The sequence below is a fragment of the Leptonychotes weddellii genome, chromosome 8 (assembly GCF_054177405.1).
Source record: "Leptonychotes weddellii isolate Sample4059 chromosome 8, ASM5417740v2, whole genome shotgun sequence".
NCBI lineage: Eukaryota > Metazoa > Chordata > Mammalia > Carnivora > Phocidae > Leptonychotes > Leptonychotes weddellii.
The window spans coordinates 31,009,800-31,071,056 of NC_138376.1; the positions used below are offsets into that span (position 1 = coordinate 31,009,800).

The 61,257-nt window shown below is 56.9% G+C and overlaps 1 protein-coding gene across 7 annotated transcripts; it reads left to right on the plus strand.

Annotated features, from left to right (window-relative positions):
- The first annotated feature begins 4,554 nt into the window (after positions 1 to 4,554).
- On the plus strand, positions 4,555 to 57,203 carry FOXP4 (forkhead box P4). 7 transcript variants are annotated; one of them, XM_081828210.1, is made up of 17 exons: positions 4,555 to 5,044; positions 23,168 to 23,393; positions 34,266 to 34,361; positions 40,344 to 40,466; positions 41,074 to 41,160; positions 42,709 to 42,856; positions 42,991 to 43,204; positions 43,481 to 43,585; positions 44,328 to 44,415; positions 45,441 to 45,524; positions 45,616 to 45,820; positions 45,905 to 45,981; positions 46,957 to 47,058; positions 50,484 to 50,605; positions 51,522 to 51,588; positions 52,074 to 52,243; positions 56,996 to 57,203. In XM_081828210.1, the coding sequence occupies exons 2-17, from the start codon at positions 23,184 to 23,186 to the stop codon at positions 57,063 to 57,065; spliced, it is 1,968 nt and encodes a 655-aa protein (XP_081684336.1). In that variant the 5' UTR covers positions 4,555 to 5,044; positions 23,168 to 23,183; the 3' UTR covers positions 57,066 to 57,203. The 7 variants fall into 7 exon arrangements, with proteins under 7 accessions (XP_081684336.1, XP_006729262.1, XP_006729261.1 ...); XM_006729199.3 differs by lacking the exon at positions 56,996 to 57,203 and adding an exon at positions 52,695 to 54,641 and having other exon boundaries at positions 4,556 to 5,044; positions 42,994 to 43,204; positions 45,649 to 45,820; XM_006729198.3 differs by lacking the exon at positions 56,996 to 57,203 and adding an exon at positions 52,695 to 54,641 and having other exon boundaries at positions 4,557 to 5,044; positions 45,649 to 45,820.
- The last annotated feature ends 4,054 nt before the right edge of the window (positions 57,204 to 61,257 follow it).

The window sequence follows — 61,257 nt, forward strand, 5'->3', positions numbered from 1 at the left end:
GGAGAGAGAAACAGAAGGCCTGGGGTGGGATGGGGAGGGGAGGTGCACACAGAAGGAAGCCCACTGCAGTGCGACCACAATGGCCAAAGGTCGGAAACAACCCAGCTGTCCATCACCGGGAGACTGGGCAAAGAAACTGGGGCACGCTGATACAGTGGAATGCTCTCCACCAGCCTTTTCAATGATTGACCTAGAGATACATGTAGCAAACTTAAATTAATCTCCCCAGCATGAAATAAACACCAAGAACAAAAAGTAAAAGCAAAGAGCAGAAAGATACCTTCTATTTAAAATTTCAAGTTACCCAAGCAACACTGAACGATTAATAATATAAACCTTTCTTGGGAGGGCTACCAAGAGCTGCAAGAAACTGGCTACCTCTGGCCAGGGAAGGTTGAAGAAAGTGAAAGGGATACTGAGAGGTCCTCAACTATATCAGCAACAATGTTGATGCTTTTTAGTTTTTTTTTTTTTAAGATTTTATTTATTCATTTGAGACACAGACACAGAGAGAGAGCATGAGCAGGGGGTGAGACAGAGGGAGAGGGAGAAGCAGGCTCCCCGCCGAGCCAGGAGCCCAATGTGGGGCTCGATCCCAGGACCCCAGGATCAGGACCCGAGCCGAAGGCAGACGCTTAACCATCTGAGCCACTCAGGCGCCCCAATGCTTTTTAGTTTTAAGCATGAGGAAAGGCATACCAATTAGAAGTATACAGCAGCTCAATTAATTTTCAAAAAGGGAACACACCCTTGCAACCAACTCCTGAATTCAAAAACTCAGATCATTCCCAGACCCCCCAGGAGCCCCCTCATACACTTTCCCAGTCATGCCCCTTCTCTCCTGAGTTCCAATGCTGGAACCAGTTTTTGAATTTCAGAGAAATGGAATCTTACTGGGTGCTTTCTCTTGTGTGATGTGTTTATGCTCAGCATTCTGTGTGTGAGATTTCTCCATGTTGCTGTGCATGGCAATGGCTGGTTCGTTCTCATTGCCAAGTACTAGCCCATATATGAGAATACCATGATTTGTTCACTTATTGCACGGCTGATGGCTATTGTGCATGGTGCTACGGAGAACATTCTAGTGTATGTCTTTTCGTGAACACATATATATGTTTTAGGAGTGGAGCTGCTGTGTTATGCTGGAACGTTTTAATCCTTAATAAGGCTAAAAAAAAGGTTTTGAGGGGGAAAAAAAGTAAGAAACAGTCAGATGAATGGAAACATAAACCATCTGAACCTAGATGTGTTGGGACTGTGGGATTAAGGAGACTAATGTTTTTGGATACACCCCCACCCCCACCCCCGAGTGCCAGGCCTGGAATGAGGAATAAGCTCACCCCCTAGCCCACTTCACCCCTACCACAGAGAGGCAGCTGACCCTGGGGAGGGGCTTCTGCTTGGAGCAGGAAGACCTGGGAGCACACCTTGCCTCACCACCTCCCAGCTGTGTGACCTGGGGCAAGTTGTCTGACCTCTCTGAGCCTCAAGTTCCCCACTTAGAAAACGAGAAGAGCCACCACGTCTGGGGCGATAAAGCACAAAAGCACGTGAGAGTCGAGTGGCCGGCGCACAGCAAGCATTTAATAAGTATCAACTGCAGTTGTGTGTATGGTTTGTGTTTTTTGTGAGGTCAGTAGTCCTCATTTTCAGGTGAGGAAACCAGGGCTTACAAAAGAGAATTGGAGCATTTCTGGAAAGCTAGATGATTTGCCCACGCTTTTTCCTGCCAGCCACCTAAGGACCCATTCTCCTAGTGTTGTGGATAAGGAAACTAAGGCTCAAACATCATGTAACTTGCCCAGGTCACACTGCTGGTAAATGACAGAGGCTGAAGTTCAACCCAAGGTCACCTCATGCCAGCTCCTGTGCTTTTGACTACAGCCTCCCCAGCAGGGCTAAGCCATGGGCCCTCATTCTTGCCATAGTCAATGCCCCTGGCCCCTTTGAAGGAATAAGGATAGAAGGGGACCCTCCTGCCTATTCCGGGTCACTCCACCTCGGGAGCCAAGGGCTCCTCTTAAGCCTTCTCACAGAGCTCTTGTACCAGAAGGAAGAGCTTTGGACTGGCTGTGTTGATTTTGGGGTGATTGTTTGGTACCTTTCTTTGATGAGGCCTTGTTTTCCTCACCAAAATGCTCTTTAGGCGAGGATAAGACAGGGTCTCTTGCCTCCCTTGTGCTCCCCACTGTGACTCACAGGGCACTGGAAACTGAGCTGGCCTGGAGATGACCAGTAACCTGAAATGAAAGCCAAAGCATTTCCCAGGGAACCCCTTTTGGGCAAGGGAGCCCCCGTGGGAGGTGCGGAGGGCTGCTGCAGGAAGGTGATGGGGAAAGGACTTGGTGGGGCTGAGAGTCAGCCAGAAAAGAGGTGGATAAGCCCGTTCCACCTCTCCTCTGCCAAAATCCCTTCTTTTGTACTGAAAGTCCACCCTGAGCCTCTGCAGAAAGGATGCGCAGGAGGCCTGAGGGGCATGGCCACGGCCCAGCTGGGCTTAGACAAGGACTGGCCAACTCCAGGCCAGGCCCAGACCTGTCCACACACCCGGACTCCCACCAGAGCTGATTCTCCATGGAAGCTAAACTGGATCACATTACCAAAGGCCTCCTTTCTACCAGACCGCACTCCTCCTCGGGTAAGCCACAAGCCAGTGCTGCTTTAGAAGCCTCCATGTGATTCTTCCCCGTCCTCACTGAAGTGGCTCTGGTCAGAATCCTGCTTCAGCACTTACCAGCTCTGTAAGCCCGGGCAAGTGGCTTAATCTTTCCGTGCCTCAGCTTTCTCTTCTGTAAAATAGAGATAATGGTACTATCCACCTCATCGGGTTATTGTGAAGATGAAATAAGGCCTCTGCCTTGGGGCATCTGGGTAACTCAGTCGTTAAGCCTCTGCCTTCGGCTCAGGTCATGATCCCCAGGATCCTGGGATCGAGCCCTGGATCGAGTGCTGCATCGGGCTCCCTGCCCAGTGGGGACCCTGCTTCTCCCTCTCCCTCGCCTGCTGCTCCCCAAGCTTATGCTCTCTCTCTCTCTGTCAAATGAATAAATAAAATCTTTAAAGATAATAATAATAAGGCCTCTGCCTGGCCTACCCTTGGACTTGAACATTAGCTATTGTTATTCCTTATTGCGACTGCTATTACTGCACTGGGAAGGACACTGTGGAGAGTCACATAAATGACACTTAGAATCCTCCTCCCTACAATTTCCCACCTAGATACTGAAGGGTCCCTGTCACACCTACCCAGTAGGGCAAAAATATAGGGTCTGGACATGGACGGGGTATCACTAACCTTATAACCACTTCTGACTATACCTGCAGAAAAGGGATGGGATAATTGATGAAAAGCAACCCAAAAGGGAGCCTCCTTTCTCGCCAGGCGACAGGACTGACTCACCCTAAGCACCCCCAGCTCACACTCCACAGGGGCATCAGTGTGTCTGCCCTGTCTCCACCTGCCTCAGGTGATCTGGACCAGGAAAGCCTTCAAGAGCCACTGCCTTCCTGCTCTCCTCCCACAGCAGGGCCCTCCCTTAGTCATGGGCGTTCCTGGAAGATATCTGGGGTGTCCTTCAGCTCTCCCCACCCGCAACACACAGAGACAAACAGGAGACGTTTTGTGAGTGGAGGTTTTATTCAGGTTTCCACGGGTGTCTGAGTTGGGCGTCTGCCACCAGCATACCCCTCCGCCTTGGAACTCGGGCCCTTCCCCATCCGGACTCCCCCATCCGGACCCCCCCGCCCCCGCCCCCGCCCCAACCCACGCCACTGCCACCACCATTATCCCTCCCAGCTCCCAGGCAAAGACACAGTTTTGTTTGCAATCCAATTTGTCCGGATAATTGCCTCGACTTTGCACTTCGCTTTGCCCGCGTGTATCCGGCTTTGGGCCCCTTCTTCACCGGTTCGCAGAGCACTTTCTGGGAAATTCCCCTTCCGGTAAGGGAGTCAGCGCGCGCCCGGGGTGAACGTTCACAATGCCCAGAAGGCGCCTCCCCACCTCCCCCACCCCGGTTCAGAAAGCTCACCCCCAGTTCCCCACGCAGTGCGGAGCAGGAGGGAGGCAAGGAAGGACTCGGGCCGCACACCGGCTCCGGGATCAGGGCCCCCGGCCACTCCCCGCGCCGAGCGCAGCCCGCCGGGAACCAATGAACCGTGTGGGAGCAGGGCTCGGCCGTACCTCCAGACTCCAGGGAAAAGCTGGGGTTTGCAAAGCGCGCCACAGGATTCGCGGGGGCAGGGAGAATCCCTGGGGTCTCTCCACCTCCCGCCTTTCTCAGGTCCGCAGCCCCGTGTCTTCTCCCCAAGTCCCCACTTTCCTTCCCCTAAAGTTCGGTCCACGTGGTCTTCTCTCGCTCTCCGCGGCGGCCTGGCCGGGTGAAAGCGGCTGCACCTGCTTTAGGCGAATTATGGTAGCGCTAGAAGTTGGTCTCCCCTCCCTCCACCGCTCGCTCGCTCCCTCCTCCCCGGCTCTCCGCGCGCTCCCTCCTTCCCCCTCCACCCCGCGTCCCCCGCCCCTTCCCGCCCCGCCCGCGCGCCGCCCGCTCGCAGCCACTCGCAGCCCGGGCTCAGTCGCAGCCCCTCGGAGTCCGGAGCCGGCCGCCCCTGCGGACCGGACAGCGCGACCGGCGGCCGGGACGGAGCCCCCAGCCCGCGAGGAGGGCGCGGCGCAGGCGGCGGCGGCGGCGCGGCGGGGAGGAGCCCGGGCCGGAACCAGGGCTGGGCCGGGGGCGGGGACGCCGGGGTCCCGGAGCCCCGGAGCCGGAGCGAGCGAACAAGCGTCGCGGGAGGACCGAGAAGGAGGAGCACCGCCGGAGCGAGCCGAGCTGCCCACGAAGTGCGATGCCCCGGCGGGGCTAGGGCGCGCGGCGGCCGGCGCGGCGCGGCGCGGAGGGAGGACGCCCGGGAGCTGCGCGGCGCCGGGCGGCGCGGAGGGGCAGCCCCAGCGGGCGGCGGCGGGCCGGGGCTGCGACCCGAGCGAGCCCCATGCCCCGCGCGGGCTGACGGGCCGGAGCCCGCACGGAGCGGCCGGGCCGGACAGGTAGGTGGCGGGCCGAGCCCGGGGATGCGGGTGGGGGCTGGGCCGGCGACCAGACCAACTCCCTAGCTCGCGCACTCTCTCGCCCGCTCACTGGCTCACTTTGTGTTTGCAAACTGCCCGCCGGAGACGCGCCGGGCGCCGGGAGGAGCCGGGCCCAGGCCGGCGCACTTTGTTCCAGCCGGGGCCGGCTGCGGCGCCCTGACCCCGCGCCGCCACCACACCCCGCCCCCGGCCTGGGCCCCCGCGGCCCAGAGCCGCCTTTGGAACAGGTGGGGGCTGCGGCGGGGAGGCGGGAGGTGGGGGCAGCCGGAGGTCGGCGGCTGGGGGGGGGCTGGAAAGGCTACTGAGGCCCGCCCTTCCCCCAGAATCTGGGCCCCGCCCCCTCCCGGCCTGGCCGCTGGGAGTGGGGTGTAAGGGGGCGCGACCCCCCCCGCCCCCCGCCCGAGTCAAACAAAGAGTAATTCCCGGCCCGGACTTTCCTGAGCTGGGGAGGGAAGTGGTGGCGCGAGCTCCCCCAACCCAACCCCAGTCTGTCCAGGATTCCCCGAGACGCGCCGGAGGCAGATGGGGGGGTGGGGGGGATCGCGGTCGCACCCGCCGCGTCGCCTCGGGTGAGAAGGGGACTTGTTTTGCTGAGGTCGCACCTTGGAGGTTCCGGGGCCAGTCAGCCCCGTTCCCCCGTGGCTCGGCCAGCTCGGAGATAGAGTGGAAAACTTCTTGGGGACTTGAGAGCGTCTGGAAACGGCCTCTGTGATTTTGTGTGCCTGTGCTGGAGGGCGGGGGACGGACCCGGCGGATACCTTTATTCACCCCGTTTAGGACGAGCCACCCCCACCCCCACCCGCCTCACCCTGTTGGGGGGAAGGGGAGGGCGGCAGCAGGGTTCCGAGGCCCCCAGGGAAGAGGGTTCCCAAGTGACCAAGCAGGACCCTCCCTCAGATTGCCGACCCCAGTGTCTCCTCCGGACAGTCCCCCCCACGGACGCCTCTCTGACCGGCAGTCACCCCGGCGGCGCTCCGGCCTCGCGCTCCGCGTCAACGCCAAACTAACTTGGGGCTGAGCCCGGGCAAAGCCTGTGGCGCTAGAATGCGGGGCGCCCTGAGCGACCCGGGGTCCCGGCCTCCCCGGCAAAGGACCGTGTGATTTCGCGGGACGCGGATTCTGAGACAGAGGCCCTAACGGCTGTGGATGCCTTCCTACAACTGGGGCGACCTCGTGAACACGGCCGCATCCCTCCCGGACCCTCTAGGTTGGGGGAAGATGATATGGGAACGCGGAGACCCTGAGCCTATAGAGCGCCAGGCTCATCCCTTTGCACTCCGGCTCCTCTTGCCAACCCCCGCCGGACGGATTGCCTCGCTCCCTCGGCGCCTGGGCTTGAAGGCGTCTGGAGATCGCCGTGTGTCTCGCACCCCAGCACCGGGTCTCCCTGCAGATTGGCCGCAGAGCCTGGAGCAGGGGTTCCGTTGGGGGAATGAAAGAGCAAACCCGAGTCTGAAGCTGTCATCCCTGCGGTTCCTGAGAAAGCCCAGGAACATTTTGGCCAATGCGGGTTTTTACTTGAACTTCGGCATCTTCCTGCCCCGTTTTCAAGCACCGCCTGGATTGTCCCAGGGCGAACTGTGTTGGGTCTGGGATTGAGGGCCCCGGGAGTGAAGCTTGAAGGGCAGCAGGGGTTGGAGCCGGAGACTGGCCAGGGTGCCGCCATCTCCCACGCAGAAATAAGGAGCAGCGGGACCGTCTGTACTGTCTGTAGCCGAGGGAGGGTCTAACCTGCCCCACCGGAGAGCGCAGTGGGTAACCCAGACTGGAACACCGAGAATTTGAACCCAGACTCTCACTTTCAGCAGAGAACCGGGACTGAACGCTTCCGGCTCTGGGCATTTCAAGCCCCTGACTCTCCTGGTGAGCCAGCGGGTGGTCACAGGGGCCGGAAGGGCAGGGATGGCCGTGTCTCAGCTGCCCGAAAGAGAGACCCTCGCTTCAGACAGCCCCTGCCCTAGACAGTCCCCACACAAACCTGCAGAAAATTGCTTCGGGGAACGGGAAGTCTGCAGGCTTGTTTTGTTTTGTTTTGTTTTAAACTTGAGAAACTTTGTCTTGCCTGGGTTCTGGGATTCTTTGTCACCTGGCAGGCTGGAGAGAGGGCCTCAGGACTGCTGTAGGCACCTGGACGGCTTGCTTTTTCTGGCTGCTTTAGATCTGAGCCTCTCAAAAGCAGGGATGTGCCTGGGGGGGTGGGGGGAACTCCCTATCTGGTATTGCTCCGACTCTTGTCAGCTGGGCAAGGTAGCATGGGAAGGAGGTGGTGCTGTGGGGGCCCGGTCCCCCAAACATACCCAGGACCCCAGCAAGATGGGAATCTCTTCTCCCAGACCCTCGGCCCACCACCTTACTCTGGTCCCAGCCTTAGCACTGAGTTGGGGAAGACCATGGGAACCTTTTCTCTTGGCACTAAGCTACGTTGAGTGTCTGGGTGGGGTTTTCTATCCTTCTCCCAGTCCTGGGCAGGTTTCCCAGGAGTTATGGAGTTGGGGAACCCCTGAGCCCTGGGGAGAGAAAGGCCTGACACCAATGCTGGGAAATGCCAGGGGTAGGGCAGGTTGGACCCAACTTGCAAGAGGACCTGCCCCTGTCCTTTTCTGTGTAGGTACCCTTCTCACACCTAGACACTGATACCCTTACCCCCTTTCCTCTGCCTTTGGCTAGAAACTTCCTTTCTGACTGCTGGCAGGTAGCTCCCTTTTTGCCAGGAATGTGCATATCCTGCTGGGCCCCTACTCCAAACACACCTCTTCCTTAGGGGGAAGAAGGCAGGGGGACATGGGGGGGGGGCTTCCTTCAATCCAGCAATTCCCCAAGTGTTTGCTGAGCCCCTACTCTGTGTGGGCAGGTCCCAGGCTGGGTACTAGAGAGCCCAAGCAAGAAGGCTGGGGACTGTTCTCTGATCCTCCTATTGCCCGGGTAGGAGAGACAGACAAGATGTCACATCAGGGAGAGGAGAATGGGAGCAGGGTGTCTGTTTCAGAGGACAAATGTGTGCTGCAAAGGGAAGGAAGGGTCATCTCAAAAAGAACCCCCCCACCGCTCCACTATACCTGGCCTGGCCGCACCCTCTTTCCCGACATCCTAACCCTTCCCTGTGCCACTGCCTTGGTAGTTTGCCTGTCTTTCCAGCTGAAATGCAAGCCCCTCCACGTCTATCCCCAGCACAATGACTTTACTTTCCTAGTAGCCCAAATTGTGCTAAATAAGAATTTCTTCTACCCAAGGAGCTCCACACAGTGTCCCATCATGCTCTTACAACTCTCCCAGCTTCCCCAGAACCAAGGCCAGGCAGGTGCTACTTTTGACAGGATTCTACTGGCTGAAATGGTTTCCTTGGACTTGGTTCCAGAACTCTGGAGCCCGGGGCAAGGAACTGGGGCCTGCCCAGGGCAGAACATGGGTCAGGGTGGAAAAGGCTTTGGAACCCGCCAGCTGTTACGGGACTCTGGGGAACTTAATGAAGCTCTTGGAACCTCAGTTTTCCTCTGTGTAAAGTGGGTCAATAATACCCACCTTAGAGAGTCTGTTTGGGAGTTGAATGTAAAGTACCTAGCATGGTGCCTGGCACTTGGCAGTGCTGACCAAGGGGTGGTTTTTATTACTAGATTCCCAGTACGGCCAGGACACACGTTGGACTGAATACTGGAAATGCTTATGTTTTAACCTCCATTTCACGAGCTGGGGAAATGAAGCCCAGAGAGAAGAAGCAACTTGTCTGAGGTTACACAGGTTACTAAGGTACCACCTTAGTGGTAGAGCCGGGGCTAAAATGTGGGGCTCCTAACTCCCAGTACAACCAGTAGGGCTTGAGCCTCTGCTGTGGGGAAGGGAGAAAGGAGGGGATGGGAGGGCTTGTCAACTCCCCCCTCGCTCCTTTACAGACTCGGGCCTGGGCTGCCCCTCTGCCCTGAGGTGAGAAGGCTGTGTTTTTTCCTCCTGCCTTCCCTTTAAGGGAGGGTCTACGTTCAGAATCTGGCATTTCCCACCTGCACTTAACCCTGGAACAATGCAGTCATATGTTACCCCCCCCCCCCCACACCACCCTTTTAAGGTGCTCATGAAGACAAATAAAAATGCGAGGGATAATTCCCCAGAGTGTAGAGGAGGAAAATGGCTGGCACCACCTCCAGAAGGGAGACCTCTGGGGTTTGGAACCCTAACCTACACAGTCTTACGGAAGACAATTTTGGCCACCAGTCTTAGATCAATTCGGGACCTACCTGTGGATGGATCATCTCAAAGAAGAAAAAAAAAATACCTGACTTTGGCCTAAAGTTCCTGGCTTTTTCAGCATTGCCTTCCTGGATTCTCCATGGGAATGCACCCCTTCTTCACCCAGTCCCACCATGCTAGGATCACAGCAGGAACCCTTTACCAAGCCTTGTGGCTGCCCATGCAGTGGTCTCTTGAGATGGCATGGGGGGATGGGGCTTACGGAGCCTGGACTCAGGGCACACCTGCCTGAGCTAGAAATCCAGAGCTCCTAGCACAGAAAGCGCACGAGTCAAAGTGTCCTGTGCCTTGAGGGGTCCATCCAGGCCTGGGCCTGACGGATGTCCTCCCTTCCCTTGATCCCCGTCCCAGGCCTCCTCCTTTCCAGGTCTTTGCCAGGCTGTCCCTCACTCCAGTGCAGGCCTGCACCTTCTCCCCACCCTGGCCAGAGCCATGCAGCCTGTGCCTGGAATCCCAGTAGCTCTGCTGACCTCACAGGTCCCAATCCTCTGCCCAACTGGAGCCTCCAGAGCTGGGGCCTGAAGGCCATTGGGCTCACTGGTGGTACTGGACAGAGGTAAATGGCATTTTCTCTGCCACTCCAAGCTGATTCCGATGGAACCTGACCTGGGCTACCATGCATATAGGGCAGGGGAACAAGATGGTAGGTTTTCCTCACACAGTAAGAGTGGAGTGTGTGGACTAGTGACCCTTTGGCGTTTGTTCGAGGTAGTCAGGGTCAGCAGGTGGAAGTTACCTAGAATTCTCACCGGCAGCAAAGGAGGGACAGAGGATGGCGACTTAAGGGCAGGGTGACTCACGGAACGGAGACCAGGAGGAGGACTGCTCTCCATTCCACAAACACTGTGGCATGCATACTGTGCAGTGGCAAACACAAGGGTTGAGGGGAAGAGGTTTAATAAGAGGTGACTCGATTGCCACTTGGAAAATCAGAAATGGAGCAAGCGCTGCAGGACTGATCTTTCAGATAGGGACTGGGGACTGGAAGCAGGGCTCTGGTCCTGATGCTCCCCGGGGGAGGGGGGTGGGCGACAGGATGCCTCTGCTGGCCTGGGAGAGCCCTCAGGAGGTCTGTGCTGTGTGAAGGGAAACTGGGGGCTGGGTGGGCGAATGGGCTCCCATTCTGGGTTCCTCAGCCGGATGAGCTCCCTCGGATGGGGTTCTGCAGCTCTGGAGCCCACACTTCCGGGAGACCCAGGCTGAAAGAAATTGGTCCCCAAAAGGGTAGCGGTGTACTTCCTCCTTTCCTTCAGGGGTTCCCTGGCCAGATGTGCATCCACACCCTGCGAGGAAGGGCGTGCGCAGCTGGGGAGAATTTTGGGGAGAGATTGAATGGCGGGATTTGCGGGAGACCCAGGGAGTGGCTGCAGCTGTAAGCGTTTAGGGAGCAAAGCGCTGAGCGTGGAGAAGCTCCCTATCTTCTCAAGGCTTCCGCATCACTGGATCGGGGCAGGAGGAGCTTGCGAAGGTCGGGTCTTGTTAAGGATGCAGAGTTGGTCCACCTGGGAGAACCCCTCCTTTAGGAAACCTCTGGGATTTCCCCCGGAGAGCCAGGGCTACTGGTCTTCCCTCCCAGCTCAGCGCACTTGCCCGGGGTTGCTCGCCTTGCCAGCATTTCCCCGAGCCTCCGCGAGCGCATCCGTGCAAGTTGCAGGAAGCCCCTTCATCTCTGAGCTCTGGGACGCAGCCCTGGGACCAGAGCACCAAGAAGGAGCCTGGGGCTTGGGACCCACTCTGCCCAGTGCCTGGGGGTCTAGGGAATAGTGGAAGAGGGGACTGCTGGTCTTTTAGCCAGCGGGAGGGCCGCCTACTCCCCGCGTGCTGTACTCCTCTCACTTGGGGATGACTTAGCAGGTCTGGGTGGTAAACAAGGTCTGGATTCACTGACGAGAGTCACCCCTACGCATGCTGCTACCCACTTCCTAACCCCCTGTAAGACCTTAGGCATGGCCCACTTCTCTCTGGGCCTCGGTTTTCCTAGCTGCACAGCTGACTTGGGAACACCCACAGTCACTTCTCCCAGGCCTCCCCTGGCCGAAGCTGCGGGTTGGGCATCAGGCGAGAAGAGAAGCGGAAGGTCTCAGCGTGCTCCCCCTTTGTTCACCGCGGCCGGAGCCTCCTGCCTCCGTCGCTCCTTCCCGAAAGGGGCGCTGTGGAGTGCGGGGCAGGCGGCCGGCGGTCCGGGCAAGGTTCCTCCTTCTCAATTAGGCGGCGGAGCCTGATTAAAACGGGGTGCTGCCCGCCCCCTCCTGCCCGATCTCCATCGACGAGATTTCCCTTCATCAGAATCTCACATCCTCCAGAAATTAATTTGATGCCTCTTGTTATCAATTAATTGAATCTCGTTGGGAGAGAGAGCTCAGCGAGGCGGGCGGCGGCTTGGCCCTTGTGTGTCGCTGTTCTGCCCTCCCCCTCATATCGGGACAGCCTCACCCCCTCCCCATTTCTCTGTTTCTGCCTTGCCTTTAATTCCACTTATTTTCTAAAATAAAACCACCGCTGTGAACCCTTTTGCCCGGTTTGGCTCGGATGGGTACCCATCCATGGACGGGGTGCTGCCTGGGATTCACCCTGAGCTGAGGAGGGGGGCGGGGCAGGGGTTCCTCTCCCCTGGGCCCTGTTCCATCTCTCCGAAAATCAACAGAACCTCACCCTTGGGGAATTTGGCCCTGACCCTGACCCTGTGTACTCCAGGGGCTGCTGGTGAGAAACTTGGAGAGGAGGCCTGGGGGAGGGAGGGCTAGGGACAGACTGCAAGGAGCCTCCCCCACTAGACACACCCTAGTTGGAGGAGGGGACACTGGAGGGCCAGGCTAGGGCCTGTCAGCCATCCGGATTTTGTCCTTGTGAAAGTTTCATCTTTTTTAGAAGAGGCAGTTAGGAGCTGTTGCCCTGCTGGGGCTGATCTGCTCAATGAAGGGAGAGAGGGCACAGATGTGTGGTACCTCCTAGCTGCCCAAGAGCTAAGTCAGGCATCCGCAGGAACAAGAAGGTAAATGAGAGAGGGAGGAGGAAGGTTCTAGAAGACATCCCAGTCTGGGAGGGGGTTGTGGCCAGTACAGGGTACAACTAAGTGGTCACCAGACCCTGACTGAGGGGCTGTGCCTTGCCATTTCACATACCTTCCCTTCCCTTGTCCTGATCCTCACAAAAGCCCTGGGAGATTCTCCAGGCGATGATCTGTGTTATTCTCAATTGATGGGTGAGGGACCCAGGCCTGGAGAGGTAATGTAACTTGCCCGGGGTCACACAGCTAACTGGAACCTGCTTCTCTGGAATGCTGGCCATAAGGGCTGAGGTCACAAGTTGACCAACTTCACCCCTTCAGAGTTTTGTTGACCCACACAAAGCTTATTACAAGGGTACATTTCACACAAATATCCCCACTTTGGCTTCTTTTGAAAACCCCAAACCCTGTCAACAATCAGCCTGAATTTCCGCGTGTGGTAAGGACAGACTGGGATTGAATGCCCCGCACTTCTCACCTGGCCTCCTAGGCGACCAGCCTAGCCCCTGAGGGCATTTTGGGTAGTAATTCTGTCTTGGAGATTTCACCTGTCCTCAGTATTCTCCAAGGAAGAGCTGGGGAAAGCGGGGTGGTCTGAGAGAATCTGCGAGGTCTTTACTAGAGCTCAGAGAAGACCTTTAAGGACACCCTGACCCCAGTCGAATTCCCACACAACTGTTCGAAACTGATAGTGGGGGATAATTTTCCTGTTTTTTGACCACGGAGGGGACTTTAGGGTCTTGTGTCTCCAGGAGCCCGTTCTAACCTGAAAGCAGCCCATCCCTGCCCAGGTGAGCCCCTCTATGAAAGTCATCATCACCCTCTTACCTATCCCCCAAACTTATGTATTTTTTGTGGGGGAGGGGAGAGACTTTCTCCCAAGAATGAAACCTCAGGTGGCGACGAGAGAAGAACTGGGCATAAGTCACCTTTCTGGAACTTATTTTGGAACAGAGAAAGATGGGGAAGGATGCTGAATCTTGCGTATTTGGATGTGGATGTGTTCTGGATGCCCCTTGAGTTGGTACCCGAGATCCCTGTAAATGCCACACCTGAACATCATCAGGGGAAAAAGAGAGACGGCCCAGGGCCGGTCAGGGGCAGGTTGGGTGTGAAGCAGTCAGGGGCCCCAGGAAGGGCCAGATCCAGTGGTCTGTCCCAGGCTGGCTGGAGCCCCTCCTTTGCTCACGGGAGCCCCCTGGTGCCAAGGGCACTACCAGAACCAAGGTCCAGATGGCCACTCAGGCCCTGGATGAGTCGCCCCCACCCCTTAACCAGCGGGGGGCCCCCCCACGTAAGACGTCACTATTTAATTAGCCATCTCTGATTAACCAAACTTGGCATTCGGCTTCTCTTGCCCTCATCTTTCCCAGCTCCAAATCAATGGCTTTGATATGCTAATTAGGGAGTAATTTAATTTCAAAAGGCCGCAATTAACAAGGGTGTTGTGGACATGCTGTAGTTAAGCGGAGTAATCTAATTTGCATTAGTAACAAGCAGGGACTAATTAGAAGCTTAATTAGACACTTAGATGGCTCTTATGTTTACTTTCTTAATGAGATGGAGTGGGATCTTTGGTTCTCTTTCTTTCTTTCTTTTTTTTTATTGTTAATTCTTCCTCTTGGTATGGTTCTAGGAAGGAGTGTTGAGGAAGGCCACCTTGCTAGAGCCTGGTGGGAGCATTTCAGGGCCAGGGCCGGTAGAAAGTACACTGGGTGAGGGGGGGTGGGTAGTGGTGAGGAAAGGTTCAGATTCCAGGGAGATTCCAAAGTGACCGCCCTCCAGGCCTTGCCACCTCTGAGGTGGGGTTCAGGAGAAGAGCACTGATTTGGGAGTCAGAAGAGCTGTAGGGTTTCAGTTGGGCTCAGCCTCCTAGCAGCCAGGTGACCTTGTCAAGTCAGTAGGCATCTTCAAAGTGTGGTTCCTTCTTCATCTGTCAAAGGAATTCCAGGTTGTGTGCAGAAGAGGGGAGGGGACAGGGCATGGGAAAGGGCTTTCAAGGACTCTGTGAGTGGGATGGCTGTTATTAAAATAAAATATAGTCACAAATTTGTGTGCCCAGGCTTCCCTTCCTTGGGACTCCTGACTCAGCTTAGAAGTCACCTCCCACCGGAAGAGCCTTCCCGGAGTATCCCCATTCCCTCTAGGCACCCATAGCCAGCGCCCCAGTGTCAATTTAACGTAACATTTGTAAAGCTGTGTGTCGTATAGAGCGGAGGTTCTCAATCCTGGCTGCAATTGACGTTTAAGATTTTTTTTTTGAGAGAACACTCAAGTGGGAGGAAGGGCAGAGGCAGAAGGAGAAGCAGACTCCCTACTGAGCAGGGAGCCTGATGCAGGGCTGGAGCCCAGGACCCTGGGATCGTGACCTGAGATGGAGGCAGACACTTAACCGACTGAGCCACCCAGGCGTCCCCTGCATTTGAAGTTTAGAATGGGCAAGATTTTTAAAATTATCCATGCCTGGGTCCTACTCCCCAGAGTCCAATTTGATGCCGGGTGCAGCCTAGGTATTGGGTATTTTTCTTAACGCTGTGTTTGCGTGGGTGTCTCTCTTTCTCTTCTAATGTGTAAGCCCCCCAAAAGCAAGGGCTGTGTTTTGTTCCCTCCATCTGCCCAGATCCCAGTACCTACTGTGTTCAGTATTAGTTGCAGGCAGAGGGCCACCAGCCGGCTGTGTGCCCTGTAAACTCACCCAAGTGTTGCTTTTTGAATGCCTTATGCAGGATCTGAGAATCTTCTGGAAACAGACCTGAGGAGAATGGAGGGAAAATGCTAAAAAGGTGAAGGGGCTTGTGAGTCCTCCAGGATATGGGTGCATTGCCAAAGGGAGGATAAAATTGGTACAAATTTCATGGATGTCAATTAGGGAATAAATGTATTAACAGCCTTAAAAATACACAGTTCCACCTAAACATGTATCGTAAGCAAATAGTTAGAAAGGTCGAGTATTCTGTTCGCATAAGGGTGTTTATTGCAGCATCCTAGAAAAAAAAAATAGGTAATAGTCTGGATGTCCAACTCTAGGGGATTGGCTAAATAAATTCTGGAACATGCAGCCCATTCGAGCAACTATGTGACCACTAAAAACTCTTGCTTAAAATATTTGATGTCATGTGGAAATGGTTATGATAGTAAGTGGTGAGTGGAAAAATAGGAAAATTCAAACCATGTACAGATTATGACCCCAGTTTCACTTTTTAAATGTTTATATGCCAAAGAGAGTGAAAATGAACTGACTAGAAGGGGTGGATCCCAAAAGGCTAGCTCTCTGGGTGGCACAATTACGGGTACAGCTTTTTTCTTTATACTTTTTTTTTTTCCTCTTCAAAATTTTCTACCGAGGTGTCTGTTACTTTTAAGATTAAAAAATAAAGTTATTTGAAACTTGGGAGAGAACTTGAAGCAGCACAGGATGGTGGTTCACCTTCCAAGTCAGAGGCTTGTTGCCACCTTTATTTATTTTTAAAGATTTTATTTATTTGAGAGAGCACGTGTGTGCATGTGCAGCGAGAGAGCAGGAGCAGGGGGAGGGGCAGAGGGAGAAGAAGGCTCCCCGCTGAGCAGGGAGCCCGATGCTATGCGGGGCTTGATCTCAGAACCCTGAGATCATGACCTGAGCCGAAGGGAGATGCTTCACCGACTGAGCCACCCAGGCGCCCTTGCTGCCACCTTTTAGAGAGGCAGGTCCTCACCCTGCCATTTGAACTAAGTTCCTCGGGCCCTGAAGTTTTGTGCTGAGAGGTCTTGAATGGCCCCTAACATTGGGGCCTATGGCTGCTAGTGTGTCATTTAGGGAGAATCTTGGGCAGAAATTGGAGTACAGAGGGAAGCCTAGGGTCCCCGCCTCTGACCCACACAAAGGAGAGTCCCAAAGTACGGGACGACGTGGGCTTGGAGAGGGATTAAGCTTTTTCTGGAACTCAAGAGAACCCCATCTTCTTGGGGAAAGACACTGTTGGCCTAATCAGAAAGCCAGGTAGTGACGTGACTCACATCATCCTGCTCTGGTTTGGGGACCCATTTTGGAGCTACAGAGACATTCTAACCCATGGGCCCTGCCTCACTTTCCTCAAATGCTGAACCCAGGGCTGTGATAAGGGGATAGGATCCTAAACCTTAGCCCACTCAGAGTTGAGTTGTAACAGGACTTTCTGGGCCCCCATAATTATAGCCTTCTCTGAGTGGCTTCTTCATGTAGTGGATTTTATTTGCTATCACAGCAACCCTGAAAGGAAGATTTATTGGTATTAGCCCCAAATGACAAATAAGGACACTTAGGCTCAGACTGGTGACCTCACTGCCCAGTGCTCTCCATACAAAGATAATAAGAGACCAGAAATTGGTCAGCAGGTAGGATGGCAAATGAGTGGCTCGCTAAGGAGGGCCAAGGCCAGAAGTGGCTACTGCCCGAACCCTCACCTCTTCTGGCAGCCTGAGCCCGTAGGCCTTTGGGGCCTGAGCTGAATGAGGGAAGGGGATCCCCAGGCCTTTGCATGATGGATTTGGGAAGCATTCTTCGGTTACTTGTAATGTCAGTGCTTATTGCTTTGAAAAGCCCTCTGCTTTATGTCCCTGACACAAGTAAGATCTGATAGCAGGACAGCTAGAAAGATAGGGAAAGAAAATAGGAAATATAAGGTGTCTTCATGCTCTATGTGGTACCCAAGTCTTTTTATGGAATCTAGCAATGTGTCCATTTCAAAGACTTCTAGCTCTGGAAAAGTCTGAAACTGGCAACCTCTCTTACAAAGTAAGGGCCCTTGCCTATGCTGTTTCCCCTGCATTCAGTGTATACTTCACCTGGCCAACACCTACTCACCTTTCATTTCTGAGCATAAATGCCATTTCCAAGAAAAGAAGGCCTTCCCTGCACTCCCCACCCCCGCCGCCCCTGTTTAAGTTAGAGTCCCCTGTTTCTTCCCTGTACTCACATTTGATGGAACCTACTTTATGTGAGCTTATCTATATATTTGTGTCCTTATTTATCATCTGCCTCCCCTCATGGGAACCATGAGCTCCAGCAGAGCAGGGCCTGTGCCCTGTTCTGCTCAGGTCTGCATACACAGAGCCTGGCACACTGTAGATGCTTAAGTATCTGGGGAACCAGTGAATGGATGAAGGGTCATTGCTAGTGCTGTATGCTCTTGGCCATCCACTGGAGGAGAGAGAAGAATGACTTCGTTCATGGCCAAAACTCTACTAGTGGCTAAATTTTCAAAAAGACAAATGCCAGATTTACCCAGTAAAAAGGGGTAGGGGCGAATAGGATCCCCATTATTACAAATTACCCTCAAAGCATCTAGGGCACTGCTGCACTGTTTGTTCAAGATTTGGAAACCTGCAGAGGGCAGGGACCAGATTCCAGTGTCCTGCAAGATAGATTCTCAGAGTTTGTCTTTTTTTTTTTTTTCCTTTTTTCTTTTTTTCCTCTCTCTCTCTTTTTTTTTTTTTTAAAGTAAGCTCTATGCCCATCGTGGGGCTTGAACTCACCACCCCGAGATCACGAGTTGCATGCTCTACCAACCAAGCCAGTCAGGCACCGCCCCCCACCTCCCTGTCAGTGTTTGTCTTAATCAGGCACTAAATCCATGTTGAATGAATAAATGGCCTTGGAGATGGATTGTCTCATTTTGCCCACCAGGCAGTTCATAAAATCAGTGGCCATCACTAGGGAGACCTGTGGTCTTGGACGAGCAGCACCAACATCACTTGGGAACTTTTTAGAAATGAGGATTCTCAGGGGGCACTCCAGACCTATTGAATTAGAAACTCTGGGCCTGGGGCCCAGGAGTCTGTGTTCTGACAAGCCCTCTAAGGGCATTCTGATGCATTCAAGTTTGAGATCGTCTGGCTTAAGGTTTTGGCCCATTTCGTTCTTCCTTCCTACTACCCTGTGATATATTTTAAGAAGCTTCATCTGTCTTTTATTGTAGTCGGCTTCCTGATCTTTCTTGGAAGTCTACAGGGGTATACACTGTAAATAGATGGCTACATCTAGTCTAGTTTCCCCCATTATACAGAGGAGAAAAGGGGGTAATGAACTTGGTTGGCCCAAGTCCCCCAGCAAGGTGGTGATAGACCGGGGGCCACATGCCAGGTCTCCCGACTTCCAGGCTCAGGCTCTCAGCTCTCTCCCCGACTAGATTGTGGGTTTGTGGAGGGCTGGAAACTGTGACTACTTGTTTCAACCCAAACCACCACCATTGCTGCGGGTACGGGTTACCTGTGGCCACGCCCCCACGGCCTTGCTCTGGTTAGAGCTGGGGGTGCAGCACTGTCCAGCTGCGGCACGTGCACGTGTGCGCTGGGGGCTACCCCGCCCCTTCCCCCCTCCCTCGCGGGTAAACTCCGGGCATCCATCAGTCTGTTAATTGCACTAATTAGAGATCGCGGAGGTGTTAATTGGAAAACCCTGGTATTGTGCCTGTTTGGGGAAGAAAACGTCAATAAAAATTAATTGATGAGTTGGCAGGGCGGGCGGCGCGGGTTCACGGCGAGGCGCAGGGTGTCGTGGCAAATGTTACGGCTCAGATTAAGCGATTGTTAATTAAAAAGCTACGGTAATTAATACTCCCTGCACCATATGTGCCCGCGGAAAAGGCACAGAGGTTTCTCCGCTTGTGAGGCTCCCGGCCCCTCTTCCTCTCACCCAAAACACCCTAGTCCTTGGGTTCTCCTTTTAGCCCCAAGGTGGGTAGAACCCGTCACTTCCGACCTGGGAGGGGACCAAGCAGACCAGGAAAGTTACAAGGAGGCGTCCCCTGTGGCATGCCCGCCAGGGTTCTTCGAAGGGCCAGGAGCCTCAGGGGAAGTGGGTGCCCCCAGCGGCCCGCAGCCTCCCCCAGAGCGGAAGAGGAGGCTGCGGCTTTGACCCAGCTTCCTTCCTTTCTTCTGAAGGCGTCTGCGGGAGCTTCGGGGCCTAGCCCAAGGCTCTGAGGTGCCCTGGCTCCCAGCCAGGGGTTCCCTGAGAGATGGGAGACTGGGGACCTGCCTAAAGGCGGGACTAGAGCCCCGGAGAGAAATCCTAGACCACCTAAAACAATTCGGCCTCAGTCACTTGCCCCTGTCCCCAACACGTGGTAGAAGAGGGGTCAGGGAAGGCTGGGGTGGGTGTGGGATGAGGGCCTCAATTTTAGCGAATCCTAGAAAGACCTAATTGCCCCCTCCTGACGTGCTGTATGAAGGAAGACCAACCAGGTGACTTGGGCAAGGGGCAGTGACTTGCCCAAGGTCACACAGCTGGCGCTTGAAACCAGATGGTCTCCTTCCCCGAGCTCTCCTCTTCTGCAGGAGTGTGTGGAGAGAGGGGGTGGGGGCAGGAGTGAAGGGAGGAGGGGTCTCTTGGAGGGTGCCCCCCCACCCCAGTCCCAGAGGAGGCAGCTCAGGTCCACATTAGGTGGAGCCCTTTGGGCAAGGAACCACAGCCGTGACTCAGATGGGCCCTTGGTGGCTCCCACCGGCCACTAGAATGCTGTGGCTTCATGTGCACATGCTGGGACTAGGGAGTTTTACTCCTGGAGCTTTCCAACTCAGAAAAGACCTCCAGGACCACCTCTCCATGTAGAAATGGGGAAACTGAGGCCCCAAGGAGGAAGGCAGAGGATTCACAGCTGGTGTGGCTGAGCTCAGGCCCCTGCCTTCTCCTAGCCAGGGTCCAGGTTCTCAGGGCACTGCTATCAAGGCCTGCCTCCAGCACTCCACCCCGGGGCCCGGCTGCCCCGGCCCCCAGAGCCTGAGCACCCACAGGGCAGAGAACACCCCAGCGCTATCGCAACACCCAGGGGAGAGATGGGCAGGAGGCGTGAGGCTGCTGGTATGCTCATCCTCAGAGGGCAGGTGTCCCAGGGCAGAGAAGGTGAGGGTGTGGAGATGCCTGGGACCACATGCAGGTTTGGATGCGTGTTGGGGGGCGGGTGGGAGCGAGGAAGGAGGTGAAAGCCCCAGGAGAGGGCAGAGCATGCCACATGGGAATTAATGCCATTCATACACCCTGCGGAAATGACTTTTCAAATGCATATAATCTCAAGCATGCAAATGAGAGGCTTGCTTCACCCTGTTTAATATGAATGATCGGCCCTTGAATAGCTATTATTACACACCACATTGCAGCAATTATGTTGTTCACTGGGTGTCTCTCTGTACCCCCCCCATAAAAAGACAGAAAAGAAAGGGACACCTCTGTTTGCAGCCTCCTTCCTTTCTTCTCCCTTTTTCCAAACTTGCTGTCTGATCTACAACTTTATGGTGTGTGTGTGAGTGTTGGAAGGGGGGCACCGTCCCTTACCTCAGGGAAGTAACTGCTGGGTTCTCTTTCCTTTCTCCGGTGCACACACACATACCCCTGAGGCTCTGGTCTTTGTCCCCCTGGGGCCCAGGAGTTCTCAGATCTCAGAGAAGCTAGACTTGGAATCAAGGCAGGCAGCTGCTCTCCACCCCCAGCAGGGCCAGGGTTGGGGGAGAGGGAGCAGAGTGGGCCCCTGCTGTCTCCCCATCCCCCTTATGTGTAGCTGGGGCCCCAGCCTGAGTGGGGGAAGGTGCTCTGTAGGCTGCTGGCGGGGATCGGGGTGGGTGGCTCAGAGGAGGGGGTTGGGGCCCTGTGCTCTGACGGGTGGAGGATGGCGCCCACCCCATCCATCATTTGGCAGCCACTGGCCCTCGGGCTGACATGGCCATTAAGGCCTGGGCCCAAGTGCTCAATCTCTTCTGAACCATCGCCCCCAACCTCACACTCGCCCTGGCCCACCTCCTCTCAGAACTCAGGAGTGGGAGCGGCAGCTGGGGGACAAGCCCTTGGAAACACACAGAAACGCACAAACACGGGACACCCTAGCAGCATAGGGTTGCCCAGGGGGCCACACAGATCAAGCCATTAGGACAAAGACACCTGGGGTCACAGAGGGAGAGGGGCACAGGAGCACACGTGACCGGTGGGCTGCCCATGGACCCTTAACACCTCTCTGTCCCCTTTACAAGCCTCCAGGCCCTCACACTCCTCCCAACTCTGCTTCCAGCAGGGACAAAAACAGCAACTGGCACAGCCAAGGGAGGGAAGAGAGTTCTTCCAGAGTGAAGGGAGAGAATTTCCAGGCAAGAGGGAGATGCTCTTGGGAGCGGCCACCTTGGGGAAGGAACTAGGGAAATAATCCAGTCTCTCCCAGCACCTCTCTGATCTGCTCATCAACTGCCTATTGGGAGACCCTGCAGTCCTGGGTCTGCCTAGGCCAAAAGGGGATCAAGAAGGGAAGAACGAACGAACACTGGCTGGCTTCCGTAGGTCCCTCGATCTCTGTGTGATCTGGGCCAAGTCTTGGGCCTCTCGGAGCCTCAGAGTCTTCACCCTTACGAGTAGGGCAGGTGGAGAAGGGGTGGATTGGAGCTTACGTGATGCAAGGTGGTTTTACATGTGCTGTTTTATTTACTCCTCACAGGACTCCAAGAGGCTAAGATTTATTGCTTCTACAGACAAGGAAACTAAAGTTTAGGGAAGGTGGTTGTTTTTTTTTTAAGTTAATTTATTTAAGTAATCTCTGTACCCAACATGAGGCTCATACTCACTACCCTGAGATCAAAGGTCACATGCTCTTCTGACTGAACCAGCCAGGCGCCCTGAGGTTTAGGGAGTTTAAGACACATGTCAAAGATCAGTGGTGGGTACCAACCAGGTCCCTTTTGACTGCAGTCCATGTTCCTCTCAAGGGGCTCTGGCTTTGGGGATAGCTGGGGACTGGGGACACTCCAGACTTAGAGAGCAGCCCTGTATACACACACCCCACAACTGCACCCCTGCATAGCAGATGTTGGAACCTCCTTGAGTGGTAGAAGGAAGCTCAGGCCTTCTCCTGGCTACCTTTGACCGTTCCAAACATACCCTCTCTTTCTGGGAATGTTTCCACCACTGGAGAAGCAGCTGGGGGAGGGAGGGAGGGCACAGGATTCAGGCCTTGACTCTTTGCCCTGAACTCTCTGGACCCTCAGTTTTTCCATCTGTAAAATCAGGATGATAATGACTACCTCGCACCATCCTTATGAGAAGGCATCATGGTACTTATAGAAACAGTAAATATTATGGAGTGTCTGCTTTTGGCCAGGTGCTGGGCTGAGGGCTTTAGAATGGCAGGGCAGAGAAGTGGGACCATTGGCTGCCTTCACTGGCAGCTCCAGACCCAGCTGAGGGGCTCCCAGTAGGTGCTGAGCAAAGGGCAACCGCATTTGTGGAACAAATGTGGATTAGAGCCTTTCTGGGTCCTGGGGAAGGAGACCCTATAAGGAGGCCCTGCCCTGGGGGAAGTCTCTATCTATGGGGAACACACACACAGGTCATTACTGGTGGGGGTGGGGCTCAGCAATATGGTTGGTCCCAGTGAATAGCTCCTCTGCGCTTCGATATCCTAGCAGGTTGATAGCCTAGCCGGACCCTAGCTTCCCCAGGGCCCTAGCCTGGAGGGAGAGGCCAACACGGGTTTCCCGCCCCACCCTCCCCAGGGGCAGGGGTGAAGATATCACCTCCTCCCCTTCCCTGCCAAGGTCCCCTGGAAGTCCAGGAAATGTGGGGGAGGACCTGCCCCTTCCCCTGAGCCTAGGGAGAGGATGACATTGGGAGGGGGCCCACAGCCCAAGAGGGGTCCCAGGAGCCGCTTCCAGGAAGTTGAGGAGGAAGAGATACCCTAAGACGGGATTGGGGGGAGCATGGGGGTGTTAAGCGGTGGTGGTGTGTTGTTTGGTGGTTGAGGGGCTTTTTGTTGGTGGGGCGAGGGCTTCGGTGGCTGCCCCGGGGAGACTGCGTCCAGACTTGAGCCTCAGCCCCTCCCCCATGTCTCTCCTCCCCCCTCCAGGTCCCGCTAGAGCGACATGATGGTGGAATCCGCCTCGGAGACAATCAGGTCGGCTCCCTCTGGTCAGAACGGCGTGGGCAGCATTTCTGGGCAGGCGGATGGCGGCGGCGGCGGGGCCGGGGCAGCGGGCGCTGGCGGCGGCGGCACGGGCAGGGACTCGGCGGCCGGAGCAGACAGCAACGGCGAGATGAGCCCCGCGGAGCTGCTGCACTTCCAGCAGCAACAGGTAGGAGCAGGCGCCCCTCCCCAGCATCCCGGAGGAGGAGAGGGGCGGCCGGCCTCGTCCCACTCTCTTCCTGGCAAGGCGGGTCACTGGCTTCCTGCCAAGCAGCCTCACTTTTAACCCTCTTGAAAAGGTCCAGCCTCCAGGGACGCCCTCTGCGCGCTCCCATTCCAGTGGCCACCTAAGGGGGGCGGGGAGCCGTGCTCCCAGGAGAGAGAAGTGGGACCCAGGAGGCCCAGAGGTCGGGGAGCTTGGAACAGCCTCAGAAATGCCCACAAAAAGAGACACCCCGGGCAGTAGGCTGGAGAGAGTGTGTCTGAGGTGGGTGGTGGCCTGGGCTCTCCTCCTGCACACTGGCTAAATTAACAGGGTTGCGACAGGGAGACCACTCTCTAGCGTGCACGTTCTTTGGAGGAAGGGGCTGTGTATACAGGGGTATCTTCACTTTATTTGTATTGTAAAATATTCCCCGCCACCATCTCTGCCTGGGCCCCTAATCCAAGCTGTGAAGAAATTAAACTTCTAGGCACCAGAGTCCAAAGCAGCTAGGAAAAGGCCAAGAGCAGGAGGTGATGACAGGCCTCCATTTTTAGGGGTCAGACTGGGAATCCCTGTCTGCCTCCTCCTTCTCTTTTCTCCCCTCCATCATTCCACCCTAAGCTGCAGAGTTCAGGAGTTCAAGACCAGCCGCTGAAGTTTGAGAGGCCCCGGGGTGGGGAGCCTGGTTGGGTGATGACAGAGCAGGGGCCCCAGGTTCTGGCCCCATGGCCCCACCCCTGGAGAAAGGGAGAATCACATGCTTGACAAGTTCAGGAGAACCGGCCCAGCCAGCCCTGGCCTTGGGATTCTCCTCCTCTTATTTGACTGCTCCCCACGCTTGCTGGTGGCACTACCCCTTGGGGGCTGTATTGAGAATGCGGAACAGTCAGGTCCTGCATGCATCCCCACGCACGCCCCCACCCCTGCCTCAAATGTGCACAGATGTGTATACCCATCTTGCCCTCATGTTCTCTCCCAGGCTCACCCTGGGGCTCCTCCCCTGATCCATAGCCCCTTATAGGGCCCTTTCCCACCACACCCTGCAGAGCAGGAGGTCAGACTCGGAGCAGCACCATCCGAAGCCCAGCGCCCTGCCCGGAGTTGGTCAGCCACCACCAACACAGAAACTGAACCAACCCGGGTTAAGTCTCAGCCAGCCCCTTAACCAGCAGTGCAACCTTGGCCAAGTCCTGGAGCCTCCCTGAGCCTTGGTCTCCCCGATTCCTAAAGTATGGGCTTTTTAGGATCAGGTGCAATTTGAGCGTGAAGTCTCTTCACACACCGAATGGCCCATGTGGATGCTGACAGAATTGAGGACTTTAGAAATCACTTCCTCTTACGGACTGTGGAGACCTGTCACCTTTCCCTGGGTAGATAGCCCTTGGGAGTTTGCTGGCATCTCCCAAGCCTTCCCAATAGGCAGAGTTTGTGACATCTACCGGGGACAGAAGGTCAAAGGGCCAAATTCTACCCTTTATGAAAATAATAACAAGACACACCCCACCAGAAGTCTCCAAGGCCACCCGTTTTTTATAACCACCTCTTCCCTTCCCCCACCTCTGTGCACACCGGGCTAGGAAAGATTTTGAATGTGGTGGGGGGTGGGACGGGGTGGGGAGAACTACTGACACTGGAAAGTGTCTTTTAAACAATTCAACTGCAGAGTGAACATAGATATCTGTATAACTGGGAGATGTGTGGGGTGGGGAGAGACAGAACTTTCTGTACTGATCGGGTTTCTTCGCTCTGCATTGCACACAAGCCATGTTTTGCCGTCTATATTCCACATTCTAGTTATTCCTGTTTGTTTTGGGGAATATCCCAAAGGCCTGGAAAATCCTATATCTGTTTCACAAATAAACTGGGGTGGAGATTTGGAGGCAGGCGGAGGGCTGTTTTACCCATTTGGTCTCACTCTAGGCCTGGTGCCTGGAGCCAAGGAAAATATTTGAGATTTAAAAAAGGTCCTGTTGGCTCCAAACTATGAAAGAACCCCGCAAAATTAAAATGATAAGTTTTTCAATTAACAGGAAAGTCTGTGGCCCGTCCTTCCAGCCCCAGTCTATGAGCCAGGCTTTGGGGGAAAACTTCAGGGGTAACATTTTCCAGTACCCTCAACGACAAATGTTCCTTCCTATTTGCGGGGTAGGTTAACTGTAGAAAAGAAAGCCTGGCCCGGTGGGTTCCTCCTTCCTCCCCTCAGCCCCAATCAGAAAGTCCTTCGAGGACAAACAAACAAATAACCTTGTCTCAGTTTGGTGCTTTGGGTCTTTCTCATACACGGGTCACTTAATCACCTGGCCAGCCCTGGGAAGTGGGTGTTATTATTCCCATTCTGCAGATGAGGGGTCACTGACTGGGCTTGGTGACCTCAGGTCTCCCAGTTCCTGGACTGGAGCTCAGCACAGCCTTGTTTTGGCCACTACCCTCCCTTGTCACACAGTTCCCTGTGGGAAATGGAGGGAGTGAGGCCTGGAACGTAGTAGGTGCTAAATAAACGTTCACTGGTGAGTGTGGGAGAGCACTCCATTCCCAGCCCTAAAAGCCCTTAGACAAACGAAAGCAGTGGGAAGCAACACTGTCCGCAGGCCCTAAGTCGCCACTCTAGAGGAGGGAGGTTGGGGGCAGGTGTGCGGGCTGTGCACTGCTCCCATTCCTCCTCCTTGGGCCTCCTTGGGCCTCCAAGCCCCTCTCCCTCTTTCCGTCCGTCTGCTGGTCTCTGTCCCTCCACTCTGGGTAAATAAGCCCTGGAAATGCAGGCTTGGCCTTTGGGAGTAATGAGTTGACAGAGAGGAGGGAGATAAACAGGGCAAGTCAGAAGTCAGACCAGTGACAGGACTTGAGGCTGAAACAAACAGTGCCGAAGAGGGAGGCTGCATCACTTTGGAACAAGAGCAAGCACCCGTTTCCATGCAACAGCAGGCCGGGAGCTTGTTCAAACAGAGGCTGGGGGTGGGGGTGGGGGGTGACATGGCTTGGCAGCCAGGCCCCGTCTGACTAGAGAGAGGGTCCCCAGCTGGCTGCCCCCTCAGCAGCCAAGACCCCCTGCTTCTGGCTCCCTCCTCTCAAGCCCCTGATTGCTGAGCCCCACTGCCTCCACGCTGTCCTTCGGGCTTTCACCGGGTCTCCAGTCTCTCACCCCTTTACGGGAAAAGAAGGCTCACGGTGCAGTAGGCCTTGGAGCGCGCATTCATTCAGCAAACATGCACTGAACCTTATTTACACCGGGCTCCCCGTAGGCCAGCTGGGGTTGATGATCCCCAGCTGCTATTAAAGAATACCCTGGACCCAGCAGACATGCCGGCTACCCACCCATCCCCTTCCTTCACTGAGCAAAGTCTCCTTCCTCATTGCTCCTTCCTCCCCTGTTTTCCCTCTGATGGGTTTTTTCTTTGAAGGTTGGCCTTGCATTTTATCCTAATCTGATTTCACCTGGATGAAATGTACCCCCCGGCGGGGGGTGGTTTCCCTAGGGACTGCGCAGAAACCCTTTGGGCTCTGATGGGGAGCAGTGAGGGCCGGGACGAGTGTGGGAGGTGGCGGGCCTAGAGCGGCCTGGGGGACAGGGCTTGGCTGCTCTGGCCCAGGAGAGCCAGTCTTGGGGCCAGAGGGCTGGGCCAGGCCGGATGGGGGCTAGCAGGGCTGCTGGCGGCCACACTGAAAGGCGTCCTGGGCCTCCAGAGCCTGCACTTCCATTGTCCTCAGGTTTCGGGGGTGACAGGTCAGGGAGGGTCACAGGAGGGTTGCCTAGCGTCTGGGCACTCCCACCGCAGTTGCTGTGACAACCAGGGCCAAATCCCATCCTGTTCACATCCTGTGAGGACATTCAAAGGGGTTGGGGGGCTCTGCACATTAATGGGCTTTTAACTCACCCCCTCTAAGAGATGGGGGGGATGTCAGGACATGGAGGAAAAGAAGAATGGAAGACATTTTTGTTTTCCTCCCGTGTCTGGCCCTCCTCTGCCCAAGCTACTTAGGGGGATGGGGTGGGAAGGGGAGGCTTCTGGGGTGAATTAGCACACACACCCCCACGTCACACACACTGTCAACAGTGGTCTTTGGTCCTCAGGTCAGGGGCTCGTTTCTCCTTGGGACTCATGCCCCCAGACTCTACTCTTCCTCTCTGGTCTCACACCTTCTGGACTCTTCCCTTTTCTTTCAGTAGGGTGAGGCCCTCCCCAGGAGGTGCTGGGGACCTGGAGGGGAAGGGGGCCTGAAACCCAGCTGTGCACCCAGGCTCTGAGTCTCCCACCCACGTGGGCCTGCCTGTATCAGTGCGTTGCTGGTTTTCATTTTAATGGTTCTAATTTGAGAATGCGGCGATGTCATTTTTACGAGGTTGGTGTAAAAAAAATTTACAGCCTTTCCAAAAAGCTTTTTTTTTTTTTTTGCAAGGGAAAAAGGTGTAGAATCACTTTGGGGGTTCTATGGTCTCCTCTCCCCCATCCTCCTTGCCCCCCTTTTCTGTGTCATTTCATTTTTTATGTCTCTGCTGGAGGACAGCCTAGCTAGTCGAGAACTTGGATCTCCCCAGGTCAGTACCTTTAGTGGTTGGGGCCACTGACCTCTGATCCTTCTCCCTGGGCCCCTTCCCTCCACTCTCAGGCCTCAGAGGAGTTGCATTTCAAGCAGTGGACGGAGAAGTGTTTCCTGTTTAATTCAAATCAACAAGTCCTTATTAGGCACCTGCTGTTTACTAGCTGTGGGTTAGGCATCTACCCTCAGAGATTAATTATATCACTGCCTGCTTAAAATCCTCCAGCAATTCTTTCTTAAGCAGAGAATGAAATCTAGAGTGAAAACCCTTGTCCCTGTGTGATCTGGCTCCTGCTCGCCTCTGGGACTTCCTCCCAGGCTACTCAGCTTAGCCACTCTGGCCTTGGTGGTTCATAATGCTCCAAGCTTAGTCCCACCTCAGGGCCCTTGCACCAGCTCTTTTGTCCACCGTGAATACTGTCCCCTGAAAGAGTTCCCTCCTCACCCTAAATGTCTCCTCAGAGAGGCCTTCCCTGGCCCCACAACTTAAGTAGGCAGCCAGCCGTCCTCCGGGTAACGCTTGGTGTAACGCTAACCACCATCTCTTCTTAGCCTGCTTGTCTTTGTTTTCGTGTCTGGTTCATCCCGTTAGAGCTTGATCCCTGTTAAAGCAAACACTCGGCTGCCCCAGAAGCTAGGATGGTGCAAGTGCCCTGTGGGGCTTCACAAATCCTCGCTGCATTATTGATAAATGAATAGAGAGTCACACTATGGCTGTGGGTAAGGGGGGGGGCGGGGACAGGTGATGGGCTTTCCTGGGGCTCTTTTCAGGTTTGGGATAGGCTAACCACCACCTCCCCAATTGCCCTCCTGTGCCCCTTCCCCTAAATCTAGCCAGGCCCAGTTGAAATTAATTATCAAGACAATTTCTATCTCAGTTGCCAAAATTAGCTAGATGCAGACAAAAGAAGTTTGGATTTCATTTTGGCTGCCCCTCCCCACAGTCCACATTAAACCAGAATTTGCCAGAAGGTCTTCCATCTTGCCCGGCCGCTCATGGCTCCTCTTCCCTGCACAGAGCCCATGTCAGGCCCAGGGGATTCAGCTTCTGCCTCTGCTACTGTGTGACTTTGGGTGGGTCACTGTCCCTCTCTGTATCATTTCCACATCTATGAAGTGAACTAAAGCTACATTTCACAAACCATTTAGCTTAAGATCCACCCGAAGAGATACATTTTACTTGGAGCCCTAACACACGGTTTCATGAAACAATGCTTATGCTTACCTAATAACTCTGATGCTTTCTTTTGTGTGTGTTCCTATTTTTTTGACCCACTAAATTGCTATTATTACCCACCATTAGATCATGACCAGCAATTTAGAAAACACAAGACTAGATGCCCTCCAACACTTCCAGCTCACCAGGTCTTTGGGATTCTGCCGCTCCTTCTCAGAGTTCAGCCCTTTCAAGCTCAAGTCTCTGAGCACCACATCCCCGCCCTTGCAATCCTCAGCCTGCAGAAAGGACCAGTAAACAGCCCTGCACCTGGCCTCCATCAAGAGGATGCCGGTCCCTCCCCCCTGAATTCTCAGAGACAGAAATGAGGGTGTGGTCTCATCCTGCCAACGACGAGAGACCCTCCCGCTCCAAGACTTGTTTTTCTTTTCATAGCAGCCCCTGTTGCCCTCCAAGCTCTGGCTTCATTCCCCTCCATCCCGCCCTCCCTGGATGCCATCCGTTATAAGCCATTTGTTCCTAATTGTGGAGATCCTGCTAATGACTTCTGAATGGACAATGGGGGGAGGAGAGTTCTCCTTCATTAGCAAGACAGTTCTTGGGCTGGAGGGGGGGGGAGGGGAGGGGAGAGGAGGGGGGAGGGTTTGATGAGCGTGTCCTGCCAGGTGGCACTGGACAAAACTGGGAGCTGCCAGGGAAGGTGGCAGATTAATAGTAAAGACAAAAGTTGGTGTCCATTCCGGACCTACTGGGTGCCAGGCACTGTGCTAAGTACTCCACGAGCCTCCTGTACTCTTCACAACAGCCCTGGGAACCAGGGGCTTCCTCTACTTCGCAGAGGAAGAAACTGAGGCTCAGAGAGGTACCTTACCCAAGGTCACATAGTATATGGTGGAGCCAGGACTTGGATCCAGATCTCTGACCGGGGTCCATGAACTGAATGGCCTCGTACTGCCTCCTTTGAAGGAAAACTGGACCTTATCCCCCAAACCACAGAGCTGGAGATGAGGTTTTGAGTCCAAGGGGTAGAGAGAGGGGATTTAAGAGGCCTGATGACTCCCAGTTTGCCATTCTGCCCCAAGCCCCCACCCCCAACCCCACCCCCGTTCCCTCCCTCCTCCTAGGGTTTCCTTGATGGCTTCTCCTTGGTGTGGGATACTAAATGCCTTTTCCCACCCCAGGCTGTATTTGGGTGTCTCTGGCCCTCAGGGAAAGGACATTGAGCTCAGCTTTCTGAAGATTCCTGTCTTGGTCTTGTCTGCCTGCCTGCACCACCCTTACCTGCCCTTCACCCCTAGACAGCTAAAAGCACTCAGGCTTAGGGGAGAGCAGAGTCACAGGCCTCGAGGGACCATGCACAAGCTCCTGAAGGCCCCGCAGGGGGTCAGGGGGGCTGGGCAGTCAGAGGTGTCCACTCCATTTCCTGCCCATGGGACCTGGGGTCTCAGTTTCCTTGTCTAGAAGATGGAGACCGTGACACGGGCCCTGCCTCACTCAAGGTGGTGAAGCTTCAACAAGATGTAGCCCTATACAAACACCAGCTCTTGAACTCTGTCCACCTGGCCTGCCTCCCCTATTCAGCGTAGACCAAAGTGCATTGCATAAATGAGTCTGCTGTCTGCTGCTGGCTGGGGAGGGGGCTCACAGATGCATTTGACAACATCTGTGTTTTCAAGGGGGCTGTGACCTGGTCGGCATCATCAGAGAAAGTGGGGCTAGCTCTGTCGGGGTGGGGGCCACCATCACCCATGTCTCTCAGCAGTGGGCAGGCTGGTGATGTAATCAGGCCCCAGGGCCAGCAGCTGGCGTAGATGAGGCCTGGTGTGTTGGAGTGGTGGACAGGACTCAGGTGGGGCTTCAGGAAGTCTCCGACCTACCTGATCCCTTGGGTGGCCCACCCTGGAGGAGGGCAGCCTGGGCCAGAGGGACCCCCTCGCTCCCAGAGTGCTGTCCCCAGCCATGGGTCTGGATGTGTGGACAATGGTGTGGAGTGGGGAATGGAGCAGCACTGGAGTATGCTGGGACAGGGTCATGTCCAGGCCATCCAGGGAGGGGAGCTTGGACCCCAGGTCCAGGGTCTGCCCATCACCCTTACTCCTGGGCACCCACAGCATGATTTTTCGGTGGTACCCAAACCACTCTAAATTGGGTCAGGGCTGAGCTTTAAGCAAATGACACAAAATGACCTTGGGTTGTCCACTGTCCCCTCCCCGTCGCCTCTAAGCACAGGGCCTGTGCATGGTGGGCGGCCGTACATGTGAGTAAGTGAACAAATGAAGGAATGAAGGAATGAAGTGCCTGCAGGCCCCTGTGGGCTCCTCCAGCTTCTCCTGCTGCCAGCCTGGGAATAGTTTCAAGGTCTTGAAACTTGAAACTTCTGGACTTGCTGGGCCATTTCACTCCTCTGTGCAGTGGGGGTCGCTGTGCCGGGAACACACTTCAGCCGCCTGGCCCACTGGTCCACCAGAGGACCTCGCCCCTCGGGACTCCGGTCAGGGTCAGCCAGCGCCGCCACCTTCTCTGGGCTCTGCGGCCCGGTGCTCGCCTGCGCTCCGGCTCTGAGGGACCCTGGGGCAGACTGGGGGTGTGGGGGGGTGGGGGGGGGTGTGTGTGCGTGTGTCTCAGCAGCCAGCACAGCCCCTGGCACACAGCAGGCGCTCAGTAACGTGAAGGAAGAAGTGAGTGGGGGCCGTCCCAGGAGGGTCTGGCCTTGGCTGGGCTCTCTGTCACTTGGCCTGCTGGGGAGGTAAGGCCCAGAGTGAGAGGAGGGCAGGCGGGTGAGTAAAGGATCCGTCACAGATTAAGACTATAAGGCCCGTCATTTGTTCCTGTAAATCTTGTAATTTCGTGCTCCAGGGGACCACAAAGTAAGAGAGTCTGAGGGGAGTGAATCCAGCTCCCCGGGCCCCTCCCCCCAACTTCCCCTGGAAACCCCACCCCTGGGTCACCTGGGCTGGCCAGCTTCTCCAAGCCTTTCTCTTCCCCCCAGTTCTCCCCCTGACCTCTGGCCCCCTACCTCTTTACCCCACACCTCCACCTTTGGAGGACAAGGAGCATATGTCCAACTCATTAGACCCGGAGGGGGTCACTCAAGCACCTAGAGGCAGGGTCTCCTTCCTGATGACCACATGGCCACCTCCCTTCCTTCCCTCACTGCCTCTCCCCCTTGCCATAGCTTCTCAGAGCCTTTTGACTCAGAGGTCAGATTTCTACTTTCTGAAGTGAATCTTGGAGAAGAAACCCCAGGCCACTTGTTCAGGGGAAGAAAGAGGGGCTGGGGAAGGCCTAGGATCTGGGGGGCTGGTGAGGGGCACGCTCATGTGAGCTCCAGGTCTTCTGGGGGCCACATGCCCGCAGATACACCAGGGAGTATTTGGAGACCACGCCAAGGGAAGCTAGATTCAAGGCGGGGGGCGGCTCAGCTATTCGCTGACAGTGAAGAATGGGCTTCGAAGGGCATGTGTGTACATGCAGTGGGCACTCGTGAGCACTTGCAGGGTGGTGACCATATGAGTGCATCCGTGTTGCACTGCACACGGTTTTGCCTTGTTGGTGCTTGTGCTGAGGTCAGAGAACAGAAGTCCACGTGAGGACAAACACGAGTGTGTGTGTGTGTGTGTGTGTGTGTGTGTGTGTGTGGACAGAGGTGAGGGAGCCGCAATGAGCACGCTTCATTACATAGGTACACTGGGCAGGAGGCCGTGCTGGCCACCGGCTGGCTGAGCCCATGGAGAGAACCCACATTCCCAAGAAGGGAAGGGAATGGACACTTCTCGATGCCACCTTGGTGCCAAGCTTGGGTCCTTTCGTCCCCCTGGTGTTTCAGAGATGGATAGTGTTCCGGGTTTGCAGAAGAGACTGAAGCACAGGGAGAGCATAACATGCCCAAGGTCATACTGCTGGTCAGCAGCACAACTGGGATTCAAACCCAGGCCTATCTGATGCCAGAGCGCCCTGCCAGAGGCCTGGACGCAACTGCCTGGGGTGCCAAAGGAGATCTTGGTGGAACATGGGGGAAGACAGGTTTTGTGCTCCTGGAATGTGGATTCAGTTCAGGTCCCCACATCCCCTGCCTCTGAACCCCACACTGACCCAGAGTGGGGCAATGGAGGGCTTGGCCGTCCTTACGGAGAACTTCCTGGGCCTCCCTCCCTGACCCCCCACTCTCCCACCAGACCTCTCACTGCTCACCTTCCAGGCTCACGGATGGGCTGGAGCTGCTCCCCCTACAAACTCCACACGCCTCCCACTGCTACGACCCTGCTGACTCCCAGTCCAGTCCAAGCCACTGGGGCCTCTGAGCCCAGACCACCACAGTGAGGTCGGAGTTACTCACTGGAGGTTCAGACACATCCTTGAGGACTTGACCGAATTCCCCCGTACCATGAGGCCCTGCACCCAGATCCCTAGACTCAGAAAGTCACACAGTGCTCAGACCCTGACACTCCCCCCTCATCCCCCTCAGCTGGGAGCAGTGACTCCAAGTGAATGCTACTCCCTTTGCTTCCAGACCAGCCACCCGGCCGAGGCTTCCTGGGCTCAGATCCTCTCTCTGACACCTCCTGGCTGTGTGATCCTGGGCAGGTTACTTTACCTCCTGGAGACTGTTTCCTCAGCTGTAGAATGAAACTGATAACCCCTACCTCACAGCCTCACAGGAAGGAGTCGATGAGATCTTGTGTGTAAAGGGCTTGACGCATAGTAGATGCTCAGCAAGTAGTACCTAGTATTAGTACCTGGAGTCCCATCTGCTGTACTTTCCCCTGGGATCCTTTTGTGGCCACTGCCCCTTCCATTTGCTGCCCCCATTAAGTCCCAACAAAACCTCTCAGGTCCCAGAGTGAGGCCCCTGTAGGCTCTTATCCCCACACCCTGGCAGCTCCTCTCAGGGACTCCTACATTTAGGCGTACTGCCAAGTCCAAGTGGACCCTGTGACCCTCTCACTCACCCCTGAGACCTTCCACCTTAGCCTGGCCTCCTCCGCCTTACTGCCCCCAGACTCTCCCTAAAACCTGGATGCTGCACTGTCCCCTGACGGCCCCCTGCCTCCTCCGGGCCGTTCAGGCCATTGTTGGAGCAGGTAGGCCCTGCGCTGACAGCTGACCTGGCCCCTCTCTTGCAGGCTCTCCAGGTGGCCAGGCAGTTCCTGCTGCAGCAGGCCTCCGGCCTGAGCTCCCCAGGCAACAATGACAGCAAGCAGTCGGCCTCTGCCGTGCAGGTGAGGAGGGGGCAGGGGAGGCCGGGTGGGGAGCGTGGTCTTGGCCCCGGGGACGGGCCCGCTGGAGGATGGCTCTGGCCAGTCCCCAGTGCCACAAAGTAGGCAGCTTTCCAGAAGCAAATGCAGTCAGTGCAGGGGTGCGGTGAAGAAACTTCACTTTCTCTTGTCTCCACCTGATCGCCCAGGCCTTCCTGTGCTCAGCCTCTTTGTGTGTGTGGCTCAGAGTTTGTGTCTGCGTTCAGCTCTCGCCCTCTCTGGGTACCTCCCGCTTGCTTCCCTTCCCTGGCTCTGCCCTCTGGGTCCCCGTCCCTTCTCAGGTTTCTGTTTCTCCATCCCAGTGGGTCACTTGGTCTGTCCCTCTCTCCTGGGCTCTTTCTTAGATGCTGAGGTCACCACATGCCCCCTCCCCACCTCTCACCCACCAACTCTCTCTGTCTCCCCCAGTTTCCTGTCTCTTGGTGTCTCTCTGTCTCTTTTGTTTTCCTTTGCACAATCTGCCCTTCTTTCCCCCTTTCCCTTCCCCCAGCTTGCCGGCCCATCTGGCTGGCTGGGGGGAGGGGAGATCTGTGGGAGGTGGGGGGGTGGGGAAGCCGGGCCTTCTGTTTACCTTTTGTGTCACAAAGAACTTGGGAGAATTGCGGTCTGAGTCGGGTGGGTCACGATCCGGGCAGCCAGCTCCCCTCCCCCTGGGCCATGCAGCCCTCCTTCCTCGCTCCCCCACCCCTCCCCACAGCAGCAGGGGAGGCTTGGAATTGGGGAGAGGATTAAGCAGGGCTTTGAAAGGAAGTTTATCTAGGGGAGGAAGGGTGAGCCCGATCCTGAGCGAGAAGCTCTGGAGTTTGTGGGGGTGGGGTGCTGAAGGAAGGAGGGAAGTGAAGAGGACAGCAGGGATGAGGTGCTGGGTGCTCCGAGAAGGACCCAGGACTAGGCTTTGTCCTGGGGTGGGGCGGGGGAGTGGCAGATTCCAGACTCTGAGGAGTATCTGAGTCTTGTGTCAAACAAGCTTAATGTTTGGAAAATGGTTTGAAGAAGTTCAAGGTGACTGACGGATGTGGGGCCTGAGCAGTGGACCTCTTTTAGAAGTCTTGAACCTATTGAGACAGCCCTCAAGGAGGAGGAGTTGGACCAAAATGGGTAGTGGTCTGGGTGGAGAAGTGAGAACCCAGTCCAGAAGGTTAATAATTGGAAGAAGAGAAAGTTCTCATGCTGGAAAGATGTAGAAGGTTCTCGTGCCCATGTGGTGTCAGGACTGGGCCTCTTGGAATTAGGGATCCCCCCCACACCCCCATCTCCCCTGGGTCTGAAATGGCCCTTAGGCTACTGCTCTGAGTCGTCCTCACCCTGGCTGGGCCCGGCCTCACACCCCCTTCTAAGAGCAGGGAGCAGCATTCCTGTTCCCCCAGCAAGAGAGGGCCTGCTGACCCAAGGCAGGAGGGCAGGAGCTTGATGGTAGTTGGAGGGACTCAGGTCAGGCATCAAGAAGGACTTTACAGCTGGCTATGAGGGGTAGGAAATCTGAAATAATGGAGAAGGGGAGGGAGGCTATGGAATCTTCCTCAGGAGAGTCCCTCACCCAAAATGAGATCAGCCCTGGATGGCTTAGAGTAAGAGGCAGAGGTTTTGGTTAGAGAGACAGAGCAAATGATCCTTTTCTCAGGCCTCCTCTCTCCTTGCTTCCTCCTCTGAATCATTGACTGATTCATCCATTCATCAAATACTTGCTCAGTACTAATGAAACTAACAGCATTTACAGAGTGCTTACCATGGGGCAGACGTTAAGTGCTTTACAAGTGTCATTTGTCTCCCTTTATCCTCACAATCCTGTGGGGTCTAGCGATGCTATTATTAGCCTCATCTTGCAGATGAGGAGACCTTGGCCCAGATAGGTTAGGTCACTTGTCCAGAGACACACAGCTAATAAGGGACAGAGCCAGGATTTGACCCCAAACAACTAGCTCCAGAATTTAGACTTGAATGCCTACACTGTGCACAGCAGTGAACACCAGTAGTCCCCAGGTGCAGAGCCGCGGCCGGATGATGCTCTGGGTTCAGGGAGATGGGGTTCATGGGGCCGTGTCTGAACTTCCCCAGGAGCCTGGTGCTCCAACTGTTGACCCTCTTCCTCTTCCAACCATGGATACCTTCCTTGCCTCTTATCCCCATCTTTGGTTCACAGTCTCTAAGGAGGTGGAGCTTCTGTCCCTGAGTGGGGTCCAGGGCCTACAAATTGCTTCTCTGTGAATAAAGTGGTTAATGAAGAAAGATAGATGGCCACTTATTTCTGGTGGCCCCCACATGACACTGCTCTGCTCCCCAATGCAAGGCAGGATTGACTGCCTCACCTCCCAGCTGTGTTCACCACCCGTCTCCTGGAGCCAGCTTCAGAAGTTTCTAGAACCATGTTAGTCTCGAGCTCCAGCCGGGAGATGGCCTAGTTTGTGCCCAGGCCTGTGCCCCAGGCAGGGAGAGGTCAGTTACCGAAGGCAGCAAAGGTAGCTGGGAGTTTTAGGGGGCAGAAGGGACGGTGGCTAGGGCCAGGGCCCTTAGCTCTGCCCAGCTTCCATAGCATCTTCTCAGCGCCCCTGAGGCTGACCCTTCCAGAATTTCTGGAAATTTGTCTTGGTGCCCCATCACTTCTTTCTTGCTGCAGCCCCAGCCCAGAACTAGTCTGAGGACTTCCTTCTGGTCTTCTACAAGGGAGTTTAACCTAAACCAAGCTCTAGCCTGTCTCCCCACTTGAGCCAAGATCCTAAAGCCCACTTCAGAGTTTGAGTTTGGGTCCTTGATTCTGGCACCAAATTGCATCCGTGCGGTGCTCAGCCTCCCCACCCTCAGCCCCCGGACAAGCTTCCTCTCTGTAAGCTGCCACCCAGCCCAGCACACTGTACTCATGGTGGGTGGAGGACCCAGGGGCCTGGGCAGGGTCCCTGAGGGAGGGCCTGGAGGCAGCTGTGGGCATTCAGCCCATGGCTCACACTGCCTTTAGTAAGCATTTAGCTGCCTTGGCCACTCTCCAGACAGTGACTCACAGGCCTTGCTGAGCTGACAAGCTGACAGTGTCTATCCTGGCACATCCTAGAGGGGTCAGTGGGGACACCAGGGGAGCTCCAACTCAGTTCTCAGAACCCTAAGGGGCATGGGGGGATGGGGTCAGCCAGCTCAGGAGCTCAGCATGCGGCAGCCACCTCCCTGACCTTTCTTGACCCCCTGGGCCCCGGTGGACAAGTACACACAAGGTAATCCGTCTCTATCTCTGCAGCCGCCTCTCCGGCCAGCTGTTCGGCCAATTGGCAGGAATGGCGAGGGCCAGGGAGGCCTTCCAAGGTCATCTCTTCCATTCCCCCGTGTCCAAATAGGAAAGCCCCAAGGAAGGAAATGCCACATCCTTTTTTGCATGCCACTCACCGTGACTCACAGCCCTATGGCTGGAAAGATCCCCGGGTGTCTGGTCTGTCTCCCTGCCTGGGCCGTGTCCATCTCTAGTTCAGTCCTCCCAGGATGAGAAGGACAGGCCCTGGGCGCTGGTCCTCAGGGACCCCGGCTGGCCATGCGGTGCCTTCTTGGGTTGGAGAAGTCATGGAGACAGGAGAGGGAAAGGAGGAGAAAAGAAAAGAGGAAAACCCAGAATGTTTTACAAAGAAGTTTTCTCTACACTTGCATAGAATTTAATGGCCTACAAATCACTTTCATTTACCCCTATTCCCACTGTCCCTTTGGGGACAGACCAGGTTATTTAAGTTCTCTAGGTCTCAGTTTTCTCATCTGTAAAACAATAACCACGATTAGACCCACCCCCATTTGCTCTGAAATTTAGCCAAGTGCCTAAAGGCATGTAATTAGCAATTAGTGGTCTGGGTGGAAAAGGTGAGGCAGGCTGATTTCAAAGAATAGTCCCTGTCGAACCTAGGTCACCTGACTCAGAAATCCAGGACTCTGAGCTCTCTGCCACCATGATGGGCACCCCCACAGGAGGAGGAGGACAGAAAGGACAGCTGAGCCTTGCCTCCCAGTCTCAGGGGCACCCAGCAAGGGAAACAGGCTGGCTCCGCAAGGGGTGTGGGTCTGTGCCACTGTCTGCCCCCTCACCCAGGCCCCTCCGAGAGTGAGGACCAGAAGACCCCTACGGCCTGGCTTTCCTGAGTCTCCTCCAGATACAGTTGTAAAAAGGGAGCTTGGCCTTTGGATCTCCAGCCTCCTCGACCCCTCCGCTCCCTGGATAATTCAGTTTCCACCCACACTTCCTAACCTTCCTCAAGATCTGCTCTGAGGTAGGGAAGGCAGTGTAGACAGGGAAACCACCAGGAGCCATGGAGTTCACAGACCCGGGCTTGAATCCCAACCCTGCCACTTAAGGTTCCTCATTAGAGGCCCCTGGGAGCCTTCATTCACACAGAGCGTTCACTGCTAAAGAGCTAGGGCATGCCCCTCCCAGGGCTGTTGGCACAGAGCTGGCTGGGATAAAGGAGAAAAGCCCAGGGCTGGGGCTCAGCCACGAGTTATCAGGGTGGGGCGTAAGAAGAATTGGGGGCACTGGGACTTCCCCCGATGTCCCTGGGTCCGCTACACTTCCCCAGCTGCTCTTCTGCCAGGGGATTCCCTAACTGGTGGCTTGAGGCTGAGTCCTGCCCCTGGCAGGGATCTGGAAGGGCACCAGCTCCTCCTCCCCTGCCCAAGAACCCATGAGGCTAGGGAGAGGTGACAGGGGCCACAAGTCCCCTGAGGATATAACCTGTCACATCCTGCCCAGGACAAGTCCCTGCAGGATACTCCTCCCTGACTAGGCTGCCCGAACCCCTCCCTCCCCACCCCTGGGCTTGCAGAGGGGCCTCTGATCTGCTGGGGAAGGTATTTCAGCTCAGCGGAGCAAACATTCAGTGAGTGCCTGCTGTGTGGGAAGGGGGGGCGGGGGGCACTTCTAGGGCTTGGCAGTGGGAGGGGAGATGAGACAAGCCAGGCTCCGAGCCCCATCAGGGCACCTGTCCTGCCAAAACAGCGGGACAAGACAGTGTTGCAACTGGGGCCTCCCTGGCTATGAGCGCCCAAAGCCCGGGGATTTCGGGGAGGTGGGACAGAAAAAAGAATGATGTTCTTGCTTTTCCAGGAACCTTTTGCTGGTAGCTAGGTTCTCTGAGCCTCCTCCAGAGGCCTAAGCCAGGGCAGGGGATAGAGAGCTGCTCCACTCTGAGAATCCTGCATGTTCCTGCCAGAAGGCGTATCTCTCTCGTAGTTCAGTGCCTGGTTTAGGCTTTGAGGAAACCGACACCCCAGAGACAGCAAGTGACTTCCCTGGAGGGCTCACAGCAAATTCGGTCCAGAGCTCGGAGTAGCAGCCTGCCGCCTGACTCCCTGCCTGGTGTTCTTTTCCAGCCCGCTTTGGCTTGACTAAACCTATATACACCCAGGCGGGCACTCGCTGGGTCAGCTCTGGCCTCTGTGTGTGCCCTCCAGACAGCCGTGCCGCAGTATGTGACGTGTATGGGATCCGAGCCAAAGCCCAGGTCCTCATGCCATGTGGGCCACAGACTGCCCTCCGGCCAGGCCCGCCTCAGAGATAGGGCTCTCGGAATGGACCAAGCAAGAGCTGGGGATGGCTAGGTGTGGCCCGTCCCCATCGCTGGGGGAGAAAGCCTGCAAGGCATGGATATGGGTTCTACCGACTGGTGTCACTGGGGTCTGTTCTTGGTGCTCTGGAGAAAGTGCCTCCTGCCGTAACAGCCCACCCTCATGGGCACCTGCTGTGTACCCGGCTCTGTTCTCAGTATCCATTCATTAAGCCTCATGAGAGCCCTAAGAAGTGGGCGCTGCGCTACTTCCCTTCAGAGACAAGGACATGGAGAACAGGGCGGTAAATCACTTGTCCAAAGACACACAGCTCGTAGGTGGCAGAGCTAGAATTTGAACCCATGCCGTCTCCCTCCGGTCCACACTGCCATGCTGTGGGTGGGAGCGCGGGGAGCAGGCTAATGGGGCCCAATCCCACAGGTGCCCGTGTCGGTGGCCATGATGTCGCCGCAGATGCTTACCCCCCAACAGATGCAGCAGATCCTGTCGCCCCCACAGCTGCAAGCCTTGCTCCAGCAGCAACAGGCGCTCATGCTGCAGCAGGTGAGTCTGGCCCCAGGGCAGCTGGGAGGTCGGAGAGGGGAGGGTGGGGCAGGGGAGGCCCTGGCCTCCCATCTCCCACCTTGTTTACTGCCAACATCCCTGCTGGCCAAAGCCCGGGCAGAAACCTGAGAGACAGAAACCTGAGAGACAGCTTGGGCTGGACTGATCTGCATTCCTCCAGGGCAGCTGGGGAAAGGTCAGGGGTCAGGCCTCTTCCACAGCAGCACCCCCATGCTCCCCCTCTTGCCGGCCCCACCTCTGTATCCAGAACCCCAGGGAAGGGCAAAGCACTGGAACATCCTGGCACCTCGTCGTGATGTATTCAGGAGACCCAAAGAGAGGCAGGAGAGGGCTCAGAGCTGTGGGGTGAAGCCCCCTCTCCCTTCTCCACTCCTTCCCCATCCAGGCCCTACTGGGGACCCTCAGAGCAGACTGAGGAGAGCAGGCATCTCCCCGCAGGGTGTCTCTTTCACCACCCCAGTGAGACTTCCCTACTTCTGCCTCCAGGAGCCCCATAACGACAGGGCTGGGGTTGTTCTGGGGTCCGCAGTCCCCGGCACACGGTAACCCACTCCCCCCACCCCGCCCCTCTCCACCTCCCACCCAGCTGCAGGAATACTATAAGAAGCAGCAAGAGCAGCTCCACTTACAGCTCCTCACCCAACAGCAGGCTGGGAAGCAGCAACCCAAAGAGGTAAGGGGCTTGGACAGGCCTGATGTGCCCCCTCAAAGGACCGCTGCCCCAGTCCTCTCCTGGCCAGAGGCTGGGCATCCCACAGTGGCCAGGAGAGAATTGCCTTGTGGGAATAGAAGACAGATCAGGAAGTGCTGGGAGGGAATCATGGGGCAGAGGGGGAATGGGAACGGGGGGGGGGGGGGGGCACAGCACACAGTTCTCTGTGCCCTCATCCCCACTGTCCTTCTCTCCTTGCCTCGTGTTGTCGGATTAATGGGAACGGGCATCTGGTGGCCCTTGCTCATGACCAGCTGCCTTGTCTGGCCCTTTCCTGCCCACTTGCCTCTTAGTGACTTAGCACCTCAGCGCCCTTCCCCCTGCCCCCGCTGTTTGCTAGTCCCTCAGCAAACCACTTGCACTGCTCCCCCCAACTCTGCCCCAACCTCTGCCACTTCTTGTAATATCCTGCCCTTCCCCTCCAGAGAACTCCCCAGCCTACATCCCCGGCCTCACCTGGGCCACAGTGCCTCCTGAGCTTCCATACCAGGGCCCTGGGCTCCCCCTCCATGTCCCAGACATGTGCCTCCCTCCTGCTGGCCAAACCACAGCCAAGTCCTGAGTTGCCTCTTCCCAGAAGACTGCCCTGCTGACGCCCAGTCATTTCCCAACGCCCTCAGCCTCCCCCTCAAGGTCTTGTCATTGTTGCATTCCCTGCATTATCTCTAGGCTGGCTTTATTGAATAGCCAGCCCCCCACCCCCCACCCCCAGGGCAGGCAGGCAGCCAGCTACGTCCCTGCCTCCCGAGCACCCAGGACAGGCTTGGCTCCTGGGGCTCAGAAAAGACTTGCTGACGGGCTGACTTGTCAGTGCCTGTGTGAAGAACTGAATGGTGTGGGAAGGGGGGAGACAGGGAGAGAGCAGAGCTCCAGACCTACAGCGAGCAAGTGAGCAAGTGTGCGCCTGAACAGGAGAGCTGTGACTCTCCCCCAGGCCTGGGTCCCGATGACCAGCTGATGCTGATCTTTTAAGGTCCCGTCAGACTCTTTGATTCCCTGTATCTAAGAAGCAGGAGAGGAGCTGGAGGGGGTAGGCCCCCTCCTCAGCGCAGAAGGGGGGCACCCAGGCATGTGGGAAGGGTGCCCGCCAGGCGGGAGTGGCCCCCGGAGTCTGACAGGCTCATCGATCATTGTGATGAGAGCCCCCCTCCTTTCCAGGCGAGCACAGCTGCGGTGCGGGGAGCTGAGGCAGCGGAAGAAGGGGGGCGGGAGCAGGAGGGCGTCGTGCTGAGCGTCTGGGTCCGCTGTGTGTGTTTGCGCGCGGGCGCGCGCGGGTGTGCGTGCGCGCGCGTGCGTGCGTGCGTGCGTGCGTGTGTGTGTTTACTGCGAGGAGGCATGCAGCCCTATGGAAGCTGGGCCGGGAGCAGAGAGGCTGCAGCCGCGGACACCACTACGACAGCTCCGGGGGCTGACAGGCCCTGGGAGGGGGTGGCTGCAGGGTGGGGGCCAGAGGGCGTGCCCGAGGCTGATGGCACCCCTCTCTGCCCGCCCCCTCGGGCCCCCCACCAGGCACTGGGGAACAAGCAGCTGGCCTTCCAGCAGCAGCTCCTGCAAATGCAACAGTTGCAGCAGCAGCACCTGCTCAATCTGCAGAGACAGGGGCTGGTCAGCCTGCAGCCCAGCCAAGCCTCAGGGCCCCTCCAGACCCTCCCGCAAGGTGAGTGCACCCCCCACCCCCCCCCAGCCCAGACCCGGCCTGCAGCCCCCTCCCCCCTTCCCCGCCCCCCGGCCAGCTGGGAGGCCCCGTGGGTTCCTGAGGCCCCGCAAGCCTCCTGCCTCTCTCTCCCGCAGCAGCCGTGTGCCCGACGGACCTGCCCCAGCTGTGGAAGGGCGAGGGTGCCCCCGGGCAGCCCGCCGAGGACAGCGTCAAGCAGGAGGGGCTGGACCTCACCGGCTCAGCCACCACCGCTACCTCGTTTGCCGCCCCCCCCAAAGTCTCACCCCCCCTCTCCCACCACACCCTGCCCAACGGACAGCCCACTGTGCTCACACCTCGGAGAGACAGGTGCGAAGCCTAGGCGGGGAGAGGGCACTGCAGACCTGCCCAGGGGCACCCCGGGACCCCGAGGGATGGCACCCGTGGTGAGGGATGGCGGGGGGAGGCGGAGCTCGGGAACCCGGAAGTTTACCCCTCTCCCAGGGCACACAGAATTGTTTTCAGCCTCTGGGAAACCCATATTAGGGACAGAAACATCACCAGCAGGGGAACCAAGCCGAACGGGCCCCAGGGCTGTTGGGGTCTTCACGGTCCCTGACCACTGCCTCCCTCTTGCTCTCCTAGCTCCTCCCACGAGGAGACGCCAGGCTCCCACCCCCTCTACGGACACGGAGAGTGTAAGTGGCCAGGCTGTGAGACCCTGTGTGAAGACCTGGGCCAGTTTATCAAGTAAGTGTTGCCCCCACTCTCCATTTCCCCTCCCCAGCAGCCTTTCCACAGGGCCCCTCACCTCCGCAGCCGGCCACCTAGCTTGCCTCTGTTTGGTCCTTCAGCCACCAGCTGTCCTGCTGTCCTCACCCCTGGGGCGCCTAGCCTAGCTCCTTCCCTGGCCCCACCAGCTCCCCGATCCCCCCCATCTATATTTGCAGGGACGTGCAGGCTTCATAAACCCCGTCCCCAGGCTGTTAGAGCCCCTCAGGGTAGGGGTGTGAGGAGCAGGAGAGGACACCCCCGCTGCCCTCCCCGGCTTCCCCCAGACTCAGCCCGGGAGACTGATGGCCGAGTGACAGGCCGTAGGCCGGTGGACAGGCAGGGCGGGAGGCGGCCAGCCACAGCCGTGCCAGGCTCTGTCACTGACTGATTAACTCTGCTGTCTCCCAGACCCTTGCAGCATCAGGGTCAAACAAATTGTTTTCACGCTTCGTCAGAGGTTTACTTAATTAGTTCATTTGCAATTAGATCTCTCTCTAGCTGGGATTTTAGCAAAGACATCAAAGGAGGCTGATGAGAAGGCAGCTTCCTTCGTTGCCCCGTTGCCCCGGTTTTTTTGTTTTGTTTTGTTTTTTCCCCCCACCTCTTTCCCTTTGTATCTCTTGGTCTGTCTGCTTTCCAGGCTGTGGGCGGGATGGGAGGGTGGTGGCTGCAGGCAAAGTAGGGCCAACTCTCTTCTCTGCCCCCTCCTGCCCCGAAGACACCTCAACACAGAGCACGCCCTGGATGACCGGAGCACAGCCCAGTGCCGGGTACAGATGCAGGTGGTACAGCAGCTGGAGATCCAGGTGCGGCTCTGAGGGTGCTCGGGAGGGATGTGGGGAGCGCCAGGCCCTGCCCCACCCTCAGCACTGACTTTCCAGGAGGGGTTGAGAGGGTCTTGAGGATGGGCCATCTTACGCTTTCTTGCTCCTAAGTCCCAAGGTCGTGAGGTGATTGCAGTTAGATTCTCAGGAGCAAACCAAGGCTGGGGTGTATCTGCTGGGAGGTCCAGAAGAGCGGCATCCATATAAAAACCATAAAAATACCAACAGCTAACGTACGGAGCACTTACTTGGTGCTGACTTAAATACTTTACCTATAGAATTCCAGGAGTCCTAAACAACGGTATATGGCAGGTACTATTCTCATCCCCACTTTACAGATACGGAAAACTGAGGCCCAGAGAGGCGAAGTGACTTGCTTCTGCTCACTCACCCTAGTGGGCAGCAGAGCCAGGATCAGAACCTCGGCTCTCTGGCTCCCGAGTCTACACCCTGTAGCACGTAGTACTCAGGATAGTTCGGCATTTCCCTCTGGCACCTAGCAGAGCGCCCTGCCATGAGAGGGTAGTTGTGAAAGACCTATTGAATTTATGAATGGGGGTGAATGAATCATTCATCCATTCCTGTGTTTCCATTCATTGCACGAGGACCCTCTCACACACAAGTGCCACTGAACTTGGGTGTTGTTCAGCCACAGCCTCTGCCTTCGATGGGGAGAAAAAGCATGTGTTGTTAGCAAGGGGGCCTCTGACCTGTAGCTCAGCAAGCTGAGCTCGAGCCTGGGACGCACGGTCTGGAGGAGAAGTGGGGAGGGCTTCACGGAGCCGGCAACCCCAGGCCCTGGCCTTAAGGGTAGGAGGCGGCAGAGCAGAGCTGAGGCCTTCTAGGAGCAGGGGACAGAGGAAGCCAGATGCTGATGTGTGGAGGAGAGGGGTGGTGGGAAGAGGGGTTTTCTTGGGTGTCTGGTGGGGGAGAGGTGGGATGTGGAGGAGGAAGAGGACTGGACCCCTCGGGGGCTTAGCCCCTGCCCACATCCCGCCTCTCCACAGCTCGCCAAGGAGAGTGAGAGGCTGCAGGCCATGATGGCCCACCTGCACATGCGGCCCTCCGAGCCCAAGCCCTTCAGCCAGCCAGTGAGTGACTCTCCCCTCCCTGCGGCCCTCCCAGAACCCCTGGGACTCCCACCCTTGGCGCTGGTCTCAGCACCCTCCCCGTTGCTCACAGCTGAACCCGGTCCCCGGCTCCTCATTCTCCAAGGTGACCGTCTCTGCAGCAGACTCATTCCCAGATGGTCTCGTGCACCCCCCCACCTCGGCCGCTGCCCCTGTCACCCCCCTACGGCCCCCTGGCCTCAGCTCTGCCTCCCTGCACAGCGGGGGCCCCGCCCGCCGGAGGAGCAGTGACAAGTTCTGCTCCCCCATCTCCTCAGGTAAGGACTGCCAGGAGGGTCATCCCCTCCCCCCAAGCTGGACCCCCCGGTCCGGCCACCTCATCCTCTGCCTCTCTCCCACAGAGCTGGCCCAGAATCATGAGTTCTACAAAAACGCCGACGTCAGGCCCCCCTTCACCTACGCCTCCCTCATCCGCCAGGTGGGCATGGAAGATAGACAGAGGGGGTGGGAAGGGCACCCAGGCTGCACCCCCACCTCAGTGTCCCAGCCTCCATGAGGGTCCTGGGGCCGGAAGAGAGAGTTCCCCTCCCACACCTGTCCTCTCCCATGGGCACAAGGGCTTTCCTTCCCGGCTGGACGGCCTCTGGCCCAGGCTCCGTCTGAGTCCGTGCGCTGCTTGTGCGGGCGTCCCTCTGAGGGCACACACGCTGGTTTTGCTGACCCACTGGGTCATTCATTCTCTCATTCCCATGTACGTACGCTCCTGGGAGACTATTTTCTGAGAGACTTACGGTCACTCTCAGTTGGCTGCCACCTACCCGCCTGCCCCTCCTTTCCTCCCTCCCCGCCAACCCTCTCTTTCTCTCTCTCTCTCTCTCACACACACACACACACACACACACACACACACACTCTCTCTCTCCTCTGTTCCCTCCCTCACGTCCTTAATGCTCACTAATATTCATATGAATGGGCATTTGCACAGATGTCCTCTTGCTCTGACCTCCCAGGTAGGCACACACATCCTCATACATATCCCTATATATGCACACATACCCCACCTCATGCTTAGGGCACCCTTTGCCAAAATCAGGATAAATTGCAAACAGCCCCCACCCCGTGGATATCTCTCTCCCAAGAATACTGCTTCATTTTCCTTCCAGGGCGGGGGCCCTTGATGCCAGTTCCCCTCCAGAAGGAGTTCATGGGCTCCTTGCACAAATACATAGCCCTTGAGGCTCGTGTTTCCTTCAGCCTCTGGCTGGGCCATAAGCAGCCTGCCCCATGCAGGGGATCGACGACACCCACCAGTCCTCCTGTCCACAAGCCTCTGTAGTGGGCATCCTCTGTTCTCAGGGCTGAGAGTCGGGGGCCAGGCAGAAGGGAGAGAGCACAGGCCTGTGACCCTTCAAGGCCCAGACTGAGGGTCCCTCTGATTCTTTCTGGCCCACAGGCCATTCTGGAAACCCCTGACAGGCAGCTGACCCTGAATGAGATCTATAACTGGTTCACCAGGATGTTCGCCTATTTCCGGAGAAACACTGCCACCTGGAAGGTGAGGCATGCTCCTTCCTCCTTGCCAAGGGCCCCAGTCACCCTCAGACATCTCCACATCTCCTTGAGACCAAGGCTGCGTCACATTTAGTCCCCTCAGAGGGGCAGTTCTGCAGAAATGGCCCCAGTAGGGCCTGGGCCGCACCATGGGCCCCTCCACGCTCATCATGGGCTATGGAATGTTCTCTAACTGCCCCTTAATAGCCCCTTCTTTCCAGCCTTGTGCTGCCTTCTTTCTGGCAAGAAATTCTCCCCTTCCCTGGAGTGCTCCCCTATAGGCCCCATGAAGTAGGGCCTCCAGAAGTCCGTAATGCCTGAGCCTGTTAGGGAGGCCTGGGTTACATTCTCAAGAGACCCTAAGGGTCTGGGTACCTTGGCTAAAGGTGCATGCTCTGTAGCCGGGGGGTGGGGTGGGCAGTGTGCAGGCGCGGACACGTGGACTGAGCACTGGGACATAACCACAGGCCCGCCACCCTCTCCCCAGCTCTGCCATGGCGGCAGGAAGATAATTGTCTCCATCCAATTAGTCGTTTCAACACCTTCAGCCATAGACTTTTCTCAGGGGACCAGAGGCAAGGAAGGGAGGGACCCTAAAAAAATGGGACACAGAGATGTGGACTGGGGCGCTCAGCCATTTGTTTTCCCATAGCCAAGATGGAAGGGGAGGTGTGTGTCTGTGTGTGTGTGTCTGTCTGTCTGTCTGTCTGTCTGATGGGTGAGAATCTTAGTGTCTGTGCAGCAGAGTGGAAAGGGATATCTAAATTGGGAGGGGGTGGAGGGAAGGAGAAGGGAGTGTTGGCGCCCTGCGGGGAAGGTTAGACACCGGGGAAGGAGTCCTTAGCTCAGAACCTTAATTGGATCCCTGGCTCATGAGTCCCCCTGCTGGTCAGCTCAGAGACTGCAGCAAAACAAGCTCCCCCACCTCCTGGCCAGCTTTCAACAAGTGTCACTGAGGCCCCCTCCCCACCAGTGCCGGGCTGGGTGGGGTCTACACAGGGCCCAGTCTCCTCTGCACTGAAACGTGCTAACCGCAGCAGGAGAGACTGCTCCACGACCTTCCCTATCCCCGCCCTGGGGAGAGAGGCTTCGAGGCTGGGGCAGCTACTCTGATTGGCTGTGAGTGATGTCATTTCCTGCCAGCCTGGTCCTGCCCTCTCCCTGAGCCAGCAGGGCCTTGCTGGGGCGCTGGGTCCAGTCTCCAACCTTCCGGGCCAGTTTGGGTACCAGGTTTTAGAAAGTGAGAGAGTCCTCTACAAACATAAAGGATCATTAAAGCTGTTATCTAATGTTTATGTTCATAACGCAGGTTAATTCTCTACCTGTAGGGGTGAGACTAGAGAGCCTTGTTTCCAAGACAGCTTCCTCCTTGGGGGCAGAGTGTCCCTCACCCACCTACCCTCCTTTCCTGTTCCCTCCTTTGTCGAGATCAGGAGGAGCTGGTTTGGGTGACTTCCTTAAACCCCTCAAGGACCGTCCTGAAGCCCCTCCCGTTTAGCTGAGCCCCTTTGGCCTTCCATGCCACCTTCGGTGGTCGCCCGGCCAGGGTCATCCCAGTGGTGTGTCTCTCACCCCCCGGGTCTTCACCTCCACGTCCCCTCACCTCGTGTGGGTCCTGGTGCGACACTAGCTGAATGAGCAGGTGACCACCCTAGTGAGCAGCGTTCTCCTGCTGTTTCTGCGACTTCCTCCCTGTGGCACAGCAGAATCTGTCTCAGCTTGAGGTCCACTTTGACCGTCAGGATTTTTGCAGCCAAGCTTCCTTCATGTTTCTGGGGAAATATACCCTATCTACACCCAACTGTTCGCCTTCCACCATCCACCCATTTATCTACCCCTTGAGGTCCCTCTTCTCCTCAACTCCTCCTCCTCTTTCCATCCTCCCTCTTTCACCCTCTCTGGCCCACAGCCTGAGATGCTGTCCACTTCGGACCAGGGCAGAAGGGCTCAGGAGCCAGCATGGGCCAGGCCAGCTGCCGTTCATCCAGGGACAGAGCTGCCATCTGCCAAGCTGATGGTCCTCACCAGCCCTCCCTCTGTGTCCATCCCCTCCCAGGGCCCATGTTGTGGGCCCGTCCTTTTGTTTACGCAGCCCCCGCCAGACCCCTTAAATTGCCGTTAATGTTTCAGCGTAACGAATTAGTCTCTCATCACGAATCAGGCTTCGAAATGAGGGAAAAAAGCCCCGGTGAGGCCATCCTCGGAAATTGGGGTCATTCTCATTTGCAAAGCGGAGGATCGGAGCCCCGTAATGCGGGCAAATTTATTCCAAGGCAGGAGCCCCGGCGTGATTAGGCCCTTTGTAATTATCGCTCCAAGAGATTCCACTCCAGCCGCCCGCCTCCCTCGTGGATTAGCAAGCGAGTCGGAAAAATACACAGGATTTAATTAGAGGCAAATTAAAATTGGTAATGAAATCGGGCCAGTTGCAAGTGGCAAGAGTTGGAAGGGAGAGAGGAGGAGGGGATCTCCAGGGGCACGGGCTGCCCGCCCTGCCGGCTTTCTTCCCCGTTTAGAAATGTAAAGAGGAGACAAGGATGGGGACGAGGCGGGGGAGGCTGAGGGAGGACAGGTAACAGGGACAGGGACAGCTGATGGGGAGGGGCGTGAAGCTGAGAGAGGAGAGTACGGAGACAGGACTGAGGGACATGGAGGGAGTGGGTGGACTCAGGCCCTCATCGAGGCCCCCCGGGGGGGATGGAGCCAAGCCCTCCCTCCTTACCCAAGTGTCCTACAATTCAGATGGCCTCAATTCCTGAAGTCACCCTGCCAGGAGGAGGTGGGAGCGACAAGGTGACTTTCCCTCTTTTCTCTCCTCTTCCTGCCTCACAGCTACTAAACCCGTGCTCTTCTTTCTCCCAGTTTATTTCAACAAGTATATATGAGAGGCCTGCTGTATACCTCATGCTCTTAAGCTGTCTCTTCTCGAAGCCATGGCTCCCACACTCCTAGAGGCTGAAGAGTGTTGCAGCGAGGGTTCCTGATTTACTTCCAAAACTTGTAAAGCCGAATGCACCTGAGATAACAGGTCCCAGGCTCGCTGATGGGCCAGGGCCCAAGTGTGGGCTCATGGCAACCAGGGGCCCCAAGTGACAGCTACCTGTGTCTGATCAGTGCTGCCGGGAAAACAAATGATTCCTACCTGGATAGTGTTCAGTTGGTAGACAGTTTTCCAAAACACGGCAGGGAGAAGGGGAGCGGATCATAAAACGGGTTGTTGGCAACAAAGACCCTGGTGGTCCCTGGGTCCAGGGCAGGAGATAGGCAGGGGGACTCCTCCCTGTGGCAGCCTGCGTGGCCTTGGGCCTGGGGAGGTGCGACGCAGTGGGACTGACTGTGGGACAGGGACTTTGCTGTGTGAGCTTGCCAGAGCGGGGAAGGGGCCGAGCAGGCTGCCTCTGAGCATGCGCCCTGTCACTGCACCCCCAGAACGCTGTGCGGCACAACCTCAGCCTGCACAAGTGCTTCGTGCGCGTGGAGAACGTCAAGGGCGCCGTGTGGACTGTGGACGAACGCGAGTATCAGAAGCGGAGGCCACCAAAGATGACAGGGTATGTGGGCCCCGCCCTGAGCAGAGGCACCCACCTGCGGCGTGGACTGGGTCACCCCCCATTTGTCTCCAGGACACCCCTGTGTACCCAGTCCTTCCCACTTTGGGGTGAGGTGGGGAGAAGAGGGATGGAGGAACCCAGGGGAGCCCAGAATCTGGAAGTGATAGGTGATCAGACAGAGGACATTCATGTCTTCTTCTGTCCCTATTTCTGACTGAGGGAAGGAGCCTGAGGGCCTGGGACCAGAGAGAGACGGAGACCCAAAGTAGCCGTGGTCGGAGCTGGGGCATGGGCAGATGGCAGCTAGAAGACGTGGGTTCCAGTGCAGCTTTGCTGCTCCCTGGCTGTGTGACCTTGGGCCAGTTCCTTAACCTCTCATAGATGCTCTGTAAATAGGAGATGGGGGATTAATCCTTACGGAAGAGGGACAGCCTTGAGCCATTGCTTTACCCGACCCAACTCCTGAACACCTTCCCATGCAGAAAAGCCTTTGGTGTGGAGCGCACATGGGGACCAGCTGAGCCCATGGCTGTTAGATGTCCCAGAATTCAGGATGGCAAGATAGTGTGGGTGTTACAGATGCGGGACTATCAGGGCTCTAGTTTGGACCTGCCGAACCCTGGAAACAGCAGAGAAAACCCGCTGGGGTGGCATGATGTGAAGACAGGTGTGGGGAGGGATCCCTGTTCCCCCTGCTGCAGAGCCCCGGAGAGCCTCAGCACGGGAGCTGTGAAGGGGCCGTGCCCTGTCAGTGTGAGGGTTGAGTAAGACTCAGCAGACAGTGTTCACCCTGCCCTGGCCTCCTAGGATCGGGAATGGAACAGTCCCTGGCACAGAGCAGGGCCTAGTAAGGGTCAGGGCGCAAAGGAGGAGTAAGTGAATGACGGAACCAAACAGTCCCTTCTCGGTCTTCCAGGAGCCCCACCCTGGTGAAGAACATGATCTCGGGCCTCAGTTATGGAGCACTTAATGCCAGCTACCAGGTGCGTGCACCCTGACCAGAGCCCTCTTCGTCTTGGCCCCTTGCGTCCCTGCCCCCACACACTGACCTTCCCCCACTCTCCCCTGCCAAGGGCCCATCTGTCAGAGGAGGGGCAGGAGGGTGAAGACCACTCTGGGTGGCCCAAACCCCAGCCCTCTGCCCCAGTCCAGCTCCGGGCTCGGCCCCCACCTCTGACTTTCAAGGCTGGGTTCAGGCGGGGCAGAGAGCAAGGAGGGAGGCTGGCATAACCAATGGGGTCCCGTTCCCTCTTGTCAGTCTGGGGGTCCTCTGCCTCCTGGGAAGGGATAGGTCAGGTCCAGGCTCCCAGGAAGGCTGGGAGGTGGCAGCAGGTCAGGGTCATGATCTGGCCTTGGAGGGCTGTGCTGTTGGCAAGGCCGTCTGCACAGAGACCACCCCCCCCCCAAGGGCTGGCTGGGGGCGGGGCAGGGATGCCCTGGACGTCAGCTCACGGGGCCAACCCTCCAGGCTGCGCTGGCCGAGAGCAGCTTCCCCCTCCTCAGCAGCCCTGGCGTGCTGAACCCTGGCTCCGCTGGCAGCCTCCTGCCCCTCAGCCACGACGAAGTGGGTGCCCCCGTGGAGCCACTCCCCAGCAATGGCAGCAGCAGCCCCCCTCGCCTCTCCCCGCCCCAGTACAGGTGAGCACGCGGCATGGAGCCCCCCCAGTGCCCCCCCATGCCCCTGCAGGTGGGATCCCCCTCTTACCACCCTCCCAACAGACACACACACCTGTCTTCCCAGGACAAGTGACCTCTCTCTCTCCCCTCTCCCTTCTTATTCTCCTCCCTCTTCCCCCTTTTTATTCCCCTCTTTGCCGCAGCTTTCCTTCCTTTTCCTCTTCTCCTTCCTCCTCTCCCACTGTTGTCTCCTCCCCTACCAGAGTCAGCCTCTCCCCTTCCCAACCTCCCCCTTCGTCAGAGGAGAGCTCCTGGGGAGAGCAGACCCAAGACGTCAGGCCCCAGGGGCTCAGGGATGATGCGGTCCTGGGGAGGCGAGATGGGAATAGCCCCCACTGCGCCCCCAAATTCTGGATGTTTTGGGGGGCCAGGGAAGGCCCCTGGGGTGCCCACACGATCGCTCCTGTCACAGCCACCAGGTGCAGGTGAAAGAGGAGCCGGCCGAGGCGGAGGAAGACAGGCGGCCGGGCCCTCCCCTGGGCCCCGCCAACCCCAGCACCGCGGGGCCTCCAGAAGACAGGGACCTGGAGGAGGAGCTGCCGGGAGAGGAACTGTCCTAAGGGCCTCTAGGGGCAGGCTGGGCAGGGGTGAGACCCCTCCCTCCGGAACCCAGGCCCCACCTACCCCCACTCCTCAGCCCCGCCCAAACCTCAAGGCACTTCCAGGACTCAGATGGGGGGGCTGGGCCAGCAACTCCCAATGTGACCTGACTGACAGACGCTCGGGGGCGGGGACGGCCCCGCCCCCGAGGGGACACAGAACCCCTGGTCTGGGACCGGCAGAGGACACGGAGGGCCCAGACCCTTCCTCAGACCCTCCCCTACATCTGAATACCGCCAACCCCCCAACCACCAGCAGCAGCAGGGCCCTCCTCCCCCACCAGCTCTCCCCTACAGGGCCCCTCAGCGCCATGGAGACCCGCAGGCGGGGCTAAGCCACCCCTCTCAAACCCAGGGCCCCTCGCACCTGGCTCTGGCAGTGTGTTCTGGCCAGAGGCCCCCACTTTCCTAATTTGTGCTCCCTTCCACCTTCTTTTCCGTACTGTGAAGAAATCTCCCCGCTGCCCCCAACTCCCGCCCCTGCCCCGGCCTAGGGCAGCGGAGCTGAAGTTTCAGACCATCCCCAGAAGAAACCAGCCCCCTCAGCTGCGTCCACTCAAAGGCCACAGCTGGGGCGGGACAAGTTGTGGCCCTGTTGGGGGTTCGGTGGGAGCCAGGCTGCCCGGCTCCAGCCCCTGCCCTCAACCTGAGACAGAACCCAGGCTGAACCGGGCCTCTACCCGCTTCACTGGGTGCTCCTCAGCTGCCCCCCACAACCGGGAGCAGAGCAAGAGGCCCAGCGCCGGCCTCCTCACAGAGGTCCGTGCCAGGTGGACTAACGGAGGGGGGTGCCGCTGGAGGGAGCCACGCTGCCCTTGAAGCTGGAGCTGGGGTCAGAGGCGCGGCCAGGGCCACCAGGAAGCATCCTGCCTCTGTCACAGGAAAGGCCAGGCTGAAACCAGGTTTGAGGGGCAGGTGGTTGCTGTGACCCCGACAGGTCACCCCCAGCCTACAGGTCCCCCATTGTAGTCCTCCCTCAGCACCCCTCCCTGACCCCTCTCCACCACCACCCCCCCACCCCAGTTAAACCGATGACCAAAGACCTTTCTTATGCCGGAAGCAAAAACCAAAACTTTTTGTTGGCTTTTTCCTTTGTCGCCTCCTGCACCCCTTGCTCCTCCTTGCTCCCCGACCCTGGCCGCAGGCTGGAAGCCCTCCCTCCACTTAAGTTATTGTTTCAAACCAAAGTTTACAGTGTCTGTTGGTGGCCCAGACCCTCTCTCCACCCTTCCTCCACCCCACCCTGAGGACCCTGGGACTCAGTAGAGGCGGGGGGCCCTGCTCACCCCCACTCTGCTCTTGGCCAGCCTGGAGGAAGGAAAAAGGGCAGACGGAAGGAGGCGCACTGCTCTCAGCACCCCAAGGGGTTCTCCTCTTGGGCAGTGGGCCTCGAGCCCTAGTCCCAACCCTGGGCTGCTTCCTGGGGGTTCTCCAGACCCCTCGCTAGGACCAAGTCCCCCATCATGCTGGGAGTGTGGATTCCAGCAAAGGAGCTGGAAAAAAAAAAAGAGTCCACAGACCCCCTATGGGGGACCCCAACTTAGGCCAAGGACTGGGTGTGTTGGATGCTCATGATACCCCAGGCCAGGCCCCTTTGCTGAGAAGACTCCTTGGACTATTTCCCAAGAATCCCCCCCCCACACACACCCCTTCACAAGCCACCCCTCCTGAGAGGCAGGGGGCCCTCCGCCCCCTCCCCTATGTACTCCCCACCTGTGTTCTGTTTGACCAGCACAGAAATATTAAACGTCCTCTATTCACCGGGCCCTGCGTGTGTCACCAAGGTGAGGGGGGAAGGACACGAAAGTGGCAAGATTGCTCTGGGGAGCTGAAGGCAGCAGGCCCCTGCAGACAGTGGGGGCTCCGTGGGGGCGCTTTCTGGGAGTGCGTGAGTGGGCCAGGAGCAGACCCCCCCCCCGCGCACCTCTTCCAGTGTCACCCACGTTCTCTGGTATTTTCTCTCAAACCAGGTCTCTGGGTCATTCTGCTTTCTCCCCGAAGTCACAATTCCTTCTTGCCAGTCCCCGCCCCTTCCGGCAAGGGTGTGTTCAGCAGGGAGATTTCCTTCAGGGCTGGAGAGGGTTCTTTCTGCGGGGCCACCACCCCTGAAGACGTGTGTCTGCCCGCAGGCCCAGGTGCCCTTCTGGGCCCATCACGCTGTCTTCAACGGGGGCTGCGTGGATAGGGGCGTGTGTATGCGCCTGCGTGTGGGGATGGGGCTGTCAGTGGGTGCGCGCCTGCCGCCCAGTGTGGGGTCGGTGTTGTACTGCTGGGCTCAGGGTCAGAAAATGGTTACTCTAATGCGCGGGTAGGGGCACCCTGGACAGTTAGGGGCGAGAAGGAAGGGAGGAAGCCTAAGCTGTTAAACCAAAGGTGTGTCCTGACACCTCCCTCAGCCTTGCATCCCCAGGCAATTCCTGGCCCCGCCCCAACAGGGGAGCCCCGCCCACCTCAGTGTCCAGAGGCCGTCAGCCACCAGCGTCACCTGCCAGTTCCCTTCTTCCAGCACCTCGAGCACCTTCCAAACACTTCCTCCTCAAGGGCACGGCCCCCAGACCTCTATCTTGGGGCAGGGGCCCCCAGAAAGAATGTGTGTCCTTGGGGGGAAGCAAGGAGGTAGAGGGGTGGGTGTGGAGAAAGCAACCCAGTTGGAATCAGTCACCCTTCCCCCAAATCACCAAACTGCTGGAACTTTCCAAAAACCAAACTTGGGGAGGGGGGAAGTGAGGTAGGAAACGGGGCAGGACCTGAAAATGGGAGTCTTCGCTGACTTCCGTCTCAGAACTGTCTTGTCCTTTCCTACTGCTTTCCATCATGATCTGTTATCTTCTGTGTCTCTCCCATTTCTCTGCCTCACCCCTGTCCACGCCACCTCTCCCACCCCCTCCCCGCCCTAATCCTCCAGACACTTGCACGGGCCTGGGGTGAATCCCGGTTTCTCCTCAGAGCATCTCAGAGGACCCGGCCAGGTCAGGCCTGGGGAGCTCAGCCTGGAGCCTGAGTACCCCCCAAGCGTCCACCCACAGGCTGGCCGTCCCTGCCCTGTGTGGAGGCTGCTGGCCCTTACAGAGCTAGCTGCACATCATCTGTGTGGACAGTGGCATCCCCTGCAATGTAATAAAACAATTACCTATGATTTCACTGCCACCACTTCCCCTGGGGGACCCACCTGCCCGCTCCAAAGCCCCAAATCCAGAGGTGTTGCTGCCAAGCTCCCAGTCCCCTTACCTTCTCCCCCTGCCCTGGGAGAAGAAGATCTCTGCCTAGCCTCACGCACGTCCCTCCTGCACCAGAGACAACACCCAGCCTCACATGACAGTCCTTTCAGCAGTCTAACTTCAGTTTCTCCTGCTTCAACTAGAGTTTTGGTTTTGGTCTTTGTTTTTAATTCCTTCCCCAGAGGCAGAGCAAATGTCTGGTCAGTGCACTCGGACATGGAGTGAGGATCTATCTCGGGCTTTGACTGAGGAGGAGAGGAGTCTTGTAATATAAGCAACAGGAAACTGCTGTGGGCCACCACCTTCCGAGTGCACCAGGCTTACAACTCCATAACTCATTTTTCTTACTGATCTCACAGGTTCCATGGGGGACCCTGTCCCATGACCTTCCTCTAAATAAGAACCAACCCCCTAAGCCCCCTCGTCATGTTTTGCTGTCCAGAAGTTCTGCCTACTGTCTCGTCTCTCTTTCTTACTGCTGTCCCCGGGGATGGGGGCAGGTGGCTAGTGGGGGCTGCAGCTTTTCCTGGTCTTAGCCTTTCCGCCCTGATGGGGAGAGGGAGGCTCTCCGCTGAACCTGTTCTCAGGCTGGCAAAAAAGGAGGGCTCCTCCAAGTCGGATATTTTGGGGTTGAGAGGGTAGCACTCTGGGCTCTGCCCGGGACAGAAGTCCCCCTTCTCCTCGCATTTGGAAAGTTCTTCTCTCCCTCTACCATTAACTGGTCTCCCCTGCCCAAGGTCTTTTGCCAACGGCCAGCAGAGGGCGCTACAGACAAAGCGGACCTTGGGCTCCTCCTTTGAGCTTAAGTGCCGGTCGGAGGGGAGGTGGGGTGTGGGGAGGAGGGTGAGGGGAGGAGGGACTCAATCTCCTGTGAGAACTACAACCCTTCAACCCAGGACCCAGTGCACAAACGGGTTCCCTCTGCTGCCTGGGGGCTTCCCGGACCTCTCCAACACGGTGACCTAGGAAGCCTCCTGAACGGAAATGGTCTTGAGAAGGCAGGGGGAAATGCTGAAGAGTGATCTGGAAGGAAGTGGTCTCTGAAGACAAGTACGGCGGGCAGACGGGCTCAATAAACATGTTCGATGGTAATCATTGCTAACATTTAATGAGCTAATGAGCTCTTCTTGTGTGGACACAGTTCTAGGCACTTTATCTTTCATGTGATCCTCACAACTCTGAGTCAGATGCCATCATTATCCCCACTTTACAGATGAGGAAGATGAGGCACAGGAACTGAAGAGATTAACAGATAAAACGTTAAATGAGGAACCTGTGGCTTAGGGTGGGGAAACGGAAGAGGGAGGCTCAGTGGCTTAGTCTTAGCGTTGTAGCGACACTATTTACCTTGGCTTTTCCCCCATCCCTTCCTGAAGACTCCCAATGGGGAAACTGAGGTAAAAGTGCCTCAGAGCCAGGGGCAAGGCCCTGGCTTCAGAGCTCCCCAGCGGCCATCCTCCTCTCGGCAGGATGAGGTAAGTCGGGGTTTGGAATCGTCACTGTGGGACAGAGGGAACTGAAGAGAAGGCTGGAACACCCTATAAAAATAAGCAAGCGGGGGCCTTCTGACGGAGCAGAGCGGCAGAGCGGCGGAGACAAAGAGGCCCTTGTCTGAGGTGGGGAATTCACAGGGACCACACACCAGCTCACACCTGAGCCTGTGCTCACACGCACACGGGCGCGCACACGTGCTGCTCGCTACTCGGGCTCTGTTTACACCCCGAGGTCTCTTCCAGCTTGGCAGCCCGCAATTAGCCTGTGGACACCCAGGGCAGGGACACAGAGCACGCGGTGGTCAAAGAGCCATCCCATCACACAAGCCCAGGACCTCTCCGCACCTGCAGTCGGCCTCCACCTCAGGATCAGAAGTTTAGAAAAACAGCCCCTCCCGAGAAGGAGGTCATGGTGGCAGCCTGGGCTGAAAGGCGCTCTGTCCTAGCCAGGAGGGGCCGGGGCCAGGGTGCAGGGGGTGATGGGCCAAATTAATGGGGGTGGGGGGCGGGTGCAGAGGTGGGATGGGCACCCTGGAGCTTCTGGCCCAGACTAGGTAGGAGGCTTCTACCCCCGCTAGGGGTCAGTGCCCCTCCTGCTCTCGAACCCGGAGCTCAGATCGTCTACATCAGGCCACTGCCTGGGCTTAGGAACGGGCCAAGCGCAGGGGTGCGTAGGGGCGGGCGGACACCAGAGAACTACAGGACGTGTCTCTGCTCTCAGAGAGCTGGTTTTCTGGCTGAGAAACTGATGGAGATGGGCCGAGTGCCCAGGGCTACGAGGAAGAAAACTCGGGCCCTGCGGGAGTCAGCCCAACGAGGGTCCAAGTCCTCCCTCTGCTACGTGCTAGCTCTGGGGCTTCGGGAAACGTCTTGACCTCTCTGGGCTTCCATCTCCTCATCTGTAGACTGGGGTGGGATGATCATCTCTGGCTTGCTGAGAGGAATAATGATATATAAAAAAGTGGCGCGTGTTAGGCCCACAGCACATAATAGCTGTTAATAAAATGTAGTCTTGGGTGTACAAGACCAATGACCACATGGGGTGGGGGACCAGAGCGCTCCGGGAGGACTCCCTGGAGGAGGGGCTGGAGCTAGGGAGGGGAAATGCTGGGGGAGAGGAGAGACATTTCAGGCCTGTAGAGGGGCCTCAGCGGAGCTCGGAGAAGGTTCCTGTGGCAGGGGACGGAGGGCTGAATCCGGGCGGGAGAGGCAGGGGCAGGGAGTCCCGCGGGCTGCTGGCAGCTCCGCCCGCCTGCCACTGTTCACATCCAAAGCGCATTCACATCCTCTGGTACTGGGGAGGCCTCAGGGAGGGGACTGCGGTGGGTTTCCTTATCTCTAACGTGGCGATGAGGAGCCCTGACCGGCAGGAGATGAAGGGGAGAATCAGAGCAACAGCAGATGGGAAGCATGTAACCCAGGCTGGCGCCCGCTAGGACCCCACAAGCGCCATGCTCCTGAGGCTGCCCGAGAGGCTTCCTGGCACGGCCCTTGTCCCTGAGGAGTTCCCATCAGAGGGGGACAGCCTTTTTTTTTTAAGATTTTATTTATTTGTCAGAGAGAGAGCGAGAGCACAAGCAGGGGGAGGGGCAGGCAGAGGGAGAAGCACGCTCTCCGCGGAACAGGGAGCCCAATGCGGGGCTCCATCCCAGGACCCTGGGACCATGACCTGAGCCGAAGGCAGACGCTTAACCGACTGAGCCACCCATGCGCCCAGAGGGGGACAGTCTTGTGTTCAGATAAACAGCGGGCTTGGCTTCCAAGTGGTTCCGACACCACATGCTTGGCCCTCGGCAGGGTTCAGAGCAGGCCTCGTGGAGACGATGAGGCCGATGAGGAGCCTGGAAGGAAAGATCAGATAGAAGGAGAGCTTGCCAAGTGGGGCAGTAAGGGAGTGGAGGCAGGGGTGGGACCGGTTAGGATGTTCAGGGGTGGGGGGGACCATGAGGGGCTGAGGGACAGGAAGATGACACTGGGGAGGTGGGAGCCAGGCTGCTGGGGGGCCCACAGGCCAAGTACGCGGGGTCCAAGCCAGGGGCATGGGGCAGTGAGCCCAGGAAGAGGTGAGAGCAAGGCAGTGACAGATGGATGTTAGGTTTGGAGGGAAAGTAGATGTGAAGAGAACAGGCTGGGTGAAATGGTAGGGTGGTGGGGGCCGGCCAGGTGGCCGCCTGCATTGTTGGGTGGCAGGTGACCAAGTCCCAGATAGGGAGGGTGCTTTGGAGAATGATGTCAGGAGGCTCATTGAACAACCACAGAGTACAAGATGGGACAGGGTGCCTGTGTGAGAGAAGAGAGGTCCCGAATGGCCTCCACTGAGCGTATTCTAAAGGTCTGTGGCACGTTTTCACATCGGAACATTATGCTGCACAGAAAGGGAATACGTAAGAGCTGCTTGTATCCGCAGGGTACATTTGAGGGAAGAAAAAGTAAGTGGAAGAAAGATACAGAGTATTGCCGTTTACATAATGCTTGCAAATAGGCATAACAATGCCATATTTCACGTATAGCAAACGTGTAGCGAACATTTAAATAATTTGTCAGACTGAGAGAGCACGAACCCAGGTCACTCCCTCTCTGGGGCAGGTGGGGAATGCAGTGGGGAGGCGTACTCAAGGGGCTTCAAGTATATTGATAAGAATTCATTCTTGAGCTGGGGTGGGGGCACAGGAGTTCATCCTCCTGTGCCCTGTATCTTTTGTTCAGCTGGAAGATTTCACTTAAAAACAAACCCAGAAAAGAATGATTCCAAGGTTTGGATCTTGTACCACAGAACTCATCCTTGCAACCCCTCTGGGCTCAAGATGGGGCCAAGGAAGAGGTCAAATGTTCAACGGGGCTTGCGGGGCGGGCAGGACATCGTGCTGCCCCTGTGCAGAGGGGCTGGAGAGAAAGAGAGAGCTTCCTTGATGGGGCACATCGGGGCTCACATCTGGAGCTAGGGCAAGACGCACAGCTGTGAAGGGAGGCGGACGTGGTCAGCGGGCAAGGAGGAGGAAGAGCCAGGAGGGAGGGCAGTCCCGAGGCAGTGACGGGGCTGCGGGGTCCGTGGACTTCAGGGCCAGGAGACTCCCACCCCACCACCACCACCATGGGACTTGGCAACGGGAGGCCTCTGGTACCCTAAGACAGCAGTTTCCAAGGACAGGGATGAGCTCAGGAGCCAGTGTGTGGAGTGGGGATGGAGGCAGAGGTGTGGTCTCTCTTCCAATGAGTTTAGTAGCAAGGGGAGAGAGCGGACCCCCAGAGGCGGAGGGGAGGGGGACACAGCGTGGAATGCCAAGAAAATATTTTCTTTTTTTCTTTTTTTAAAGATTTTATCTATTTATTGACAGACAGACAGGGAGCACAAGCAGGGGGAGTGGCAGGCAGAGGGAGAAGCAGGCTCTCCGCAGAGCAGGGAGCCCGATGCGGGGCTCTATCCCAGGACCCTGGGATCATGACCGGAGCCGAAGGCAGACACTTAACCGGCTGAGCCTCCCAGACACCCCAAGAGAAGATTTTCTTATTGATTTTCTAATGATTTTGTGTATTGTTGAGTCTTTTTAAGCAGGGGAGAGGGCAGAAGAAGCTCAAACTGTATACCCCAGTGAGTATGTGTGTGAGAGCGCACCCTCCCTCCTCCATCAGACAAGGCGATCCTCACTCTCCTTCTTCCTCATTAC

What these genes read in the sequence shown, in the direction of transcription:
- FOXP4 (XM_006729196.3), top strand. Translation starts at nt 23,184, where the DNA reads ATGATGGTGGAATCCGCCTCGGAGACAATCAGGTCGGCTCCCTCTGGT. An exon ending in CCAAGCCCTTCAGCCAGCCA is followed by an intron (nt 45,525 to 45,615) that starts GTGAGTGACTCT and finishes CGTTGCTCACAG; the next exon opens with CTGAACCCGGTCCCCGGCTC. An exon ending in CACTTAATGCCAGCTACCAG is followed by an intron (nt 51,589 to 52,073) that starts GTGCGTGCACCC and finishes CCAACCCTCCAG; the next exon opens with GCTGCGCTGGCCGAGAGCAG.